Below are 72,089 nucleotides of genomic sequence, written 5' to 3'. Positions count from 1 at the left end.
ACACAATGCCGACTTAAGTACAGGAACATTGAGTCTTCCTACTATCTATGTTTTGAGCGTTTCCTGCGTCACCAGTTTTACATTCCGATGCACCTCCGCAGGTTTACTGTATCCATTGAACCTTCCCATTGACGATGAAACACAGAAATTAGATCGGAAATAAATATAAGAGACACAACGTTGACTTAAGTACAAGAAAACTGAGTCTTCTTACGGTCTATGTTTTGAGCGTTTCCAGTGTCACCAGTTTTACATTCCGATGCACCTCTGCAGGTTTACAGTATCCATTGGACCTTCCCAAGGACGATGAAACACAGAAATTGCATCGGAATTAAATATAAGAGACACAATTCCGACTTAGGTACAGGAAGACTGAGTCTTCCTACTGTCTATGATTTGAGCATGTCCTGTGTCACCGGTTTTGCATTCTGATGCACCTCTGCAGGTTTACTGTAACCCTTGGACCTTCACAGTGACGATGAAACACAGAAATTGCATGGGAATTAAATATAAAAGACACAATGCCGACTTAAGTACAAGAGATCTGAGTCTTCTTAGGGTCTATGTTATGAGCGCTTCCTGTGTCACCAGTTTCACATTCCGATGCACCTCTGCAGTGTTACTGTATCCCTTGGACCTTCCCATTGACGATTAAAACACAGAAATTGCATCGGAATTAAATATAAGAGACACAATGCCGACTTAAGTACAGAAAGACTGAGTCTTCCTACTGTCTATGTTTTGGGCGTTTCCTGTGTCACCAGTTTTACATTCCGATTCACCTCTGCAGGTTTACTGTATCCCTTGCACCTTCCCATTAACAATGAAGCACAGAAATTACTTCGGACTTAAATATAACAGACACTATGCCGACTTTAGTACAGGAAGACTGAGTCTTCCTACTGTCTATGATTTGAGCGTTTCCTGTGTCACCAGTTTTACATTCCGATGCACCTCTGCAGGTTTACTGTATCCCTTGCACTTTACCATTGACGATGAAACACAGAAATTGCATCGGAATTAAATATAAGAGACACAATGCCGACTTAAGTACAGGAAGACTGAGTCTTCCGACTGTCAATGTTTGAGCGTTTCCTGTGTCAACAGTTTTACATTCCGATGCACCTCTGCAGGTTTACTGTATCCATTGGACCTTCCCATTGACGATGAAACACAGAAATTACATCGGAATTAAATATAAGAGACACAACGTTGACTTAGGTACAAGAAAACTGAGTCTTCTTACGGTCTATGTTTTGAGCGTTTCCAGTGTCACCAGTTTTACATTCCGATGCACCTCTGGAGGTTTACTTTATCCATTGGACCTTCCCATTGACGATGAAACGCAGAAAATCCATAGGAATTAAATATAAGAGACACAATGCCGACTTAAGTACAGGTAGAATGAGTATTCCTACTGTCTATGATTGAGCGTTTCCAGTGTCACCAGTTTTACAATCCGATCCACCTCTGCTGGTTTACTGTATCCATTGGATCTCCCCATTGACGAAGAAACACAGGAATTGCATCGGAATTAAATATAAGAGACACAACGCTGACTTAAGTACAAGAAAACTGAGTCTTCTTAGGGTCTATGTTTTGAATGCTTCCTGTGTCACCAGTTTTACATTCCGATGCACCTTTGCAGGGTTACTGTATCCCTTGGACGTTCCCATTGACGATGAAACACAGAAATTGCATCGGAATTAAATATAAGATACAAAATGCCGACTTTAGAACAGGAAGGCTGAGTCTTCCTACTGTCTATGTTTTGAGCGTTTCCTGTGTCACCAGTTTTACATTCCGATGCACCTCTGCAGGTTTACTGTATCCCTTGGACGATCCCATTGACGATGAAACACAGAAATTGCACCTGAATTAAATATAAGAGACACAATGCCGACTTTAGAACAGGAAGGCTGAGTCTTCCTACTGTCTATGTTTTGAGCGTTTCCTGCGTCACCAGTTTTTCATTCCGATGCACCTCTGCATGTTTACTGTATTCATTGGACCTTCCAAATGACGATGAAACACAAAAATTACATCGGAATTAAATATAAGAGGCAAAATGTTGACTTAAGTACAAGAAAACAGAGGCTTTTAGGGTCTATGTTATGAGCGCTTCCTGTGTCACCAGTTTTACATTCCGATGCACCTCTGCAGTGTTACTGTATCCCTTGGACCTTCCCATTGACGATTAAAACACAGAAATTACATCGGACTTAAATATAACAGACACAATGCCGACTTTAGTACAGGAAGACTGAGTCTTCCTACTGTCTATGATTTGAGCGTTTCCTGTGTCACCAGTTTTACATTCCGATGCACCTCTGCAGGTTTGCTGTATCCCTTGGACTTTACCATTGACGATGAAACACAGAAATTGCATCGGAATTAAATATAAGAGACACAAGGCCGACTTAAGTACAGGAAGACTGAGTCTTCCGACTGTCAATGTTTGAGCGTTTCCTGTGTCAACAGTTCTACATTCCGATGCACCTCTGCAGGTTTACTGTATCCATTGGACCTTCCCATTGACGATGAAACACAGAAAATGCATCGGAATTAAATATAAGAGACACAATGCCGACTTAAGTACAGGAAGACTGAGTCTTCCTACTGTCTATGTTTTGAGCGTTTCCTGTGTCACCAGTTTTACATTCAGATCCACCTCTGCAGGTTTACTGTATCCATTGGACCTTCCCATTGACGATGAAACACAGAAATTGCATCGGATTTAAATATAAGAGACACAATTCCGACTTAAGTACAGGAAAGCTGAGTCTTCCTACTGTCTATGTTTTGAGCGTTTCCTGTGTCACCAGTTTTACATTCCGATGCACCTCTGCAGGTTTACTGTATCCATTGGACCTTCCCATTGACGATGAAACACAGAAATTACATCGGAATTAAATATAAGAGACACAACGTTGACTTAGGTACAAGAATACTGAGTCTTCTTACGGTCTATGTCTTGAGCGTTTCCAGTGTCACCAGTTTTACATTCCGATGCACCTCTGGAGGTTTACTTTATCCATTGGACCTTCCCATTGACGATGAAACGCAGAAAATGCATAGGAATTAAATATAAGAGACACAATGCCGACTAAAGTACAGGTAGAATGAGTATTCCTACTGTTAATGATTTGAGCGTTTCCTGTGTCACCAGTTTTACATTCCGATCCACCTCTGCTGGTTTACTGTATCCATTGGATCTCCCCATTGACGAAGAAACACAGAAATTGCATCGGAATTAAAAATAAGAGACACAACGCTGACTTAAGTACAAGAAAACTGAGTCTCCTTAGGGTCTATGTTTTGAATGCTTCCTGTGTCACCAGTTTTACATTCCGATGCACCTTTGCAGGGTTACTGTATCCCTTGGACGTTCCCATTGACGGTGAAACACAGAAATTGCATCGGAATTAAATATAAGATACACAATGCCGACTTTAGAACAGGAAGGCTGAGTCTTCCTAGTGTCTATGTTTTGAGCGTTTCCTGTGTCACCAGTTTTACATTCCGATGCACCTCTGCAGGTTTACTGTATCCCTTGGACGATCCCATTGACGATGAAACACAGAAATTGCATCGGAATTAAATATAAGAGACACAATGCCGACTTAAGTACAGGAAGACTGAGTCTTCCGACTGTCTATGTTTGAGCGTTTCCTGTGTCAACAGTTTTACATTCCGATGCACCTCTGCAGGTTTACTGTATCCATTGGACCTTCCCATTGACGATGAAACATAGAAAATGCATCGGAATTAAATATAAGAGACACAATGCCTACTTAAGTACAGGAAGACTGAGTCTTCCTACTGTCTATGTTTTGAGCGTTTCCTGTGTCACCAGTTTTACATTCCGATCCACCTCTGCAGGTTTACTGTATCCATTGGACCTTCCCATTGACGATGAAACACAGAAATTACTCCGGAATTAAATATAAGAGACACAACGTTGAGTTAAGTACAAGAAAACTGAGTCTTCTTACGGTCTATGCTTTGAGCGTTTCCAGTGTCACCAGTTTTACATTCCGATGCACCTCTGCAGGTTTACTGTAACCCTTGGATTTTCCCATTGACGATGAAACACAGAAATTGCATCGGAATTAAATATAAGAGACACAATGCCGACTTAGGTACAGGAAGATTGAGTCTTCCTATGTGTATGTTTTGAGCGTTTCCGGCGTCACCAATTTTACATTCCGATGCACCTCTGCAGGTTTACTGTATCCATTGGACCTTCCCATTGACGATGAAACACAGAAATTGCATCGGAATTAAATATAAGAGACACAATGCCGACTTAAGAACAGGAAGGCTGAGTCTTCCTACTGTCTATGTTTTGAGCGTTTCCTGTGTCACCAGTTTTACATTCCGATGCACCTCTGCAGGTTTACTGTATCCCTTGGATCTCCCCATTGACGATGAAACACAGAAATTGCATCGGAATTAAATATAAGAGACACAATGCCGACTTAAGTACAGGAACATTGAATCTTCCTACTATCTATGTTTTGAGCGTTTCCTGCGTCACCAGTTTTACATTCCGATGCACCTCTGCAGGTTTACTGTATCACTTGGACCTTCCCATGGACGATGAAACACAGAAATTGCATCGGAATTAAATATAAGAGACACAATGCCGACTTAGGTACAGGAAGACTGAGTCTTCCTACTGTCTTGTGTTTTGAGCGTGTCCTGTGTCACCAGTTTTACATTCCGATGCACCTCTGTAGGGTTACTGTATCCCTTGGACGTTCCCATTGACGATGAAACACAGAAAATGCATCGGAATTAAATATAAGAGACACAATGCCGACTTAAGTACAGAAAGACTGAGTCTTCCTACTGTCTATGTTTTGAGCGTTTCCTGTGTCATCAGTTTTACATTCCGATGCACCTCTGCAGGTTTACTGTATCCCTTGCACCTTCCCATTGACAATGAAACACAGAAATTACATCGGAATTAAATATAACAAACACAATGCCGACTTAAGTACAGGAAGACTGAGTCTTCCTACTGTCTATGTTTAGAGCGTTTCCTGTGTCACCAGTTTTACATTCCGATGCACCTCTGCAGGTTTACTGTATCCCTTGGACTTTACCATTGACGATGAAACACAGAAATTGCATCGGAATTAAATATAAGAGACACAATGCCGACTTAAGAACAGGAAGACTGAGTCTTTCTACTGTCAATGTTTGAGCGTTTCCTGTGTCAACAGTTTTACATTCCGATGCACCTCTGCAGGTTTTCTGTATCCATTGGACCTTCCCATTGACGATGAAACACAGAAAATGCATCGGAATTAAATATAAGAGACACATTGCCGACTTAAGTACAGGAAGACTGAGTCTTCCTACTGTCTATGTTTTGAGCGTGTCCTGTGTCACCAGTTTTACATTCCGATGCACCTCTGTAGGGTTACTGTATCCCTTGGACGTTCCCATTGACGATGAAACACAGAAATTGCATCGGAATTAAATATAAGAGACACAATGCCGACTTAAGTACAGAAAGACTGAGTCTTCCTACTGTCTATGTTTTGAGCGTTTCCTGCGTCACCAATTTTACATTCCGATGCACCTCTGCAGGATTACTGTATCCATTGGACCTTCCCATTGACGATGAAACACAGAAATTGCATCGGAAATAAATATAAGAGACACAATGCCGACTTAAGAACAGGAAGGCTGAGTCTTCCTACTGTCTATGTTTTGAGCGTTTCCTGTGTCACCAGTTTTACCTTCCGATGCACCTCTGCAGGTTTACTGTATCCCTTGGATCTTCCCATTGACGATGAAAGACAGAAATTGCATCGGAATTAAATATAAGAGACTTAATGCTGAATTAAGTACAGGAACATTGAGTCTTCCTACTGTCTATGTTTTGAGTGTTTCCTGCGTCACCAGTTTTACATTCCGATGCACCTCTGCAGGTTTACTGTATCCATTGGAGCTTCCCATTGACGATGAAACACAGAAATTACATCGGAATTAAATATAAGAGACACAACGTTGACTTAGGTACAAGAAAACTGAGTCTTCTTACGGTCTATGTTTTGAGCGTTTCCAGAGTCACCAGTTTTACATTCCGATGCACCTCTGGAGGTTTACTTTATCCATTGGACCTTCCCATTGACGATGAAACGCTGAAAATGCATAGGAATTAAATATAAGAGACACAATGCCGACTTAAGTACAGGTAGAATGAGTATTCCTACTGTCTATGTTTTGAGCGTTTCCTGTGTCACCAGTTTTACATTCTGATGCACCTCTGCAGTGTTACTGTATCCATTGGATCTTCCCATTGACGAAGAAACACAGAAATATCATCGGAATTAAATATAAGAGACACAATGCCGACTTTAGAACAGGAAGGCTGAGTCTTCCTACTGTCTATGCTTTGAGCGTTTCCTGTGTCACCAGTTTTACATTCCGATGCACCTCTGCAGGTTTACTGTATCCCTTGGACGTTCCCATTGACGATGAAACAGAGAAATTGCATCGGAATTAAATATAAGAGACACAATGACGACTTTAGAACAGGAAGGCTGAGTCTTCCTACCGTCGATGTTTTGAGCTTTTCCTGCGTCACCAGTTTTACATTCCGATGCACCTCTGCATGTTTACTGTATTCATTGGACCTTCCAAATGACGATGAAACACAGAAATTACATCGGAATTAAATATAAGAGACACAACGTTGACTTAAGTACAAGAAAACAGAGGCTTCTTAGGGTCTATTTTATGAGCGCTTCCTGTGTCACCAGTTTTACATTCCGATGCACCTCTGCAGTGTTACTGTATCCCTTGGACCTTCCCATTGACGATTAAAACACAGAAATTGCATCGGAATTAAATATAAGAGACACAATGCCGACTTAAGTACAGAAAGACTGAGTCTTCCTACTGTCTATGTTTTGAGCGTTTCCTGTGTCACCACTTTTACATTCCGATGCACCTCTGCAGGTTTACTGTATCCCTTGCACCTTCCCATTGACAATGAAGCACAGAAATTACATCGGACTTAAATATAACAGACACAATGCTAACTTTAGTACAGGAAGACTGAGTCTTCCTACTGTCTATGATTTGAGCGTTTCCTGTGTCACCAGTTTTACATTCCGATGCACCTCTGCGGGTTTACTGTATCCCTTCCCTTTACCATTGACGATGACACACAGAAATTGCATCGGAATTAAATATAAGAGAAACAATGCCGACTTAAGTACAGGAAGACTGAGTCTTCCGACTGTCAATGTTTGAGCGCTTCCTGTGTCAACAGTTTTACATTCCGATGCACCTCTGCAGGTTTACTGTATCCATTTGACCTTCCCATTGACGATGAAACACAGAAAATGCATCGGAATTAAATATAAGAGACACAATGCCGACTTAAGTACATGAAGACTGAGTCTTCCTACTGTCTATGTTTCGAGCTTTTCCTGTGTCACCAGTGTTACATTTCGATCCACCTCTGCAGGTGTACTGTATCCATTGGGCCTTCCCATTGACGATGAAACACAGAAATTGCATCGGATTTAAATATAAGAGACACAATTCCGACTTAAGTACAGGAAGGCTGAGTCTTCCTACTGTCTATGTTTTGGGCGTTTCCTGTGTCACCAGTTTTACATTCCGATGCACCTCTGCAGGTTTACTGTATCCCTTGGATATTCCCATTGACGATGAAACACAGAAATTGCACCGGAATTAAATATAAGAGACACAATGCCGACTTATGTACAGGAACACTGAGTCTTCCTACTGTCTATGTTTTGAGCGTTTCCTGCGTCACCAGTTTTACATTCCGATGCACCTCTGCAGGTTTACTGTATCCATTGGACCTTCCCATTGACGATGAAACACAGAAATTACTTCGGTATTAAATATAAGAGACACAACGTTTAGTTAAGTACAAGAAAACTGAGTCTTCTTACGGTCTATGCTTTGAGCATTTCCAGTGTCACCAGTTTATATTCCGATGCACCTCTGCAGGTTTACTGTATCCCTTGGATTTTCCCATTGACGATGAAACACAGGAATTGCATCGGAATTAAATATAAGAGACACAATGCCGACTTAGGTACAGGAAGATTGAGTCTTCCTACTGTCTGTGTTTTGAGCGTTTCCTGCGTCACCAATTTTACATTCCGATGCACCTCTGCAGGTTTACTGTATCCATTGGACCTTCCCATTGACGATGAAACACAGAAATTGCATCGGAATTAAATATAAGAGACACAATGCCGACTTAAGAACAGGAAGGCTGAGTCTTCCTACTGTCTATGTTTTGAGCGTTTCCTGTGTCACCAGTTTTACATTCCGATGCACCTCTGCAGGTTTACTGTATCCCTTGGATCTTCCCATTGACGATGAAACACAGAAATTGCATCGGAATTAAATATAAGAGACACAATGCCGACTTAAGTACAGGAACATTGAGTCTTCCTACTATCTATGTTTTGAGCGTTTCCTGCGTCACCAGTTTTACATTCCGATGCACCTCCGCAGGTTTACTGTATCCATTGAACCTTCCTATTGACGATGAAACACAGAAATTAGATCGGAAATAAATATAAGAGACACAACGTTGACTTAAGTACAAGAAAACTGAGTCTTCTTACGGTCTATGTTTTGAGCGTTTCCAGTGTCACCAGTTTTACATTCCGATGCACCTCTGCAGGTTTACAGTATCCATTGGACCTTCCCAAGGACGATGAAACACAGAAATTGCATCGGAATTATATATAAGAGACACAATTCCGACTTAGGTACAGGAAGACTGAGTCTTCCTACTGTCTATGATTTGAGCATGTCCTGTGTCACCGGTTTTGCATTCTGATGCACCTCTGCAGGTTTACTGTAACCTTTGGACCTTCACAGTGACGATGAAACACAGAAATATCATGGGAATTAAATATAAAAGACACAATGCCGACTTAAGTACAAGAGATCTGAGACTTCTTAGGGTCTATGTTATGAGCGCTTCCTGTGTCACCAGTTTCACATTCCGATGCACCTCTGCAGTGTTACTGTATCCCTTGGACCTTCCCATTGACGATTAAAACACAGAAATTGCATCGGAATTAAATATAAGAGACACAATGCCGACTTAAGTACAGAAAGACTGAGTCTTCCTACTGTCTATGTTTTGGGCGTTTCCTGTGTCACCAGTTTTACATTCCGATTCACCTCTGCAGGTTTACTGTATCCCTTGCACCTTCCCATTGACAATGAAGCACAGAAATTACATCGGACTTAAATATAACAGACACAATGCCGACTTTAGTACAGGAAGACTGAGTCTTCCTACTGTCTATGATTTGAGCGTTTCCTGTGTCACCAGTTTTACATTCCGATGCACCTCTGCAGGTTTACTGTATCCCTTGCACTTTACCTTTGACGATGAAACACAGAAATTGCATCGGAATTAAATATAAGAGACACAATGCCGACTTAAGTACAGGAAGACTGAGTCTTCCGACTGTCAATGTTTGAGCGTTTCCTGTGTCAACAGTTTTACATTCCGATGCACCTCTGCAGGTTTACGGTATCCATTGGACCTTCCCATTGACGATGAAACACAGAAAATGCATCGGAATTAAAAACAAGAGACACAATGCCGACTTAAGTACAGGAAGACTGAGTCTTCCTACTGTCTATTTTTTGAGCGTTTCCTGTGTCACCAGTTATACATTCCGATCCACCTCTGCAGGTTTACTGTATCCATAGGACCTTCCCATTGACGATGAAACACAGGAATTGCATCGGATTTAAATATAAGAGACACAATTCCGACTTAAGTACAGGAAGGCTGAGTCTTCCTACTGTCTATGTTTTGGGCGTTTCCTGTGTCACCAGTTTTACATTCCGATGCACCTCCGCAGGTTTACTGTATCCCTTGGATCTTCCCATTGACGATGAAACACAGATATTGCACCGGAATTAAATATTAGAGACACAATGCCGACTTATGTACAGGAACATTGAGTCTTCCTACTGTCTATGTTTTGAGCGTTTCCTGCGTCACCAGTTTTACATTCTGATGCACCTCTGCAGTGTTACTGTATCCATTGGATCTTCCCATTGACGAAGAAACACAAAAATAGCATCGGAATTAAATATAAGTGACACAACGCCGACTTAGGTACAAGAAAACTGAGTCTTCTTAGGGTCTATGTTTTGAATGCTTCCTGTGTCACCAGTTTTACATTCCGATGCACCTTTGCAGGGTTACTGTATCCCTTGGACGTTCCCATTGACGATGAAACACAGAAATTGCATCGGAATTAAATATAAGAGACACAATGCCGACTTTAGAACAGGAAGGCTGAGTCTTCCTACTGTCTATGCTTTGAGTGTTTCCTGTGTCACCAGTTTTACATTCCGATGCACCTCTGCAGGTTTACTGTATCCCTTGGACGTTCCCATTGACGATGAAACAGAGAAATTGCATCGGAATTAAATATAAGAGACACAATGACGACTTTAGAACAGGAAGGCTGAGTCTTCCTACTGTCGATGTTTTTAGCTTTTCCTGCGTCACCAGTTTTACATTCCGATGCACCTCTGCATGTTTACTGTATTCATTGGACCTTCCAAATGACGATGAAACACAGAAATTACATCGGAATTAAATATAAGAGACACAACGTTGACTTAAGTACAAGAAAACAGAGGCTTCTTAGGGTCTATTTTATGAGCGCTTCCTGTGTCACCAGTTTTACATTCCGATGCACCTCTGCAGTGTTACTGTATCCCTTGGACCTTCCCATTGACGATTAAAACACAGAAATTGCATCGGAATTAAATATAAGAGACACAATGCCGACTTAAGTACAGAAAGACTGAGTCTTCCTACTGTCTATGTTTTGAGCGTTTCCTGTGTCACCAGTTTTACATTTCGATGCACCTCTGCAGGTTTACTGTATCCCTTGCACCTTCCCATTGACAATAAAGCACAGAAATTACATCGGACTTAAATATAACAGACACAATGCCAACTTTAGTACAGGAAGACTGAGTCTTCCTACTGTCTATGATTTGAGCGTTTCCTGTGTCACCAGTTTTACATTCCGATGCACCTCTGCAGGTTTACTGTATCCCTTCCCTTTACCATTGACGATGACACACAGAAATTGCATCGGAATTAAATATAAGAGAAACAATGCCGACTTAAGTACAGGAAGACTGAGTCTTCCGACTGTCAATGTTTGAGCGCTTCCTGTGTCAACAGTTTTACATTCCGATGCACCTCTGCAGGTTTACTGTATCCATTTGACCTTCCCATTGACGATGAAACACAGAAAATGCATCGGAATTAAATATAAGAGACACAATGCCGACTTAAGTACATGAAGACTGAGTCTTCCTACTGTCTATGTTTCGAGCTTTTCCTGTGTCACCAGTGTTACATTTCGATCCACCTCTGCAGGTTTACTGTATCCATTGGACCTTCCCATTGACGATGAAACACAGAAACTGCATCGGATTTAAATATAAGAGACACAATTCCACCTTAAGTACAGGAAGGCTGAGTCTTCCTACTGTCTATGTTTTGGGCGTTTCCTGTGTCACCAGTTTTACATTCCGATGCACCTCTGCAGGTTTACTGTATCCCTTGGATATTCCCATTGACGATGAAACACAGAAATTGCACCGGAATTAAATATAAGAGACACAATGCCGACTTATGTACAGGAACACTGAGTCTTCCTACTGTCTATGTTTTGAGCGTTTCCTGCGTCACCAGTTATACATTCCGATGCACCTCTGCAGGTTTACTGTATCCATTGGACCTTCCCATTGACGATGAAACACAGAAATTACTTCGGTATTAAATATAAGAGACACAACGTTTAGTTAAGTACAAGAAAACTGAGTCTTCTTACGGTCTATGCTTTGAGCATTTCCAGTGTCACCAGTTTATATTCCGATGCACCTCTGCAGGTTTACTGTATCCCTTGGATTTTCCCATTGACGATGAAACACAGGAATTGCATCGGAATTAAATATAAGAGACACAATGCCGACTTAGGTACAGGAAGATTGAGTCTTCCTACTGTCTGTGTTTTGAGCGTTTCCTGCGTCACCAATTTTACATTCCGATGCACCTCTGCAGGTTTACTGTATCCATTGGACCTTCCCATTGACGATGAAACACAGAAATTGCATCGGAATTAAATATAAGGGACACAATGCCGACTTAAGAACAGGAAGGCTGAGTCTTCCTACTGTCTATGTTTTGAGCGTTTCCTGTGTCACCAGTTTTACATTCCGATGCACCTCTGCAGGTTTACTGTATCCCTTGGATCTTCCCATTGACGATGAAACACAGAAATTGCATCGGAATTAAATATAAGAGACACAATGCCGACTTAAGTACAGGAACATTGAGTCTTCCTACTATCTATGTTTTGAGCGTTTCCTGCGTCACCAGTTTTACATTCCGATGCACCTCCGCAGGTTTACTGTATCCATTGAACCTTCCCATTGACGATGAAACACAGAAATTAGATCGGAAATAAATATAAGAGACACAACGTTGACTTAAGTACAAGAAAACTGAGTCTTCTTACGGTCTATGTTTTGAGCGTTTCCAGTGTCACCAGTTTTACATTCCGATGCACCTCTGCAGGTTTACAGTATCCATTGGACCTTCCCAAGGACGATGAAACCGAAAAAATGGCATCGGAATTAAATATAAGAGACACAATTCCGACTGAGGTACAGGAAGACTGAGTCTTCCTACTGTCTATGATTTGAGCATGTCCTGTGTCACCGGTTTTGCATTCTGATGCACCTCTGCAGTGTTACTGTATCCCTTGGACCTTCCCATTGACGATTAAAACACAGCAATTGCATCGGAATTAAATATAAGAGACACAATGCCGACTTAAGTACAGAAAGACTGAGTCATCCTACTGTCTATGTTTTGGGCGTTTCCTGTGTCACCAGTTTTACATTCTGATTCACCTCTGCAGGTTTACTGTATCCCTTGCACCTTCCCATTGACAATGAAGCACAGAAATTACATCGGACTTAAATATAACAGACACAATGCCGACTTTAGTACAGGAAGACTGAGTCTTCCTACTGTCTATGATTTGAGCGTTTCCTGTGTCACCAGTTTTACATTCCGATGCACCTCTGCAGGTTTACTGTATCCCTTGCACTTTACCATTGACGATGAAACACAGAAATTGCATCGGAATTAAATATAAGAGACACAATGCCGACTTAAGTACAGGAAGACTGAGTCTTCCGACTGTCAATGTTTGAGCGTTTCCTGTGTCAACAGTTTTACATTCCGATGCACCTCTGCAGGTTTACTGTATCCATTGGACCTTCCCATTGACGATGAAACACAGAAAATGCATCGGAATTAAATACAAGAGACACAATGCCGACTTAAGTACAGGAAGACTGAGTCTTCCTACTGTCTATTTTTTGAGCGTTTCCTGTGTCACCAGTTTTACATTCCGATCCACCTCTGCAGGTTTACTGTATCCATAGGACCTTCCCATTGACGATGAAACACAGAAATTGCATCGGATTTAAATATAAGAGACACAATTCCGACTTAAGTACAGGAAGGCTGAGTCTTCCTACTGTCTATGTTTTGGGCGTTTCCTGTGTCACCAGTTTTACATTCCGATGCACCTCCGCAGGTTTACTGTATCCCTTGGATCTTCCCATTGACGATGAAACACAGAAATTGCACCGGAATTAAATATTAGAGACACAATGCCGACTTATGTACAGGAACATTGAGTCTTCCTACTGTCTATGTTTTGAGCGTTTCCTGCGTCACCAGTTTTACATTCCGATGCACCTCTGCAGGTTTACTGTATCCATTGGACCTTCCCATTGACGTTGAAGCACAGAAATTACTTCGGAATTAAATATAAGCGACACAACGTTGAGTTAAGTACAAGAAAACTGAGTCTTCTCACGGTCTATGCTTTGAGCGTTTCCAGTGTCACCAGTTTAAATTCCGATGCACCTCTGCAGGTTTACTGTATCCCTTGGATTTTCCCATTGACGATGAAACACAGGAATTGCATCGGAATTAAATATAAGAGACACAATGCCGACTTAAGAACAGGAAGGCTGAGTCCTCCTACTGTCTATGTTTGAGCGTTTCCTGTGTCACCAGTTTTACCTTCCGATGCACCTATGCAGGTTTACTGTATCCCTTGGATCTTCCCATTGACGATGAAACACAGAAATTGCATCGGAATTAAATATAAGAGACACAATGCTGACTTAAGTACAGGAACATTGAGTCTTCCTGCTGTCTATGTTTTGAGTGTTTCCTGCGTCACCAGTTTTACATTCCGATGCACCTCTGCAGGTTTACTGTATCCATTGGACCTTCCCATTGACGATGAAACACAGAAATTACATCGGAATTAAATATAAGAGACACAACGTTGACTTAGGTACAAGAAAACAGAGTCTTCTTACGGTCTATGTTTTGAGCGTTTCCAGTGTCACCAGTTTTACATTCCGTTGCACCTCTGGAGGTTTACTTTATCCATTGGACCTTCCCATTGACGATGAAACGCAGAAAATGCATAAGAATTAAATATAAGAGGCACAATGACGACTTTAGAACAGGAAGGCTGAGTCTTCCTACTGTCTATGTTTTGAGCGTTTCCTGCGTCACCAGTTTTACATACCGATGCACCTCTGCATGTTTACTGTATTCATTGGACCTTCCAAATGACGATCAAACACAGAAATTACATCGGAATTAAATATAAGAGACACAACGTTGACTTAAGTACAGGAAGACTGAGTCTTCCGACTGTCAATGTTTGAGCGTTTCCTGTGTCAACAGTTTTACATTCCGATGCACCTCTGCAGGTTTACTGTATCCATTGGACCTTCCCATTGACGATGAAACACAGAAAATGCATCGGAATTAAATATAAGAGACACAATGCCGACTTAAGTACAGGAAGACTGAGTCTTACTACTGTCTATGTTCTGAGCGTTTCCTGTGTCACCAGTATTACATTCCGATCCACATCTGCAGGTTTACTGTATCCATTGGACCTTCCCATTGACGATTAAAACACAGAAATTGCATCGGAATTAAATATAAGAGACACAATGCCGACTTAAGTACAGAAAGACTGAGTCTTCCAACTGTCTATGTTTTGAGCGTTTCCTGTGTCACCAGTTTTACATTCCGGTGCACCTCTGCAAGTTTACTGTATCCCTTGCACCTTCCCATTGACAATGAAGCACAGAAATTACATCGGACTTAAATATAACAGACACAATGCCGACTTTAGTACAGGAAGACTGAGTCTTCCTACTGTCTATGATTTGAGCGTTTCCTGTGTCACCAGTTTTACATTCCGATGCACCTCTGCAGATTTACTGTATCCCTTGGACTTTACCATTGACGATGAAACACAGAAATTGCATCGGAATTAAATATAAGAGACACAATGCCGACTTAAGTACAGGAAGACTGAGTCTTCCGACTGTCAATGTTTGAGCGTTTCCTGTGTCAACAGTTTTACATTCCGATGCACCTCTGCAGGTTTACTGTATCCATTGGACCTTCCCATTGACGATGAAACACAGAAAATGCATCGGAATTAAATATAAGAGACACAATGCCGACTTAAGTACAGGAAGACTGAGTCTTCCTACTGTCTATGTTCTGAGCGTTTCCTGTGTCACCAGTATTACATTCCGATCCACATCTGCAGGTTTACTGTATCCATTGGACCTTCCCATTGACGATGAAACACAGAAATTACATCGGAATTAAATATAAGAGACACAACGTTGAGTTAAGTACAATAAAACTGAGTCGTCTTACGGTCTATGCTTTCAGCGTTTCCAGTGTCACCATTTTTACATTCCGATGCACCTCTGTAGGTTTACTGTATCCCTTGGATTTTCCCATTGACGATGAAACACAGGAATTGCATCGGAATTAAATATAAGAGACACAATGCCGACTTAGGTACAGGAAGATTGAGTCTTCCTACTGTCTATGTTTTGAGCGTTTCCTGCGTCACCAATTTTACATTCCGATGCACCTCTGCAGGTTTACTGTATCCATTGGACCTTCCCATTGACGATGAAACACAGAAATTGCATCGGAATTATATATAAGAGACACAATGCCGACTTAAGAACAGGAAGGCTGAGTCTTCCTACTGTCTATGATTTGAGCGTTTCCTGTGTCACCAGTTTTACATTCCGATGCACCTCTGCAGGGTTACTGTATCCCTTGGATCTTCCCATTGACGATGAAACACAGAAATTGCATCGGAATTAAATATAAGAGACACAATGCCGACTTAAGTACAGGAACATTGAGTCCTCCTACGATCTATGTTTTGAGCGTTTCCTGCGTCACCAGTTTTACATTCCGATGCACCTCTGCAGATTTACTGTATCCCTTGGACATTCCCATGGACGATGAAACACAGAAATTGCATCGGAATTAAATATAAGAGACACAATGACGACTTAATTACAGGAAGACTGAGTCTTCCTACTGTCTATGTTTTGAGCGTGTCCTGTTTCACCTGTTTTACATTCCGATGCACCTCTGCAGGTTTACTGTATCCATTGGACCTTCCCATTGACGATGAAACACAGAAATTACATCGGAATTAAATATAAGAGACACAACGTTGAGTTAAGTACAATAAAACTGAGTCGTCTTACGGTCTATGCTTTCAGCGTTTCCAGTGTCACCAGTTTTACATTCCGATGCACCTCTGCTGGTTTACTGTATCCATTGGACCTTCCCATGGACGATGAAACACAGAAATTGCATCGGAATTAAATATAAGAGACACAATTCCGACTTAGGTACAGGAAGACTGAGTCTTCCTACTGTCTATGATTTGAGCATGTCCTGTGTCACCGGTTTTTCATACTGATGCACCTCTGCAGGTTTACTGTAACGCTTGGACCTTCCCATTGACAATGAAATACAGAAATTACATCGGACTTAAATATAACAGACACAAGGCCGACTTAAGTACACGAAGACTGAGTCTTCCTACTGTCTATGTTATGAGCGTTTCCTGTGTCACCAGTTTTACATTCCGATGCACCTCTGCAGGTTTACTGTATCCCTTGGACTTTACCATTGGCAATGAAACACAGAAATTGCATCGGAATTAAATATAAGAGACACAATGCCGACTTAAGTACAGAAAGACTGAGTCTTCCTACTGTCAATGTTTGAGCGTTTCCTGTGTCAATAGTTTTACATTCCGATGCACCTCTGTAGGGCTACTGTATCCCTTGGATCTTCCCATTGACGATGAAACACAGAAATTGCGTCGGAATAAAATATAAGAGACACAATGCCGAATTAAGTACAGGAACATTGAGTCTTCCTACTGTCTATGTTTTGAGTGTTTCCTGCGTCACCAGTTTTACATTCCGATGCACCTCTGCAGGTTTACTGTATCCATTGGACCTTCCCATTGACGACGAAACACAGAATTACATCGGAATTAAATATAAGAGACACAACGTTGACTTAAGTACAAGAAAACTGAGTCTTCTTACGGTCTATGTTTTGAGCGTTTCCAGTGTCACCAGTTTTACATTCCGATGCACCTCTGGAGGTTTACTTTATCCATTGGACCTTCGCATGGACGATGAAACACAGATATAACATCGGAATTAAATATAAGAGACACAATGCCGACTTAGGTACAGGAACATGGAGTCTTCCTACTGTCTATGATTTGAGCGTGTCCTGTGTCACCAGTTTTGCATTCTGATGCACCTCTGGAGGTTTACTGTATCCCTTGGACCTTCACAGTGACGATGAAACACAGAAATTGCATGGGAATTAAATATAAAAGACACAATGCCGACTGAAGTACAAGAGAACTGAGTCTTCATAGGGTCTATGTTATGAGCGCCTCCCGTGTCACCAGTTTCACATTCCGATGCACCTCTGCAGGTTTACTGTATCCCTTGGATCTACCCATTGACGATGAAACACAGAAATTGCATCGGAATTAAATATGAGAGACACAACGTTGACTTAAGTACAAGAAAACTTAGTCTTCCTACTGTCTAAATTTTGATCGTGTCCTGTGTCACCAGTTTTACATTCCGATGCACCTCTGCAGGTTTACTGTATCCCTTGCACCTTGCCATTGGCAATGAAATGCAGAAATTACATCGGACTTAAATATAACAGACACAAGGCCGACTTAAGTACAGGAAGACTGAGTCTTCCTAATGTCCATGTTTTGAGCGTTTCCTGTGTCACCAGTTTTACATTCCGATGCACCTCTGCAGGTTTACTGTATCCCTTGGACTTTACCATTGCCGATAAAACACAGAAATTGCATCGGAATTAAATATAAGAGACACAATGCCGACTTAAGTACAGAAAGACTGAGTCGTCCTACTGTCAATGTTTGAGCGTTTCCTGTGTCAACAGTTTTACATTCCGATGCACCTCTGTAGGGTTACTGTAACCCTTCTACCTTCACAGTGACGATGAAACACAGAAATTGCATGGGAATTAAATATAAAAGACTCAATGCCGACTTAAGTACAAGAGAACTGAGTCTTCTTAGGGTCTATGTTATGAGCGCTTCCTGTATCACCAGTTTCACATTCCGATGCACCTCTGCAGGGTTACTGTATCTCTTGGACCTTCCCATTGATGATGAAACACAGAAATTGCTTCGGAATTAAATATAAGAGACACAATGCCAACTTAAGTACAGAAAGGCTGAGTCGTCCTACTGTCAATGTTTGAGCGGACCCTGTGTCAACAGTTTTACATTCCGATGCACCTCTGTAGGGTTACTGTATCCCTTGGATCTTCCCATTGACGATGAAACACAGAAATTGCATCGGAATAAAATATAAGAGACACAATGCCGACTTAAGTACAGGAACATTGAGTCTTCCTACTGTCTATGTTTTGAGCGTTTCCTGCGTCACCAGTTTTACATTACGATGCACCTCTGCAGATTTACTGTATCCATTGAACCCTCCCATTGACGATGAAACACAGAAATTAGATCGGAAATAAATATAAGAGACACAACGTTGACTTATGTACAAGAAAATTGAGTCTTCTTACGGTCTATGTTTTGAGCGTTTCCAGTGTCACCAGTTTTACATTCCGATGCACCTCTGTCGGTTTACTGTATCCATTTGACCTTCGCATGGACGATGAAACACAGAAATTGCATCGGAATTAAATATAAGAGACACAATGCCGACTTAAGAACAGGAAGACTGAGTCTTCCTACTGTCAATGTTTGAGCGTTTCCTGTGTCAACAGTTTTACATTCCGATGCACCTCTGCAGGTTTACTGTATCACTAGGACTTTACCATTGACGATGAAACATAGAAATTGCATCGGAATTAAATAAAAGAGACACAATGCCGACTTAAGAACAGGAAGACTGAGTCTTCCTACTGTCAATGTTTGAGCGTTTCCTGTGTCAACAGTTTTACATTCCGATGCACCTTTGCAGGTTTACTGTATCCATTGGACCTTCCCATTGACAATGAAACACAGAAAATGCATCGGAATTAAATATAAGAGACACAATGCCGACATAAGTACAGGAAGTCTGAGTCTTCCTACTGTCTATGTTTTGGGCGTTTCCTGTGTCACCAGCTTTACATTCCGATGCACCTCTGCAGGTTTACTTTATCCCTTGGATCTTCCCATTGACGATGAAACACAGAAATTGCACCGGAATTAAATATAAGAGACACAATGCCGACCTATGTACAGGAACATTGAGTCTTCCTACTGTCTATGTTTTGAGCGTTTCCTGCGTCACCAGTTTTATATTCTGATGCACCTCTGCTGGTTTACTGTATCCATTGGACCTTCCCATTGACGATGAAACACAGAAATTACTTCGGAATTAAATATATGAGACACAACGTTGAGTTAAGTACAAGAAAACTGAGTCTTCTTACGGTCTATGCTTTGAGCGTTTCCAGTGTCACCAGTTTTACATTCCGATGCACCTCTGCAGGTTTACTGTATCCCTTGGATTTTCCCATTGACGATGAAACACAGGAATTGCATCGGAATTAAATATAAGACACACAATGGCAACTTAGGTACAGGAAGATTGAGTCTTCCTACTGTCTATGTTTTGAGCGTTTCCTGCGTCACCAACTTTACATTCCGATGCACCTCCGCAAGTTTGCTGTACCCATTGGACCTTCCCATTGACGATGAAACACAGAAATTAGATCGGAAATAAATATAAGAGACACAACGTTGACTTAAGTACAAGAAAATTGAGTCTTCTTACGGTCTATGTTTTGAGCGTTTCCAGTGTCACCAGTTTTACATTCCGATGCACCTCTGTCGGTTTACTGTATCCATTTGACCTTCGCATGGACGATGAAACACAGAAATTGCATCGGAATTAAATATAAGAGACACAATGCCGACTTAAGAACAGGAAGACTGAGTCTTCCTACTGTCAATGTTTGAGCGTTTCCTGTGTCAACAGTTTTACATTCCGATGCACCTCTGCAGGTTTACTGTATCACTAGGACTTTACCATTGACGATGAAACATAGAAATTGCATCGGAATTAAATAAAAGAGACACAATGCCGACTTAAGAACAGGAAGACTGAGTCTTCCTACTGTCAATGTTTGAGCGTTTCCTGTGTCAACAGTTTTACATTCCGATGCACCTTTGCAGGTTTACTGTATCCATTGGACCTTCCCATTGACAATGAAACACAGAAAATGCATCGGAATTAAATATAAGAGACACAATGCCGACATAAGTACAGGAAGTCTGAGTCTTCCTACTGTCTATGTTTTGGGCGTTTCCTGTGTCACCAGCTTTACATTCCGATGCACCTCTGCAGGTTTACTTTATCCCTTGGATCTTCCCATTGACGATGAAACACAGAAATTGCACCGGAATTAAATATAAGAGACACAATGCCGACCTATGTACAGGAACATTGAGTCTTCCTACTGTCTATGTTTTGAGCGTTTCCTGCGTCACCAGTTTTATATTCTGATGCACCTCTGCTGGTTTACTGTATCCATTGGACCTTCCCATTGACGATGAAACACAGAAATTACTTCGGAATTAAATATAAGAGACACAACGTTGAGTTAAGTACAAGAAAACTGAGTCTTCTTACGGTCTATGCTTTGAGCGTTTCCTGCGTCACCAGTTTTACATTACGATGCACCTCTGCAGATTTACTGTATCCATTGAACCCTCCCATTGACGATGAAACACAGAAATTAGATCGGAAATAAATATAAGAGACACAACGTTGACTTAAGTACAAGAAAATTGAGTCTTCTTACGGTCTATGTTTTGAGCGTTTCCAGTGTCACCAGTTTTACATTCCGATGCACCTCTGTCGGTTTACTGTATCCATTTGACCTTCGCATGGACGATGAAACACAGAAATTGCATCGGAATTAAATATAAGAGACACAATGCCGACTTAAGAACAGGAAGACTGAGTCTTCCTACTGTCAATGTTTGAGCGTTTCCTGTGTCAACAGTTTTACATTCCGATGCACCTCTGCAGGTTTACTGTATCACTAGGACTTTACCATTGACGATGAAACATAGAAATTGCATCGGAATTAAATAAAAGAGACACAATGCCGACTTAAGAACAGGAAGACTGAGTCTTCCTACTGTCAATGTTTGAGCGTTTCCTGTGTCAACAGTTTTACATTCCGATGCACCTTTGCAGGTTTACTGTATCCATTGGACCTTCCCATTGACAATGAAACACAGAAAATGCATCGGAATTAAATATAAGAGACACAATGCCGACATAAGTACAGGAAGTCTGAGTCTTCCTACTGTCTATGTTTTGGGCGTTTCCTGTGTCACCAGCTTTACATTCCGATGCACCTCTGCAGGTTTACTTTATCCCTTGGATCTTCCCATTGACGATGAAACACAGAAATTGCACCGGAATTAAATATAAGAGACACAATGCCGACCTATGTACAGGAACATTGAGTCTTCCTACTGTCTATGTTTTGAGCGTTTCCTGCGTCACCAGTTTTATATTCTGATGCACCTCTGCTGGTTTACTGTATCCATTGGACCTTCCCATTGACGATGAAACACAGAAATTACTTCGGAATTAAATATAAGAGACACAACGTTGAGTTAAGTACAAGAAAACTGAGTCTTCTTACGGTCTATGCTTTGAGCGTTTCCAGTGTCACCAGTTTTACATTCCGATGCACCTCTGCAGGTTTACTGTATCCCTTGGATTTTCCCATTGACGATGAAACACAGGAATTGCATCGGAATTAAATATAAGACACACAATGGCGACTTAGGTACAGGAAGATTGAGTCTTCCTACTGTCTATGTTTTGAGCGTTTCCTGCGTCACCAACTTTACATTCCGATGCACCTCCGCAAGTTTGCTGTATCCATTGGACCTTCCCATTGACGATGAAACACAGAAATTGCATCGGAATTAAATATAAGAGACACAATGCCGACTTAATTACAGGAAGACTGAGTCTTCCTACTGTCTATGTTTTGAGCGTGTCCTGTGTCACCATTTTTACATTCCGATGCACCTCAGCGGGTTTACTGTATCCATTGGACCTTCCCATTGACGATGAAACACAGAAATTACATCGGAATTAAATATAAGAGACACAACGTTGAGTTAAGTACAAGAAAACTGAGTCTTCTTACGGTCTATGTTTTCAGCGTTTCCAGTGTCACCAGTTTTACATTCCGATGCACCTCTGCAGGTTTACTGTATCCCTTGGATTTTCCCATTGACGATGAAACACAGGAATTGCATCGGAATTAAATATAAGACACACAATGGCGACTTAGGTACAGGAAGATTGAGTCTTCCTACTGTCTATGTTTTGAGCGTTTCCTGCGTCACCAATTTTACATTCCGATGCACCTCTGCAGGTTTACTGTATCCCTTGGATCTTCCCATTGACGATGAAACACAGAAATTGCACCGGAATTAAATATAAGAGACACAATGCCGACCTATGTACAGGAACATTGAGTCTTCCTACTGTCTATGTTTTGAGCGTTTCCTGTGTCACCAGTTTCACATTCCGATGCACCTCTGCAGGTTTACTGTATCCCTTGGATCTACCCATTGACGATGAAACACAGAAATTGCATCGGAATTAAATATAAGAGACACAACGTTGACTTAAGTACAAGAAAACTTAGTCTTCCTACTGTCTAAATTTTGATCGTGTCCTGTGTCACCAGTTTTACATTCCGATGCACCTCTGCAGGTTTACTGTATCCCTTGCACCTTCCCATTGGCAATGAAATGCAGAAATTACATCGGACTTAAATATAACAGACACAAGGCCGACTTAAGTACAGGAAGACTGAGTCTTCCTAATGTCCATGTTTTGAGCGTTTCCTGTGTCACCAGTTTTACATTCCGATGCACCTCTGCAGGTTTACTGTATCCCTTGGACTTTACCATTGCCGATAAAACACAGAAATTGCATCGGAATTAAATATAAGAGACACAATGCCGACTTAAGTACAGAAAGACTGAGTCGTCCTACTGTCAATGTTTGAGCGTTTCCTGTGTCAACAGTTTTACATTCCGATGCACCTCTGTAGGGTTACTGTAACCCTTCGACCTTCACAGTGACCATGAAACACAGAAATTGCATGGGAATTAAATATAAAAGACTCAATGCCGACTTAAGTACAAGAGAACTGAGTCTTCTTAGGGTCTATGTTATGAGCGCTTCCTGTATCACCAGTTTCACATTCCGATGCACCTCTGCAGGGTTACTGTATCTCTTGGACCTTCCCATTGATGATGAAACACAGAAATTGCTTCGGAATTAAATATAAGAGACACAATGCCAACTTAAGTACAGAAAGGCTGAGTCGTCCTACTGTCAATGTTTGAGCGGACCCTGTGTCAACAGTTTTACATTCCGATGCACCTCTGTAGGGTTACTGTATCCCTTGGATCTTCCCATTGACGATGAAACACAGAAATTGCATCGGAATAAAATATAAGAGACACAATGCCGAATTAAGTACAGGAACATTGAGTCTTCCTACTGTCTATGTTTTGAGCGTTTCCTGCGTCACCAGTTTTACATTACGATGCACCTCTGCAGGTTTACTGTATCCATTGAACCCTCCCATTGACGATGAAACACAGAAATTAGATCGGAAATAAATATAAGAGACACAACGTTGACTTAAGTACAAGAAAATTGAGTCTTCTTACGGTCTATGTTTTGAGCGTTTCCAGTGTCACCAGTTTTACATTCCGATGCACCTCTGTCGGTTTACTGTATCCATTTGACCTTCGCATGGACGAAGAAACTCAGAAATTGCATCGGAATTAAATATAAGAGACACAATGCCGACTTAAGAACAGGAAGACTGAGTCTTCCTACTGTCAATGTTTGAGCGTTTCCTGTGTCAACAGTTTTACATTCCGATGCACCTCTGCAGGTTTACTGTATCACTAGGACTTTACCATTGACGATGAAACATAGAAATTGCATCGGAATTAAATAAAAGAGACACAATGCCGACTTAAGAACAGGAAGACTGAGTCTTCCTACTGTCAATGTTTGAGCGTTTCGTGTGTCAACAGTTTTACATTCCGATGCACCTTTGCAGGTTTACTGTATCCATTGGACTTCCCATTGACAATGAAACACAGAAAATGCATCGGAATTAAATATAAGAGACACAATGCCGACATAAGTACAGGAAGTCTGAGTCTTCCTACTGTCTATGTTTTGGGCGTTTCCTGTGTCACCAGTTTTACATTCCGATGCACCTCTGCAGGTTTACTTTATCCCTTGGATCTTCCCATTGACGATGAAACACAGAAATTGCACCGGAATTAAATATAAGAGACACAATGCCGACCTATGTACAGGAACATTGAGTCTTCCTACTGTCTATGTTTTGAGCGTTTCCTGCGTCACCAGTTTTATATTCTGATGCACCTCTGCTGGTTTACTGTATCCATTGGACCTTCCCATTGACGATGAAACACAGAAATTACTTCGGAATTAAATATAAGAGACACAACGTTGAGTTAAGTACAAGAAAACTGAGTCTTCTTACGGTCTATGCTTTGAGCGTTTCCAGTGTCACCAGTTTTACATTCCGATGCACCTCTGCAGGTTTACTGTATCCCTTGGATTTTCCCATTGACGATGAAACACAGGAATTGCATCGGAATTAAATATAAGACACACAATGGCGACTTAGGTACAGGAAGATTGAGTCTTCCTACTGTCTATGTTTTGAGCGTTTCCTGCGTAACCAACTTTACATTCCGATTCACCTCCGCAAGTTTGCTGTATCCATTGGACCTTCCCATTGACGATGAAACACAGAAATTGCATCGGAATTAAATATAAGAGACACAATGCCGACTTAATTACAGGAAGACTGAGTCTTCCTACTGTCTATGTTTTGAGCGTGTCCTGTGTCACCATTTTTACATTCCGATGCACCTCAGCGGGTTTACTGTATCCATTGGACCTTCCCATTGACGATGAAACACAGAAATTACATCGGAATTAAATATAAGAGACACAACGTTGAGTTAAGTACAAGAAAACTGAGTCTTCTTACCGTCTATGTTTTCAGCGTTTCCAGTGTCACCAGTTTTACATTCCGATGCACCTCTGCAGGTTTACTGTATCCCTTGGATTTTCCCATTGACGATGAAACACAGGAATTGCATCGGAATTAAATATAAGACACACAATGGCGACTTAGGTACAGGAAGATTGAGTCTTCCTACTGTCTATGTTTTGAGCGTTTCCTGCGTCACCAATTTTACATTCCGATGCACCTCTGCAGGTTTACTGTATGCCTTGGATCTTCCCATTGACGATGAAACACAGAAATTGCACCGGAATTAAATATAAGAGACACAATGCCGACCTATGTACAGGAACATTGAGTCTTCCTACTGTCTATGTTTTGAGCGTTTCCTGTGTCACCAGTTTCACATTCCGATGCACCTCTGCAGGTTTACTGTATCCCTTGGATCTACCCATTGACGATGAAACACAGAAATTGCATCGGAATTAAATATAAGAGACACAACGTTGACTTAAGTACAAGAAAACTTAGTCTTCCTACTGTCTAAATTTTGATCGTGTCCTGTGTCACCAGTTTTACATTCCGATGCACCTCTGCAGGGTTACTGTATCCCTTGGACCTTCCCATTGACGATGAAACACAGAAATTGCATCGGAATTAAATATAAGAGACACAATGCCGACTTAAGTACAGAAAGAATGAGTCTTCCTACTGTCTACGTTTTGAGCGTTTCCTGTGTCACCAGTTTTACATTCCGATGCACCTCTGCAGGTTTACTGTATCCCTTGCACCTTCCCATTGACAATGAAATGCAGAAATTACATCGGACTTAAATATAACAGACACAAGGCCGACTTATGTACAGGAAGACTGAGTCTTCCTACTGTCCATGTTTTGAGCGTTTCCTGTGTCACCAGTTTTACATTCCGATGCACCTCTGCAGGTTTACTGTATCCCTTGGACTTTACCATTGCCGATAAAACACAGAAATTGCATCGGAATTAAATATAAGAGACACAATGCCGACTTAAGTACAAAAAGACTGAGTCGACCTACTGTCAATGTTTGAGCGTTACCTGTGTCAACAGTTTTACATTCCGATGCACCTCTGTAGGGTTACTGTAACCCTTCGACCTTCACAGTGACGATGAAACACAGAAATTGCATGGGAATTAAATATAAAAGACACAATGCCGACTTAAGTACAAGAGAACTGAGTCTTCTTAGGGTCTATGTTATGAGCGCTTCCTGTATCACCAGTTTCACATTCCGATGCACCTCTGCAGGGTTACTGTATCTCTTGGACCTTCCCATTGATGATGAAACACAGAAATTGCTTCGGAATTAAATATAAGAGACACAATGCCAACTTAAGTACAGGAAGACTGAGTCTTCCTACTGTCTATGTTTTTAGCGTTTCCTGTGTCACCAGTTTTACATTCCGATGCACCTCTGCAGGTTTACTGTATCCCTTGGACTTTACCATTGACGATAAAACACAGAAATTGCATCGGAATTAAATATAAGAGACACAATGCCGACTTAAGTACAGAGAGGCTGATCGTCCTACTGTCAATGTTTGAGCGTTTCCTGTGTCAACAGTTTTACATTCCGATGCACCTCTGTAGGGTTACTGTATCCCTTGGACTTTACCATTGACGATAAAACACAGAAATTGCGTCGGAATAAAATATAAGAGACACAATGCCGACTTAAGTACAGGAACATTGAGTCTTCCTACTGTCTATGTTTTGAGCGTTTCCTGCGTCACCAGTTTTACATTACGATGCACCTCTGCAGGTTTACTGTATCCATTGAACCCTCCCATTGACGATGAAACACAGAAATTAGATCGGAAATAAATATAAGAGACACAACGTTGACTTAAGTACAAGAAAACTGAGTCTTCTTACGGTCTATGTTTTTAGCGTTTCCAGTGTCACCAGTTTTACATTCCGATGCACCTCTGTCGGTTTACTGTATCCATTTGACCTTCGCATGGACGATGAAACACAGAAATTGCATCGGAATTAAATATAAGAGACACAATGCCGACTTAAGAACAGGAAGACTGAGTCTTCCTACTGTCAATGTTTGAGCGTTTCCTGTGTCAACAGTTTTACATTCCGATGCACCTCTGCAGGTTTACTGTATCACTAGTACTTTACCATTGACGATGAAACATAGAAATTGCATCGGAATTATATAAAAGAGACACAATGCCGACTTAAGAACAGGAAGACTGAGTCTTCCTACTGTCAATGTTTGAGCGTTTCCTGTGTCAACAGTTTTACATTCCGATGCACCTTTGCAGGTTTACTGTATCCATTGGACCTTCCCATTGACAATGAAACACAGAAAATGCATCGGAATTAAATATAAGAGACACAATGCCGACATAAGTACAGGAAGTCTGAGTCTTCCTACTGTCTATGTTTTGGGCGTTTCCTGTGTCACCAGTTTTACATTCCGATGCACCTCTGCAGGTTTACTGTATCCCTTGGATCTTCCCATTGACGATGAAACACAGAAATTACTTCGGAATTAAATATAAGAGACACAACGTTGAGTTAAGTACAAGAAAACTGAGTCTTCTTACGGTCTATGCTTTGAGCGTTTCCAGTGTCACCAGTTTTACATTCCGATGCACCTCTGCAGGTTTACTGTATCCCTTGGATTTTCCCATTGACGATGAAACACAGGAATTGCATCGGAATTAAATATAAGACACACAATGGCGACTTAGGTACAGGAAGATTGAGTCTTCCTACTGTCTATGTTTTGAGCGTTTCCTGCGTCACCAATTTTACATTCCGATGCACCTCTGCAAGTTTGCTGTATTCATTGGACCTTCCCATTGACGATGAAACACAGAAATTGCATCGGAATTAAATATAAGAGACACAATGCCGACTTAATTACAGGAAGACTGAGTCTTCCTACTGTCTATGTTTTGAGCGTGTCCTGTGTCACCATTTTTACATTCCGATGCACCTCTGCGGGTTTACTGTACCCATTGGACCTTCCCATTGACGATGAAACACTGAAATTACATCGGAATTAAATATAAGAGACACAACGTTGAGTTAAGTACCAGAAAACTGAGACTTCTTACGGTCTATGTTTTCAGCGTTTCCAGTGTCACCAGTTTTACATTCCGATGCACCTCTGCAGGTTTACTGTATCCATTGGACCTTCCCATGGACGATGAAACACGGAAATTGTATCGGAATTAAATATAAGAGACACAATTCCGACTTAGGTACAGGAAGACTGAGTCTTCCTACTGTCTATGATTTGAGCATGTCCTGTGTCACCAGTTTTGCATTCTGATGCACCTCTGCAGGTTTACTGTAACCCTTCGACCTTCACAGTGACGATGAAACACAGAAATTGCATGGGAATTAAATATAAAGGACACAATGCCGACTTAAGTACAAGAGAACTGAGTCTTCTTAGGGTCTATGTTATGAGCGCTTCCTGTGTCACCAGATTCACATTCCGATGCACCTCTGCAGGGTTACTGTATCTCTTGGACCTTCCCATTGACGATGAAACACAGAAATTGCATCGGAATTAAATATAAGAGACACAATGCCGACTTAAGTACAGAAAGACTGAGTCTTCCTACTGTCTACGTTTTGAGCGTTTCCTGTGTCACTAGTTTTACATTCCGATGCACCTCTGCAGGTTTACTGTATCCCTTGCACCTTCCCATTGACAATGAAATGCAGAAATTACATCGGACTTAAATATAACAGACACAAGGCCGACTTAAGTACAGGAAGACTGAGTCTTCCTACTGTCTATGTTTTTAGCGTTTCCTGTGTCACCAGTTTTACATTCCGAGGCACCTCTGCAGGTTTACTGTATCCCTTGGACTTTACCATTGACGATAAAACACAGAAATTGCATCGGAATTAAATATAAGAGACACAATGCCGACTTAAGTACAGAAAGACTGAGTCGTCCTACTGTCAATGTTTGAGCGTTTCCTGTGTCAACAATTTTACATTCCGATTCACCTCTGTAGGGTTACTGTATCCCTTGGATCTTCCCATTGACGATGAAACACAGAAATTGCATCGGAATAAAATATAAGAGACACAATGCCGACTTAAGTACAGGAACATTGAGTCTTCCTACTGTCTATGTTTTGAGCGTTTCCTGCGTCACCAGTTTTACATTACGATGCACCTCCGCAGGTTTACTGTATCCATTGGACCTTCCCATTGACGATGAAACACAGAAATTAGATCGGAAATAAATATAAGAGACACAACGTTCACTTAAGTACATGAAAACTGAGTCTTCTTACGGTCTATGTTTTGAGCGTTTCCAGTGTCACCAGTTTTACATTCCGATGCACCTCTGTCGGTTTACTTTATCCATTTGACCTTCGCATGGACGATGAAACACAGAAATTGCATCGGAATTAAATATAAGAGACACAATGCCGACTTAAGAACAGGAAGACTGTCTTCCTACTGTCAATGTTTGAGCGTTTCCTGTGTCAACAGTTTTACATTCCGATGCACCTCTGCAGGTTTACTGTATCCATTGGACCTTCCCATTGACGATGAAACACAGAAAATGCATCGGAATTAAATATAACAGACACAATGCCGACTTAAGTACAGGAAGACTGAGTCTTCCTACTGTCTATGTTTTTAGCGTTTCCTGTGTCACCAGTTTTACATTCCGAGGCACCTCTGCAGGTTTACTGTATCCCTTGGACTTTACCATTGACGATAAAACACAGAAATTGCATCGGAATTAAATATAAGAGACACAATGCCGACTTAAGGACAGAAAGACTGAGTCGTCCTACTGTCAATGTTTGAGCGTTTCCTGTGTCAACAATTTTACATTCCGATTCACCTCTGTAGGGTTACTGTATCCCTTGGATCTTCCCATTGACGATGAAACACAGAAATTGCATCGGAATTAAATATAAGAGACACAATGCCGACTTAATTACAGGAAGACTGAGTCTTCCTACTGTCTATGTTTTGAGCGTGTCCTGTGTCACCATTTTTACATTCCGATGCACCTCTGCGGGTTTACTGTACCCATTGGACCTTCCCATTGACGATGAAACACAGAAATTACATCGGAATTAAATATAAGAGACACAACGTTGAGTTAAGTACCAGAAAACTGAGACTTCTTACGGTCTATGTTTTCAGCGTTTCCAGTGTCACCAGTTTTACATTCCGATGCACCTCTGCAGGTTTACTGTATCCTTTGGACCTTCCCATGGACGATGAAACACGGAAATTGTATCGGAATTAAATATAAGAGACACAATTCCGACTTAGGTACAGGAAGACTGAGTCTTCCTACTGTCTATGATTTGAGCATGTCCTGTGTCACCAGTTTTGCATTCTGATGCACCTCTGCAGGTTTACTGTAACCCTTCGACCTTCACAGTGACGATGAAACACAGAAATTGCATGGGAATTAAATATAAAGGACACAATGCCGACTTAAGTACAAGAGAACTGAGTCTTCTTAGGGTCTATGTTATGAGCGCTTCGTGTGTCACCAGTTTCACATTCCGATGCACCTCTGCAGGGTTACTGTATCTCTTGGACCTTCCCATTGACGATGAAACACAGAAATTGCATCGGAATTAAATATAAGAGACACAATGCCGACTTAAGTACAGAAAGACTGAGTCTTCCTACTGTCTACGTTTTGAGCGTTTCCTGTGTCACTAGTTTTACATTCCGATGCACCTCTGCAGGTTTACTGTATCCCTTGCACCTTCCCATTGACAATGAAATGCAGAAATTACATCGGACTTAAATATAACAGACACAAGGCCGACTTAGGTACAGGAAGACTGAGTCTTCCTACTGTCTATGTTTTTAGCGTTTCCTGTGTCACCAGTTTTACATTCCGAGGCACCTCTGCAGGTTTACTGTATCCCTTGGACTTTACCATTGACGATAAAACACAGAAATTGCATCGGAATTAAATATAAGAGACACAATGCCGACTTAAGTACAGAAAGACTGAGTCGTCCTACTGTCAATGTTTGAGCGTTTCCTGTGTCAACAATTTTACATTCCGATTCACCTCTGTAGGGTTACTGTATCCCTTGGATCTTCCCATTGACGATGAAACACAGAAATTGCATCGGAATAAAATATAAGAGACACAATGCCGACTTAAGTACAGGAACATTGAGTTTTCCTACTGTCTATGTTTTGAGCGTTTCCTGCGTCACCAGTTTTACATTACGATGCACCTCTGCAGGTTTACTGTATCCATTGGACCTTCCCATTGACGATGAATCACAGAAATTAGATCGGAAATAAATATAAGAGACACAACGTTGACTTAAGTACATGAAAACTGAGTCTTCTTACGGTCTATGTTTTGAGCGTTTCCAGTGTCACCAGTTTTACATTCCGATGCACCTCTGTCGGTTTACTTTATCCATTTGACCTTCGCATGGACGATGAAACACAGAAATTGCATCGGAATTAAATATAAGCGACACAATGCCGACTTAAGAACAGGAAGACTGTCTTCCTACTGTCAATGTTTGAGCGTTTCCTGTGTCAACAATTTTACATTCCGATGCACCTCTGCAGGTTTACTGTATCCATTGGACCTTCCCATTGACGATGAAACACAGAAAATGCATCGGAATTAAATATAACAGACACAATGCCGACTTAAGTACAGGAAGTCTGAGTCTTCCTACTGTCTATGTTTTGGGCGTTTCCTGTGTCACCAGTTTTACATTCGGATGCACCTCTGCAGGTTTACTGTATCCCTTGGATCTTCCCATTGACGATGAAACACAGAAACTGCACCGGAATTAAATATAAGAGACACAATGCCGACCTATGTACAGGAACATTGAGTCTTCCTACTGTCTATGTTTTGAGCGTTTCCTGCGTCACCAGTTTTACATTCCGATGCACCTCTGCAGGTTTACTGTATCCATTGGACCTTCCCATTGACGATGAAACACAGAAATTACTTCGGAATTAAATATAAGAGACACAACGTTGAGTTAAGTACAAGAAAACTGAGTCTTCTTACGGTCTATGCTTTCAGCGTTTCCAGTGTCACCAGTTTTACATTCCGATGCCCCTCTGCAGGTTTACTGTATCCCTTGGATTTTCCCATTGACGATAAAACACAGGAATTGCATCGGTATTAAATATAAGAGACACAATGCCGACTTAGGTACAGGAAGATTGAGTCTTCCTACTCTCTATGATTTGAGTGTTTCCTGCGTCACCAATTTTACATTCCGATGCACCTCTGCAGGTTTACTGTATCCCTTGCACCTTCCCATTGACAATGAAATGCAGGAATTACATCGGACTTAAATATAACAGACACAAGGCCGACTTAAGTACAGGAAGACTGAGTCTTCCTACTGTCTATGTTTTGAGCGTTTCCTGTGTCACCAGTTTTACATTCCGATGCACCTCTGCAGGTTTCCTGTATCCCTTGGACTTTACCATTGACGATGAAACACAGAAATTGCATCGGAATTAAATATAAGAGACACAATGCCGACTTAAGTACAGAAAGACTGAGTCGTCCTACTGTCAATGTTTGAGCGTTTCCTGTGTCAACAGTTTTACATTCCGATGCACCTCTGTAGGGTTACTGTATCCCTTGGATCTTCCCATTGACGATGAAACACAGAAATTGCATCGGAATAAAATATAAGAGACACAATGCCGACTTAAGTACAGGAACATTGAGTCTTCCTACTGTCTATGTTTTGAGCGTTTCCTGCGTCACCAGTTTTACATTACGATGCACTTCTGCAGGTTTACTGTATCCATTGGACCTTCCCATTGACGATGAAACACAGAAATTAGATCAGAATTAAATATAAGAGACACAATGCCGACTTAAGTACAGAAAGACTGAGTCTTCCTACTGTCTACGTTTTGAGCGTTTCCTGTGTCACTATTTTTACATTCCGATGCACCTCTGCAGGTTTACTGTATCCCTTGCACCTTCCCATTGACAATGAAATGCAGAAATTACATCGGACTTAAATATAACAGACACAAGGCCGACTTAAGTACAGGAAGACTGAGTCTTCCTACTGTCTATGTTTTGAGAGTTTCCTGTGTCACCAGTTTTACATTCCGATGCACCTCTGCAGGTTTACTGTATCCCTTCGACTTTACCATTGACGATGAAACACAGAAATTGCATCGGAATTAAATATAAGAGACACAATGCCGACTTAAGTACAGAAAGACTGAGTCGTCCTACTGTCAATGTTTGAGCGTTTCCTGTGTCAACAGTTTTACATTCCGATGGACCTCTGTAGGGTTACTGTATCCCTTGGATCTTCCCATTGACGATGAAACACAGAAATTGCATCGGAATAAAATATAAGAGACACAATGCCGACTTAAGTACAATAACATTGAGTCTTCCTACTGTCTATGTTTTGAGCGTTTCCTGCGTCACCAGTTTTACATTACGATGCACCTCTGCAGGTTTACTGTATCCATTGGACGTTCCCATTGACGATGAAACACAGAAATTAGATCGAAATTAAATATAAGAGACACAATGCCGACTTAAGTACAGAAAGACTGAGTCTTCCTACTGTCTACGTTTTGAGCGTTTCCTGTGTCACTAGTTTTACATTCCGATGCACCTCTGCAGGTTTACTGTATCCCTTGCACCTTCCCATTGACAATGAAATGCAGAAATTACATCGGACTTAAATATAACAGACACAAGGCCGACTTAAGTACAGGAAGACTGAGTCTTCCTACTGTCTAGGTTTTGAGCGTTTCCTGTTTCACCAGTTTTACATTCCGATGCACCTCTGCAAGTTTACTGTATCCCTTGGACTTTACCATTGACGATGAAACATAGAAATTGCATCGGAATTAAATATAAGAGACACAATGCCGACTTAAGTACAGAAAGACTGAGTCGTCCTACTGTCAATGTTTGAGCGTTTCCTGTGTCAACAGTTTTACATTCCGATGCACCTCTGGAGGTTTTCTGTATCCATTGGACCTTCCCATTGACGATGAAACACAGAAAATGCATCGGAATTAAATATAAGAGACACAATGCCGACTTAAGTACAGGAAGTTTGAGTCTTCCTACTGTCTATGTTTTGAGCGTTTCCTGTGCTACCAGTTTTACATTCCGATGCACCTCTGCAGGTTTACTGTATCCCTTGGATCTTCCCATTGAAGATGAAACACAGAAATTGCATCGGAATTAAATATAAGAGGCACAATGCCGACTTCAGTACAGGAACATTGAGTCTTCCTACTGACTATACTTTGAGCGTTTCCTGCGTCACCAGTTTTACATTCCGATGCACCTCTGCAGGGTTACTGTATCCCTTGGACCTTTTCATTGACGATGAACACAGAAATTGCATCGCAATTAAACATAAGAGACACAATGCCGACTTAATTACAGAAAGACTGAGTCTTCCTACTGTCTACGTTTTGAGCGTTTCCTGTGTCACTAGTGTTACATTCCGATGGACCTCTGTAGGGTTACTGTATCCCTTGGATCTTCCCATTGACGATGAAACACAGAAATTGCATCGGAATAAAATATAAGAGACACAATGCCGACTTAAGTACAGGAACATTGAGTCTTCCTACTGTCTATGTTTTGAGCGTTTCCTGCGTCACCAGTTTTACATTACGATGCACCTCTGCAGGTTTACTGTATCCATTGGACTTTCCCATTGACGATGAAACACAGAAATTAGATCGAAATTAAATATAAGAGACACAACGTTGACTTATGTACAAGAAAACTGAGTCTTCTTACGGTCTATGTTTTGAGCGTTTCCAGTGTCACCAGTTTTACATTCCGATGCACCTCTGGAGGTTTACTTTGTCCATTTGACCTTCGCATGGACGATGAAACACAGAAATTGCATCGGAATTAAATATAAGAGACACAATGCCGACTTAAGTACAGGAAGACTGAGTCTTCCTACTGTCTATGCTTAGAGAGTTTCCTGCGTCACCAGTTTTACATTCCGATGCACCTCTGTAGGTTTACTCTATCCCTTGGACTTTACCATTGACGATGAAACACAGAAATTGCATCGGAATTAAATATAAGATACACAATGCCGACTTAAGAACAGGAAGACTGAGTCTTCCTACTGTCAATGTTTGAGCGTTTCCTGTGTCAACAGTTTTACATTCCGATGCACCTCTGGAGGTTTTCTGTATCCATTGGACCTTCCCATTGACGATGAAACACAGAAAATGCATCGGAATTAAATATAAGAGACACAATGCCGACTTAAGTACAGGAAGTTTGAGTCTTCCTACTGTCAATGTTTGAGCGTTTCCTGTGTCAACAGTTTTACATTCCGATGCACCTCTGCAGGTTTACTGTATCCATTGGACCTTCCCATTGACGATGAAACACAGAAAATGCATCGGAATTAAATATAACAGACACAATGCCGACTTAAGTACAGGAAGTCTGAGTCTTCCTACTGTCTATGTTTTGGGCATTTCCTGTGTCACCAGTTTTACATTCGGATGCACCTCTGCAGGTTTACTGTATCCCTTGGATCTTCCCATTGACGATGAAACACAGAAATTGCACCGGAATTAAATATAAGAGACACAATGCCGACTTAAGTACAGGAAGACTGAGTCTTCCTACTGTCTATGCTTAGAGAGTTTCCTGCGTCACCAGTTTTACATTCCGATGCACCTCTGTAGGTTTACTCTATCCCTTGGACTTTACCATTGACGATGAAACACAGAAATTGCATCGGAATTAAATATAAGATACACAATGCCGACTTAAGTACAAGAAAACTGAGTCTTCCTACTGTCTATGTTTTGAGCGTTTCCTGTGTCACCAGTTTTACATTCCGATGCACCTCTGCAGGTTTCCTGTATCCCTTGGACTTTACCATTGACGATGAAACACAGAAATTGCATCGGAATTAAATATAAGAGACACAATGCCGACTTAAGTACAGAAAGACTGAGTCGTCCTACTGTCAATGTTTGAGCGTTTCCTGTGTCAACAGTTTTACATTCCGATGCACCTCTGTAGGGTTACTGTATCCCTTGGATCTTCCCATTGACGATGAAACACAGAAATTGCATCGGAATAAAATATAAGAGACACAATGCCGACTTAAGTACAGGAACATTGAGTCTTCCTACTGTCTATGTTTTGAGCGTTTCCTGCGTCACCAGTTTTACATTACGATGCACTTCTGCAGGTTTACTGTATCCATTGGACCTTCCCATTGACGATGAAACACAGAAATTAGATCAGAATTAAATATAAGAGACACAATGCCGACTTAAGTACAGAAAGACTGAGTCTTCCTACTGTCTACGTTTTGAGCGTTTCCTGTGTCACTATTTTTACATTCCGATGCACCTCTGCAGGTTTACTGTATCCCTTGCACCTTCCCATTGACAATGAAATGCAGAAATTACATCGGACTTAAATATAACAGACACAAGGCCGACTTAAGTACAGGAAGACTGAGTCTTCCTACTGTCTATGTTTTGAGAGTTTCCTGTGTCACCAGTTTTACATTCCGATGCACCTCTGCAGGTTTACTGTATCCCTTCGACTTTACCATTGACGATGAAACACAGAAATTGCATCGGAATTAAATATAAGAGACACAATGCCGACTTAAGTACAGAAAGACTGAGTCGTCCTACTGTCAATGTTTGAGCGTTTCCTGTGTCAACAGTTTTACATTCCGATGGACCTCTGTAGGGTTACTGTATCCCTTGGATCTTCCCATTGACGATGAAACACAGAAATTGCATCGGAATAAAATATAAGAGACACAATGCCGACTTAAGTACAATAACATTGAGTCTTCCTACTGTCTATGTTTTGAGCGTTTCCTGCGTCACCAGTTTTACATTACGATGCACCTCTGCAGGTTTACTGTATCCATTGGACGTTCCCATTGACGATGAAACACAGAAATTAGATCGAAATTAAATATAAGAGACACAATGCCGACTTAAGTACAGAAAGACTGAGTCTTCCTACTGTCTACGTTTTGAGCGTTTCCTGTGTCACTAGTTTTACATTCCGATGCACCTCTGCAGGTTTACTGTATCCCTTGCACCTTCCCATTGACAATGAAATGCAGAAATTACATCGGACTTAAATATAACAGACACAAGGCCGACTTAAGTACAGGAAGACTGAGTCTTCCTACTGTCTAGGTTTTGAGCGTTTCCTGTTTCACCAGTTTTACATTCCGATGCACCTCTGCAGGTTTACTGTATCCCTTGGACTTTACCATTGACGATGAAACACAGAAATTGCATCGGAATTAAATATAAGAGACACAATGCCGACTTAAGTACAGAAAGACTGAGTCGTCCTACTGTCAATGTTTGAGCGTTTCCTGTGTCAACAGTTTTACATTCCGATGCACCTCTGGAGGTTTTCTGTATCCATTGGACCTTCCCATTGACGATGAAACACAGAAAATGCATCGGAATTAAATATAAGAGACACAATGCCGACTTAAGTACAGGAAGTTTGAGTCTTCCTACTGTCTATGTTTTGAGCGTTTCCTGTGCTACCAGTTTTACATTCCGATGCACCTCTGCAGGTTTACTGTATCCCTTGGATCTTCCCATTGAAGATGAAACACAGAAATTGCATCGGAATTAAATATAAGAGGCACAATGCCGACTTCAGTACAGGAACATTGAGTCTTCCTACTGTCTATGCTTAGAGAGTTTCCTGCGTCACCAGTTTTACATTCCGATGCACCTCTGTAGGTTTACTCTATCCCTTGGACTTTACCATTGACGATGAAACACAGAAATTGCATCGGAATTAAATATAAGATACACAATGCCGACTTAAGAACAGGAAGACTGAGTCTTCCTACTGTCAATGTTTGAGCGTTTCCTGTGTCAACAGTTTTACATTCCGATGCACCTCTGGAGGTTTTCTGTATCCATTGGACCTTCCCATTGACGATGAAACACAGAAAATGCATCGGAATTAAATATAAGAGACACAATGCCGACTTAAGTACAGGAAGTTTGAGTCTTCCTACTGTCTATGTTTTGAGCGTTTCCTGTGCTACGAGTTTTACATTCCGATGCACCTCTGCAGGTTTACTGTATCCCTTGGATCTTCCCATTGACGATGAAACACAGAAATTGCATCGGAATTAAATATAAGAGGCACAATGCCGACTTCAGTACAGGAAAATTGAGTCTTCCTACTGACTATACTTTGAGCGTTTCCTGCGTCACCAGTTTTACATTCCGATGCACCTCTGCAGGTTTACTGTATCCATTGGACCATCCCATTGACGATGAAACACAGAAATTGCATCGGAATTAAATATAAGAGACACAATGCCGACATAAGTACAGGGACATTGAGTTACCCTACTGTCTATGTTTTGAGTGTTTCCTGCGTCATCAGTTTTACATTCCGATGCACCTCTGCAGGTTTACTGTATCCATTGGACATTCCCATTGACGATGAAACACAGAAATTACATCGGAGTTGAAATGAAGAGACACAACGATGAATTAAGTACAAGAAAACTTAGTCTTCTTACGGTCTATGTTTTGAGCGTTTCCCGTGTCTCTAGTTTTACTTTCCGATGCACCTCTGCAGGTTTACTGTATACACTGGACCTTCCCATGGACGATGAAACATAGAAATTGCATCAGAATTAAATATAAGAGACACAATGCCGACTTAGGTACAGGAAGACTGAGTCTTCCTACTGTCTATGTTTTGAGCGTGTCCCGTGTCACCAGTTTTACATTCCGATGCACCTCTGTAGGGTTACTGTATCCCTTGGACGTTCCCATTGACGATGAAACACAGAAATTGCATCGGAATTAAATATAAGAGACACAATGCCGACTTAAGTACAGAAAGACTGAGTCTTCCTACTGTCTACGTTTTGAGCGTTTCCTGGGTCACCAGTTTCACATTCCGATGCACCTCTGCAGGTTTACTGTATCCCTTGCACCTTCCCATTGACAATGAAATACAGATATTACATCGGACATAAATATAACAGACACAATGCCGACTTAATTACAGGAAGACTGAGTCGTCCTACTGTCTATGTTTTGAGCGTTTCCTGTGTCACCAGTTTTACATTCCGATGCACCTCTGCAGGTTTACTGTATCCCTTGGACTTTACCATTGACGATGAAACACAGAAATTGCATCGGAATTAAATATAAGAGACACAATGACGACTTCAGTACAGAAAGACTGAGTCTTCCTACTGTCAATGTTTGAGCGTTTCCTGTGTCAACAGTTTTACATTCCGATGCACCTCTGCAGGTTTACTGTATCCATTGGACCTTCCCATTGACGATGAAACATAGAAAATGCATTGGAATTAAATATAAGAGACACAATGCCGACTTAAGTACAGCAAGTCTGAGTCTTCATACTGTCTATGTTTTGAGCTTTTCCTGTGTCACCAGTTTTATATTCCGATGCACCTCTGCAGGTTTACTGTATCCCTTGGATCTTCCCATTGACGATGAAACACAGAAATTACATCGGAATTAAATATAAGAGACACAATGCCGACATAAGTACAGGGACATTGAGTTACCCTACTGTCTATGTTTTGAGTGTTTCCTGCGTCATCAGTTTTACATTCCGATGCACCTCTGCATGTTTACTGTATCCATTGGACCTTCCCATTGACGATGAAACACAGAAATTGCATCTAAATTAAATATAAGAGACACAATGCCGACTTCAGTACAAGAAAACTGAGTCTTCTTAGGGTCTATAATTTGACCGCTTCCTGTGTCACCAGCTTTAAATTCCGATGCACCTCTGCAGGTTTACTGTATCCCTTGGACCTTCCCATTGACGACGAACCACAGAAATTGCTTCGGATTTAAATATAAGAGACACAATCTCGACTTAAGTACAGGAAGACTGAGTATTCTTACTGTCTATGTTTTGATCGTTTCCTGTGTCACCAGTTTTACATTCCGATGCACCTCTGCAATTTTACTGTATCCATTGGACCTTCCCATTGACATAGAAACACAGAAATAGCATCGGAATTAAATATAAGAGGCACAATGCAGACTTAAGTACAGGAAGACTGAGTCTTCCTACTGTCTATGTTTTGAGCGAGTCCTGTGTCACCAGTTTTACATTCCGATGCACCTCTGCAGGGTTACTGTATCCCTTGGACGTACCCATTGACGATGAAACATAGAAATTACATCGGAATTAAATATAAGAGACACAATGCCGACATAAGTACAGAAAGATTGCGTCTTCCTACTGTCTATGTTTTGAGTGTTTCCTGCGTCACCAGTTTTACATTCCGATGCACCTCTGCAGGTTTACTGTATCCCTTGCACCTACCCATAGACAATGAAACACAGAAATTACATCGGAATTAAATATAACAGACACAATGCCGACTTAGGTACAGGAAGACCGAGTCTTCCTACTGTCTATGTTTTTAGCGTTTCCTGTGTCACCAGTTTTACATTCCGATGCACCTCTGTAGGTTTACTCTATCCCTTCGACTTTACCATTGACGATGAAACACAGAAATTGCATCAGAATTAATATAAGAGACACAATGCCGACTTAAGAACAGGAAGACTGAGTCTTCCTTCTGTCAATGTTTGAGCGTTTCCTGTGTCAACAGTTTTACATTCCGATGCACCTCTGCAGGTTTACTGTATCCATTGGACCTTCCAATTGACGATGAAACACAGAAAATGCATCGGAATTAAATATAAGAGACACAATGCCGACTTAAGTACAGGAAGTCTGAGTCTTCCTACTGTCTATGTTTTCAGCGTTTCCTGTGTCACCAGTTTTACATTCCGATGCACCTCTGCAGGTTTACTGTATCCCTTGGATCTTCCCATTGACGATGAAACACAGAAATTGCATCGGAATTAAATATAAGAGGAACAATGCCGACTTCAGTACAGGAACATTGTGTCTTCCTACTGACTATGTTTTGAGCGTTTCCTGCGTCACCAGTTTTACATTCCGATGCACCTCTGCAGGTTTACTGTATCCATTGGACCATCCCATTGACGATGAAACACAGAAATTGCATCGGAATTAAATATAAGAGATACAATGCCGACTTAAGTACAGGAAGACTGAGTCTTCCTACTGTCTATGTTTTAGGCGTTTCCTGCATCACCAGTTTTACATTCCGATGCACCTCTGCAGGTTTACTGTATCCATTGGGCATTCCCATTGGCGATGAAACACAGAAATTACATCGGAGTTAAAATTAAGAGACACAACGATGAATTAAGTACAAGAAAACTTAGTCTTCTTACGGTCTATGTTTTGAGCGTTTCCAGTGTCTCCAGTTTTACTTTCCGAAGCACCTCTGCAGGTTTACTGTATAACTTGGACCTTCCCATGGACGATGAAACATAGAAATTGCATCGGAATTAAATATAAGAGACACAATGCCGACTTAGGTACAGGAAGACTGAGTCTTCCTACTGTCTACGTTTTGAGCGTGTCCCGTGTCACCAGTTTCACATTCCGATGCACCTCTGTAGGGTTACTGTATCCCTTGGACGTTCCCATTGACGATGAAACACAGAAATTGCATCGGAATTAAATATAAGAGACACAATGCCGACTTAAGTTCAGAAAGACTGAGTCTTCCTACTGTCTACGTTTTGAGCGTTTCCTGTGTCACCAGTTTTCCATTCCGATGCACCTCTGCAGGTTTACTGTATCCCTTGCACCTTCCCATTGACAATGAAATACAGATATTACATCGGACATAAATATAACAGACACAATGCCGACTTAAGTACAGGAAGACTGAGTCGTCCTACTGTCTATGTTTTGAGCGTTTCCTGTATCACCAGTTTTACATTCCGATGCACCTCTGCAGGTTTACTGTATCCCTTGGACTTTACCATTGACGATGAAACACAGAAATTGCATCGGAATTAAATATAAGAGACACAATGACGACTTCAGTACATAAAGACTGAGTCTTCCTACTGTCAATGTTTGAGCGTTTCCTGTGTCAACAGTTTTACATTCCGATGCACCTCTGCAGGTTTACTGTATCCATTGGACCTTCCCATTGACGATGAAACATAGAAAATGCACTGGAATTAAATATAAGAGACACGATGCCGACTTAAGTACAGGAAGTCTGAGTCTTCATACTGTCTATGTTTTGAGCTTTTCCTGTGTCACCAGTTTTATATTCCGATGCACCTCTGCAGGTTTACTGTATCCCTTGGATCTTCCCATTGACGATGAAACACAGAAATTACATCGGAATTAAATATAAGATACACAATGCCGACATAAGTACAGGAAGACTGAGTATTCTTACTGTCTATGTTTTGATCGTTTCCTGTGTCACCAGTTTTACATTCCGATGCACCTCTGCAATTTTACTGTATCCATTGGACCTTCCCATTGACATAGAAACACAGAAATAGCATCGGAATTAAATATAAGAGGCACAATGCAGACTTAAGTACAGGAAGACTGAGTCTTCCTAGTGTCTATGTTTTGAGCGAGTCCTGTGTCACCAGTTTTACATTCCGATGCACCTCTGCAGGTTTACTGTATCCCTTGCACCTTCCCATTGACAATGAAACACAGAAATTACATCGGAATTAAATATAACAGACACAATGCCGACTTAGGTACAGGAAGACTGAGTCTTCCTACTGTCTATGTTTTTAGCGTTTCCTGTGTCACCAGTTTTACATTCCGATGCACCTCTGTAGGTTTACTGTATCCCTTGGACTTTACCATTGACGATGAAACACAGAAATTGCATCGGAATTAATATAAGAGACACAATGCCGACTTAAGAACAGGAAGACTGAGTCTTCCTACTGTCAATGTTTGAGCGTTTCCTGTGTCAACAGTTTTACATTCCGATCCACCTCTGCAGGTTTACTGTATCCATTGGACCTTCCCATTGACGATGAAACACAGAAAATGCATCGGAATTAAATATAAGAGACACAATGCCGACTTCAGTACAGGAACATTGAGTCTTCCTACTGACTATGTTTTGAGCGTTTCCTGCGTCACCAGTTTTACATTCCGATGCATCTCTGCTGGTATACTGTATCCATTGGACCTTCCCATTGACGATGAAACACAGAAATTACATCGGAATTAAATATAAGAGACACAACGTTGAGTTAAGTACAAGAAAACTGAGTCTTCTTACGTCTATGCTTTCAGCGTTTCCAGTGTAACCAGTTTTACATTCCGATGCACCTCTGCAGGTTTACTGTATCCATTGGACCTTCCCATTGACGATGAAACACAGAAATTACATCGGAATTAAATATAAGAGACACAACGTTGCGTTAAGTACAAGAATACTGAGTCTTCTTACGGTCTATGTTTTCAGCGTTTCCAGTGTCACCAGTTTTACATTCCGATGCACCTCTGCAGGTTTACTGTATCCATTGGACCTTCCCATGGACGATGAAACACAGAAATTACATCGGAATTAAATATAAGAGACACAATGCCGACATAAGTACAGGGACATTGAGTTACCCTACTGTCTATGTTTTGAGCGTTTCCTGCGTCATCAGTTTTACATTCCGATGCACCTCTGCATGTTTACTGTATCCATTGGACCTTCCCATTGACGATGAAACACAGAAATTGCATCTAAATTAAATATAAGAGACACAATGCCGACTTCAGTACAAGAAAACTGAGTCTTCTTAGGGTCTATAATTTGACTGCTTCCTGTGTCACCAGCTTTAAATTCCGATGCACCTCTGCAGGTTTACTGTATCCCTTGGACCTTCCCATTGACGACGAACCACAGAAATTGCTTCGGATTTAAATATAAGAGACACAATGTCGACTTAAGTACAGGAAGACTGAGTATTCTTACTGTCTATGATTTGATCGTTTCCTGTGTCACCAGTTTTACATTCCGATGCACCTCTGCAATTTTACTGTATCCATTGGACCTTCCCATTGACATAGAAACACAGAAATAGCATCGGAATTAAATATAAGAGGCACAATGCAGACTTAAGTACAGGAAGACTGAGTCTTCCTACTGTCTATGTTTTGAGCGAGTCCTGTGTCACCAGTTTTACATTCCGATGCACCTCTGCAGGGTTACTGTATCCCTTGGACGTACCCATTGACGATGAAACATAGAAATTGCATCGGAATTAAATATAAGAGACACAATGCCGACTTAAGTACAGAAAGACTGCGTCTTCCTACTGTCTATGTTTTGAGTGTTTCCTGCGTCACCAGTTTTACATTCCGATGCACCTCTGCAGGTTTACTGTATCCCTTGCACCTTCCCATTGACAATGAAACACAGAAATTACATCGGAATTAAATATAACAGACACAATGCCGACTTAGGTACAGGAAGACTGAGTCTTCCTACTGTCTATGTTTTTAGCGTTTCCTGTGTCACCAGTTTTACATTACGATGCACCTCTGTAGGTTTACTGTATCCCTTGGACTTTACCATTGACGATGAAACACAGAAATTGCATCGGAATTAATATAAGAGACACAATGCCGACTTAAGAACAGGAAGACTGAGTCTTCCTACTGTCAATGTTTGAGCGTTTCCTGTGTCAACAGTTTTACATTCCGATCCACCTCTGCAGGTTTACTGTATCCATTGGACCTTCCCATTGACGATGAAACACAGAAAATGCATCGGAATTAAATATAAGAGACACAATGCCGACTTCAGTACAGGAACATTGAGTCTTCCTACTGACTATGTTTTGAGCGTTTCCTGCGTCACCAGTTTTACATTCCGATGCATCTCTGCTGGTATACTGTATCCATTGGACCTTCCCATTGACGATGAAACACAGAAATTACATCGGAATTAAATATAAGAGACACAACGTTGAGTTAAGTACAAGAAAACTGAGTCTTCTTACGTCTATGCTTTCAGCGTTTCCAGTGTAACCAGTTTTACATTCCGATGCACCTCTGCAGGTTTACTGTATCCATTGGACCTTCCCATTGACGATGAAACACAGAAATTACATCGGAATTAAATATAAGAGACACAACGTTGCGTTAAGTACAAGAATACTGAGTCTTCTTACGGTCTATGTTTTCAGCGTTTCCAGTGTCACCAGTTTTACATTCCGATGCACCTCTGCAGGTTTACTGTATCCATTGGACCTTCCCATGGACGATGAAACACAGAAATTGCATCGGAATTAAATATAAGAGACACAATTCCGACTTAGGTACAGGAAGACTGAGTCTTCCTACTGTCTATGATTTGAGCGTATCCTGTGTCACCAGTTTTACATTCTGATGCTCCTCTGCAGGTTTACTGTAACCCTTGGACCTTCACAGTGACGATGAAACACAGATATTGCATGGGAATTAAATATAAAAGACACAATGCCGACTTAAATACAAGAGAACTAAGTCTTCTTAGGGCCTATGTTATGAGCGCTTCCTGTGTCACCAGTTTTACATTCCGATGCACCTCTGGAGGGATACTGTATCCATTGGACCTTCCCATGGACGATGAAACACAGAAATTGCATCGGAATTAAATATAAGAGACACAATGCCGACTTAGGTACAGGAAGACTGAGTCTTCCAACTGTCTATGTTTTGTGGGTGTCCTGTGTCACCAGTTTTACATTCCGATGCACCTCAGCAGGTTTACTTTATCCCTTGGATCTTCCCATTGACGATGAAACACAGAAATTGCATGGGAATTAAATATAAGAGACACAATGCCGACTTAAGTACAGGAAGGCTGAGTCTTCCTACTGTCTATGTTTTGAGCGTTTCCTGTGTCACCAGTTTTACATTCCGATGCACCTCAGCAGGTTTACTTTATCCCTTGGATCTTCCCATTGACGATGAAACACAGAAATTGCATGGGAATTAAATATAAGAGACACAATGCCGACATAAGTACAGGAACATTGAGTCTTCCTACTGTATATGTTTTGAGTGTTTCCTGTTTCACCAGTTTTACATTCCGATGCACCTCTGCAGGTTTACTGTATCCATTGGACCTTCCCATTGACGATGAAACACAGAAATTACATCGGAATTAAATATAAGAGACACAACGTTCAGTTAAGTACTGGAAGGCCGAGTCTTCCAACTGTCATTGTTTTGAGCGTTTCCTGTGTCACCAGTTTTACATTCCGATGCACCTCTGCAGGTTTACTGTATCACTTGCACCTTCTATTGACAATGAAACACAGAAATTACATCGGACTTAAATATAACAGACACAATGCCGACTTAAGTACAGGAAGACTGAGTCTTCCTACTGTCTATGTTTTGAGCGTTTTCTGTGTCACCGGTTTTACATTCCGGTGCACCTCTGCAGGTTTACTGTATCCCTTGCACCTTCTCATTGACAATGAAACACAGAAATTACATCGGACTTAAATATAACAGACACAATGCTGACTTATGTTAAGGAAGACTGAGTCTTCCAACTGTCAATGTTTGAGCGTTTCCTGTGTCAACAGTTTTACATTCCGATGCTCCTCTGCAGGTTTACTGTATCCATTGGACCTTCCCATTGACGATGAAACACAGAAAATGCATCTGAATTAAATATAAGAGACACAATGCCGACTTAAGCACGGGAAGACTGAGTCTTCCTACTGTCTATGCTTTGAGCGTATCCTGTGTCATCTGTTTTACATTTTGATGCACCTCTGCAGGTTTACTGTATCCCTTGGACCTTCACAGTGACGATGAAACACAGAAATTGCATCTAAATTAATTATAAGAGACACAATTCCGACTTCAGTACAAGAAAACTGAGTCTTCTTAGGGTCTATGTTTTGACCGCTTCCTGTGTCACCAGCTTTTAATTCCGATGCACCTCTGCAGGTTTACTGTATCCCTTGGACCTTGCCATTGACGGCGAAACACAGAAATTGCATCGGATTTAAATATAAGAGACACAATGTCGACTTAAGTACAGGAAGACTGAGTATTCTTACTGTCTATGTTTTGATCGTTTCCTGTGTCACCAGTTTTACATTCCGATGCACCTCTGCAATTTTACTGTATCCATTGGACCTTCCCATTGACATAGAAACACAGAAATAGCATCGGAATTAAATATAAGAGACACAATGCCGACTTAAGTACAGGAAGGCTGAGTCTTCCTACTGTCTATGTTTTAGCGCGTTTCCTGTGTCACCAGTTTTACATTCCAATGCACCTCTGCAGGTTTACTGTATCCCTTGGATCTTCCCATTGACGATGAAACACAGAAATTGCATCGGAATTAAATATAAGAGGCACAATGCCGACTTAAGTACAGGAAGATTTAGTCTTCCTACTGTCTATGTTTTGAGCGTTTACTGCGTCACCAATTTTACATTCCGATGCACCTCTGCAGGTGTACTGTATCCATTGGACCTTCCCATTGACGATGAAACACAGAAATAGCATCGGAATTAAATATAAGAGACACAATGCCGACTTAAGTACAGAAAGACTGAGTCTTCCTACTGTCTATGTTTTGAGCGTGTCCTGTGTCACCAGTTTTACATTCCGATGCACCTCTGCAGGTTTACTGTATCCCTTGCACCTTCACGGTGACGATGAAACACCGAAATTGCATCAGAATATAAAAGACACAATGCCGACTTAAGTACAAGAAAACTGAGTCTTCTTAGGGTCTATGTTTTGACCGCTTCCTGTATCATCAGTTTTACATTCCGATGCACTTCTGCAGGTTTCCTCTATCCCTTGGACATTCCCATTTACGACGAAACACAGAAATTGCATTGGATTTAAATATAAGAGACACAATGCCGACTTAAGTGCAGGAAGACTGAATATTCCTACTGTCTATATTTTGATCGTTTCCTGTGTCACCAGTTTTACATTCCGATGCACCTCTGCACGTTTACTGTATCCATTGGACCTTCCCATTCACGATGAAACACAAAAATTGCATCGGAATTAAATATAAGAGACACAATGCCGACATAAGAACAGGAATGCTGAGTCTTCCTACTGACTATGTTTTGAGCATTTCCTGTGTCACCAGTTTTACATTCCGATACACCTCTGCAGGTTTACTGTATCCCTTGGATCTTCCAATTGACGATGAAACACAGAAATTGCATCGGAATTAAATATAAGAGACACAATGACGATTTCAGTACATAAATACTTAGTCTTCCTGCTGTCAATGTTTGAGCGTTTGCTGTGTCAACAGTTTTACATTCCGATGCACCTCTGCAGGATTACTGTATCCATTGGACCTTCCCATTGACGATGAAACATAGAAAATGCACTGGAATTAAATATAAGAGACACAATGCCGACTTAAGTACAGGAAGTCTGAGTCTTCATACTGTCTATGTTTTGAGCTTTTCCTGTGTCACCAGTTTTATATTCCGATGCACCTCTGCAGGTTTACTGTATCCCTTGGATCTTCCCATTGACGATGAAACACAGAAATTACATCGGAATTAAATATAAGATACACAATGCCGACATAAGTACAGGGACATTGAGTCTCCCTACTGCCTATGTTTTGAGCGTTTCCTGCGTCATCAGTTTTACATTCCGATGCACCTCTGCATGTTTACTGTATCCATTGGACCTTCCCATTGACGATGAAACACAGAAATTGCATCTAAATTAAATATAAGAGCACAATGCCGACTTCAGTACAAGAAAACTGAGTCTTCTTAGGGTCTATGTTTTGACCGCTTCCCGTGTCACAAGCTTTAAATTCCGATGCACCTCTGCAGGTTTACTGTATCCCTTGGACCTTCCTATTGACGACGAAACACAGAAATTGCTTCGGATTTAAATATAAGAGACACAATGTCGACTTAAGTACAGGAAGACTGAGTATTCTTACTGTCTATGTTTTGATCGTTTCCTGTGTCACCAGTTTTACATTCCGATGCACCTATGCAATTTTACTGTATCCATTGGACCTTCCCATTGACATAGAAACACAGAAATAGCATCGGAATTAAATATAAGAGGCACAATGCAGACTTAAGTACAGGAAGACTGAGTCTTCCTACTGTCTATGTTTTGAGCGAGTCCTGTGTCACCAGTTTTACATTCCGATACACCTCTGCAGGTTTACTGTATCCCTTGCACCTTCCCATTGACAATGAAACACAGAAATTACATCGGAATTAAATATAACAGACACAATGCCGACTTAGGTACAGGAATACTGAGTCTTCCTACTGTCTATGTTTTTAGCGTTTCCTGTGTCACCAGTTTTACATTCCGATGCACCTCTGTAGGTTTACTGTATCCCTTGGACTTTACCATTGACGATGAAACACAGAAATTGCATCGGAATTAATATAAGAGACACAATGCCGACTTAAGAACAGGAAGACTGAGTCTTCCTACTGTCAATGTTTGAGCGTTTCCTGTGTCAACAGTTTTACATTCCGATGCACCTCTGCAGGTTTACTGTATCCATTGGACCTTCCCATTGACGATGAAACACAGAAAATGCATCGGAATTAAATATAAGAGACACAATGCCGACTTCAGTACAGGAACATTGAGTCTTCCTACTGACTATGTTTTGAGCGTTTCCTGCGTCACCAGTTTTACGTTCCGATGCATCTCTGCTGGTATACTGTATCCATTGGACCTTCCCATTGACGATGAAACACAGAAATTAGATCGGAAATAAATATAAGAGACACAACGTTGAGTTAAGTACAAGAAAACTGAGTCTTCTTACGTCTATGCCTTCAGCGTTTCCAGTGTAACCAGTTTTATATTCCGATGCACCTCTGCATGTTTACTGTATCCATTGGACCTTCCCATTGACGATGAAACACAGAAATTACATCGGAATTAAATATAAGAGACACAACGTTGCGTTAGGTACAAGAATACTGAGTCTTCTTACGGTCTATGTTTTCAGCGTTTCCAGTGTCACCAGTTTTACATTCCGATGCACCTCTGCAGGTTTACTGTATCCATTGGACCTTCCCATGGACGATGAAACACAGAAATTGCATCGGAATTAAATATACGAGACACAATTCCGACTTAGGTACAGGAAGACTGAGTCTTCCTACTGTCTATGATTTGAGCGTATCCTGTGTCACCAGTTTTACATTCTGATGCTCCTCTGCAGGTTTACAGTAACCCTTGGACCTTCACAGTGACGGTGAAACACAGATATTGCATGGGAATTAAATATAAAAGACACAATGCCGACTTAAATACAAGAGAACTGAGTCTTCTTAGGGCCTATGTTATGAGCGCTTCCTGTGTCACCAGTTTTACATTCCGATGCACCTCTGGAGGGATACTGTATCCATTGGACCTTCCCATGGACGATGAAACACAGAAATTGCATCGGAATTAAATATAAGAGACACAATGCCGACTTAGGTACAGGAAGACTGAGTCTTCCAACTGTCTATGTTTTGTGCGTGTCCTGTGTCACCAGTTTTACATTCCGATGCACCTCTGTAGGGTTACTGTACTCCTTGGACGTTCCCATTGACGATGAAACACAGAAATTGCATCGGAATTAAATATAAGAGACACAATGCCGACTTAATTACAGAAAGACTAAGTCTTCCTACTGTCTACCTTTTCAGCGTTTCCTGTGTCACCAGTTTTACATTCCGATGCACCTCTGCAGGTTTACTGTATCCCTTGCACCTTCCCATTGACAATGAAACACAGAAATTACATCGGAATTAAATATAAGAGACACAATGCCGACTTAAGTACAGGAAGGCTGAGTCTTCCTACTGTCTATGTTTTGAGCGTTTCCTGTGTCACCAGTTTTACATTCCGATGCACCTCAGCAGGTTTACTTTATCCCTTGGATCTTCCCATTGACGATGAAACACAGAAATTGCATTGGAATTAAATATAAGAGACACAATGCCGACATAAGTACAGGAACATTGAGTCTTCCTACTGTCTATGTTTTGAGTGTTTCCTGTTTCACCAGTTTTACATTCCGATGCACCTCTGCAGGTTTACTGTATCCATTGGACCTTCCCATTGACGATGAAACACAGAAATTACATCGGAATTAAATATAAGAGACACAACGTTCAGTTAAGTACAGGAAGGCCGAGTCTTCCAACTGTCATTGTTTTGAGCGTTTCCTGTGTCACCAGTTTTACATTCCGATGCACCTCTGCAGGTTTACTGTATCACTTGCACCTTCTATTGACAATGAAACACAGAAATTACATCGGACTTAAATATAACAGACACAATGCCGACTTAAGTACAGGAAGACTGAGTCTTCCTACTGTCTATGTTTTGAGCGTTTTCTGTGTCACCGGTTTTACATTCCGGTGCACCTCTGCAGGTTTACTGTATCCCTTGCACCTTCTCATTGACAATGAAACACAGAAATTACATCGGACTTAAATATAACAGACACAATGCCGACTTATGTACAGGAAGACTGAGTCTTCCAACTGTCAATGTTTGAGCGTTTCCTGTGTCAACAGTTTTACATTCCGATGCTCCTCTGCAGGTTTACTGTATCCATTGGACCTTCCCATTGACGATGAAACACAGAAAATGCATCGGAATTAAATATAAGAGGCACAATGCCGACTTAAGTACAGCAACATTGAGTCTTCCTACTGTCTATGTTTTGAGCGTTTCCTGCGTCACCAGTTTTACATTCCGATGCACCTCTGGAGGTTTACTGTATCCATTGGACATTCCCATTGACGATGAAATACAGACATTGCATCGGAATTAAATGTAAGAGACACAATGCCGATTTAAGTACAGAAAGACTGAGTCTTCCTACTGTCTACGTTTTGAGCGTGTCCTGTGTCACCAGTTTTACATTCCGATGCACCTCTGCAGGTTTACTCTATCCCTTGGACCTTCCCATTGACGACGAAACTCAGAAATTGCATTGGATTTAAATATAAGAGACACAATGCCGACTTAAGTACAGGAAGACTGAATATTCCTACTGTCTATGCTTTGATCGTTTCCTGTGTCACCAGTTTTACATTCCGATGCAACTCTGCAAGTTTACTGAATCCATTGAACCTTCCCATTGAAAATGAAACACAAAAATTGCATCGGAATTAAATATAAAAGACACAATGCCGACATAAGAACAGGAATGCTGAGTCTTCCTACAGTCTATGTTTTGAGCATTTCCTCTGTCACCAGTTTTACATTCCGATACACCTCTGCAGGTTTACTGTATCCCTTGGATCTTCCAATTGACGATGAAACACAGAAATTGCATCGGAATTAAATATATGAGACACAATGCCGACTTAAGTACAGGAAGATTTAGTCTTCCTACTGTCTATGTTTTGAGCGTTTACTGCGTCACCAATTTTACATTCCGATGCACCTCTGCAGGTGTACTGTATCCATTGGACCTTCCCATTGACGATGAAACACAGAAATAGCATCGGAATTTAATTTTAGAGACACAATGCCGACTTAAGTACAGAAAGACTGAGTCTTCCTACTGTCTATGTTTTGAGCGTGTCCTGTGTCACCAGTTTTACATTCCGATGCACCTCTGCAGGTTTACTGTATCCCTTGCACCTTCACGGTGACGATGAAACACCGAAATTGCATCAGAATATAAAAGACACAATGCCGATTTAAGTACAAGAAAACTGAGTCTTCTTAGGGTCTATGTTATGTGCGCTTCCTGTGTCACCAGTTTTACATTCCGATGCACCTCTGCAGGGTTACTGTATCCATTGGACCTTCCCATTGACGATGAAACTCAGAAATTGCATCAAAATTAAATATAAGATACACAATGCCGACTTCAGTACAAGAAAACTGAGTCTTCTTAGGGTCTATGTTTTGACCGCTTCCTGTATCACCAGTTTTACATTCCGATGCACCTCTGCAGGTTTCCTCTATCCCTTGGACATTCCCATTTACGACGAAACACAGAAATTGCATTGGATTTAAATATAAGAGACACAATGCCGACTTAAGTGCAGGAAGACTGAATATTCCTACTGTCTATATTTTGATCGTTTCCTGTGTCACCAGTTTTACATTCCGATGCACCTCTGCACGTTTACTGTATCCATTGGACCTTCCCATTGACGATGAAACACAAAAATTGCATCGGAATTAAATATAAGAGACACAATGCCGACATAAGAACAGGAATGCTGAGTCTTCCTACTGTCTATGTTTTGAGCATTTCCTGTGTCACCAGTTTTACATTCCGATACACCTCTGCAGGTTTACTGTATCCCTTGGATCTTCCAATTGACGATGAAACACAGAAATTGCATCGGAATTAAATATAAGAGACACAATGACGACTTCAGTACATAAATACTTAGTCTTCCTGCTGTCAATGTTTGAGCGTTTGCTGTGTCAACAGTTTTACATTCCGATGCACCTCTGCAGGTTTACTGTATCCATTGGACCTTCCCATTGACGATGAAACATAGAAAATGCACTGGAATTAAATATAAGAGACACAATGCCGACTTAAGTACAGGAAGTCTGAGTCTTCATACTGTCTATATTTTGAGCATTTCCTGTGTCACCAGTTTTACATTCCGATACACCTCTGCATGTTTACTGTATCCATTGGACCTTCCCATTGACGATGAAACACAGAAATTGCATCTAAATTAAATATAAGAGACACAATGCCGACTTCAGTACAAGAAAACTGAGTCTTCTTAGGGTCTATGTTTTGACCGCTTCCTGTGTCACAAGCTTTAAATTCCGATGCACCTCTGCAGGTTTACTGTATCCCTTGGACCTTCCTATTGACGACGAAACACAGAAATTGCTTCGGATTTAAATATAAGAGACACAATGTCGACTTAAGTACAGGAAGACTGAGTATTCTTACTGTCTATGTTTTGATCGTTTCCTGTGTCACCAGTTTTACATTCCGATGCACCTCTGCAATTTTACTGTATCCATTGGACCTTCCCATTGACATAGAAACACAGAAATAGCATCGGAATTAAATATAAGAGGCACAATGCAGACTTAAGTACAGGAAGACTGAGTCTTCCTACTGTCTATGTTTTGAGCGAGTCCTGTGTCACCAGTTTTACATTCCGATACACCTCTGCAGGTTTACTGTATCCCTTGCACCTTCCCATTGACAATGAAACACAGAAATTACATCGGAATTAAATATAACAGACACAATGCCGACTTAGGTACAGGAATACTGAGTCTTCCTACTGTCTATGTTTTTAGCGTTTCCTGTGTCACCAGTTTTACATTCCGATGCACCTCTGTAGGTTTACTGTATCCCTTGGACTTTACCATTGACGATGAAACACAGAAATTGCATCGGAATTAATATAAGAGACACAATGCCGACTTAAGAACAGGAAGACTGAGTCTTTTTACTGTCAATGTTTGAGCGTTTCCTGTGTCAACAGTTTTACATTCCGATGCACCTCTGCAGGTTTACTGTATCCATTGGACCTTCCCATTGACGATGAAACACAGAAAATGCATCGGAATTAAATATAAGAGGCACAATGCCGACTTCAGTACAGGAACATTGAGTCTTCCTACTGACTATGTTTTGAGCGTTTCCTGCGTCACCAGTTTTACATTCCGATGCATCTCTGCTGGTATACTGTATCCATTGGACCTTCCCATTGACGATGAATCACAGAAATTACATCGGAATTAAATATACGAGACACAACGTTGAGTTAAGTACAAGAAAACTGAGTCTTCTTACGTCTATGCTTTCAGCGCTTCCAGTGTAACCAGTTTTATATTCCGATGCACCTCTGCATGTTTACTGTATCCATTGGACCTTCCCATTGACGATGAAACACAGAAATTACATCGGAATTAAATATAGGAGACACAACGTTGCGTTAGGTACAAGAATACTGAGTCTTCTTACGGTCTATGTTTTCAGCGTTTCCAGTGTCACCAGTTTTACATTCCGATGCACCTCTGCAGGTTTACTGTATCCATTGGACCATCCCATGGACGATGAAACACAGAAATTGCATCGGAATTAAATATACGAGACACAATTCCGACTTAGGTACAGGAAGACTGAGTCTTCCTACTGTCTATGATTTGAGCGTATCCTGTGTCACCAGTTTTACATTCTGATGCTCCTCTGCAGGTTTACTGTAACCCTTGGACCTTCACAGTGACGATGAAACACAGATATTGCATGGGAATTAAATATAAAAGACACAATGCCGACTTAAATACAAGAGAACTGAGTCTTCTTAGGGCCTATGTTATGAGCGCTTCCTGTGTCACCAGTTTTACATTCCGATGCACCTCTGGAGGGATACTGTATCCATTGGACCTTCCCATGGACGATGAAACACAGAAATTGCATCGGAATTAAATATAAGAGACACAATGCCGACTTAGGTACAGGAAGACTGAGTCTTCCAACTGTCTATGTTTTGTGCGTGTCCTGTGTCACCAGTTTTACATTCCGATGCACCTCTGTAGGGTTACTGTATTCCTTGGACGTTCCCATTGACGATGAAACACAGAAATTGCATCGGAATTAAATATAAGAGACACAATGCCGACTTAAGTACAGGAAGGCTGAGTCTTCCTACTGTCTATGTTTTGAGCGTTTCCTGTGTCACCAGTTTTACATTCCGATGCACCTCAGCAGGTTTACTTTATCCCTTGGATCTTCCCATTGACGATGAAACACAGAAATTGCATCGGAATTAAATATAAGAGACACAATGCCGACATAAGTACAGGAACATTGAGTCTTCCTACTGTCTATGTTTTGAGTGTTTCCTGTTTCACCAGTTTTACATTCCGATGCACCTCTGCAGGTTTACTGTATCCATTGGACCTTCCCATTGACGATGAAACACAGAAATTACATCGGAATTAAATATAAGAGACACAACGTTCAGTTAAGTACAGGAAGGCCGAGTCTTCCAACTGTCATTGTTTGAGCGTTTCCTGTGTCACCAGTTTTACATTCCGATGCACCTCTGCAGGTTTACTGTATCACTTGCACCTTCTATTGACAATGAAACACAGAAATTACATCGGACTTAAATATAACAGACACAATGCCGACTTAAGTACAGGAAGACTGAGTCTTCCTACTGTCTATGTTTTGAGCGTTTTCTGTGTCACCGGTTTTACATTCCGGTGCACCTCTGCAGGTTTACTGTATCCCTTGCACCTTCACATTGACAATGAAACACAGAAATTACATCGGACTTAAATATAACAGACACAATGCCGACTTATGTACAGGAAGACTGAGTCTTCCAACTGTCAATGTTTGAGCGTTTCCTGTGTCAACAGTTTTACATTCCGATGCTCCTCTGCAGGTTTACTGTATCCATTGGACCTTCCCATTGACGATGAAACACAGAAAATGCATCTGAATTAAATATAAGAGACACAATGCCGACTTAAGCACGGGAAGACTGAGACTTCCTACTGTCTATGTTTTGAGCGTATCCTGTGTCATCTGTTTTACATTTTGATGCACCTCTGCAGGTTTACTGTATCCCTTGGACCTTCACAGTCACGATGAAACACAGAAATTGCATCTAAATTAAATATAAGAGACACAATTCCGACTTCAGTACAAGAAAACTGAGTCTTCTTAGGGTCTATGTTTTGACCGCTTACTGTATCACCAGCTTTACATTCCGATGCACCTCTGCAGGTTTATTGTATCCCTAGGACCTTCCCATTGACGACGAAACACAGAAATTGCATCGGATTTAAATATAAGAGGCACAATGTCGACTTAAGTACAGGAAGACTGAGTATTCTTACTGTCTATGTTTTGATCGTTTCCTGTGTCACCAGTTTTACATTCCGATGCACCTCTGCAATTTTACTGTATCCATTGGACCTTCCCATTGACATAGAAACACAGAAATAGCATCGGAATTAAATATAAGAGACACAATGCCGACTTAAGTACAGGAAGGCTGAGTCTTCCTACTGTCTATGTTTTAGAGCGTTTCCTGTGTCACCAGTTTTACATTCCAATGCACCTCTGCAGGTTTACTGTATCCCTTGGATCTTCCCATTGACGATGAAACACAGAAATTGCATCGGAATTAAATATAAGAGGCACAATGCCGACTTAAGTACAGCAACATTGAGTCTTAGTACTGTCTATGTTTTGAGCGTTTCCTGCGTCACCAGTTTTACATTCCGATGCACCTCTGGAGGTTTACTGTATCCATTGGACATTCCCATTGACGATGAAATACAGACATTGCATCGGAATTAAATATAAGAGACACAATGCCGATTTAAGTACAGAAAGACTGAGTCTTCCTACTGTCTACGTTTTGAGCGTGTCCTGTGTCACCAGTTTTACATTCCGATGCACCTCTGCAGGTTTACTCTATCCCTTGGACCTTCCCATTGACGACGAAACTCAGAAATTGCATTGGATTTAAATATAAGAGACACAATGCCGACTTAAGTACAGGAAGACTGAATATTCCTACTGTCTATGCTTTGATCGTTTCCTGTGTCACCAGTTTTACATTCCGATGCAACTCTGCAAGTTTACTGTATCCATTGAACCTTCCCATTGAAAATGAAACACAAAAATTGCATCGGAAGTAAATATAAGAGACACAATGCCGACATAAGAACAGGAATGCTGAGTCTTCCTACTGTCTATGTTTGAGCATTTCCTGTGTCACCAGTTTTACATTCCGATACACCTCTGCAGGTTTACTGTATCCCTTGGATCTTCCAATTGAAGATGAAACACAGAAATTGCATCGGAATTAAATATATGAGACACAATGCCGACTTAAGTACAGGAAGATTTAGTCTTCCTACTGTCTATGTTTTGAGCGTTTACTGCGTCACCAATTTTGCATTCCGATGCACCTCTGCAGGTGTACTGTATCCATTGGACCTTCCCATTGACGATGAAACACAGAAATAGCATCGGAATTAAATATAAGAGACACAATGCCGACTTAAGTACAGAAAGACTGAGTCTTCCTACTGTCTACGTTTTGAGCGTGTCCTGTGTCACCAGTTTTACATTCCGATGCACCTCTGCAGGTTTACTGTATCCCTTGCACCTTCACGGTGACGATGAAACACCGAAATTGCATCAGAATATAAAAGACACAATGCCGACTTAAGTACAAGAAAACTGAGTCTTCTTAGGGTCTATGTTATGTGCGCTTCCTGTGTCACCAGTTTTACATTCCGATGCACCTCTGCAGGGTTACTGTATCCATTGGACCTTCCCATTGACGATGGAACTCAGAAATTGCATCAAAATTAAATATAAGATACACAATGCCGACTTCAGTACAAGAAAACTGAGTCTTCTTAGGGTCTATGTTTTGACCGCTTCCTGTATCACCAGTTTTACATTCCGATGCACCTCTGCAGGTTTCCTCTATCCCTTGGACATTCCCATTTACGACGAAACACAGAAATTGCATTGGATTTAAATATAAGAGACACAATGCCGACTTAAGTGCAGGAAGACTGAATATTCCTACTGTCTATATTTTGATCGTTTCCTGTGTCACCAGTTTTACATTCCGATGCACCTCTGCACGTTTACTGTATCCATTGGACCTTCCCATTGACGATGAAACACAGAAATTGCATCGGAATTAAATATAAGAGACACAATGCCGACATAAGTACAGGAAGATTGAGTCTTCCTACTGTCTAGGTTTTGAGCGTTTCCTGCGTCACCAATTTTACATTCCGATGCACCTCTGCAGGTTTACTGTATCCATTGGACCTTCCCATTGACGATGAAACACAGAAATAGCATCGGAATTAAATATAAGAGACACAATGCCGACTTAAATACAGGAAGGCTGAGTCTTCCTACTGTGTATGTTTTGAGCGTTTCCTGCCTCACCAATTTTACATTCCGATGCACCTCTGCAGGTTTACTGTATCCATTGGACCTTCCCATGGTCGATGAAACACAGAAATTGCATCGGAATTAAATATAAGAGACACAATGCCGACTTAGGTATAGGAAGACTGAATCTACCTACTGTCTATGCTTTGAGCGTGTCCTGTGTCACCAGTTTTACATTCCGATGCACCCCTGCAGGTATACTGTATCCCTTGCACCTTCACAGTGACGATGAGACACAGAAATTGCATCGGAATTAAATATAAGAGACCCAATGCCGAATTAAGTACAGGAACATTGGGTCTTCCTACTGTCTATGTTTTGAGCGTTTCCTGCGTCACCAGTTTTACATTGCGATGCACCTCTGCAGATTTACTGTAACCATTGGACCTACCCATTGACGATGAAACACAGAAATTACATCGGAATTAAATATAAGAGACACAACGTTGACTTAAGTACAAGAAAACTGAGTCTTCTCACGGTCTATGTTTTGAGCGTTTCCAGTGTCACCAGTTTTACATTCCGATGCACCTCTGCAGGTTTACTGTATCCCTTGCACCTTCACAGTGACGATGAAACACAGAAATTGCATCGGAATTAAATATAAAAGACACAATGCCGACTTAGGTACAAGAAAACTCAGTCTTCTTAGGGTCTATGTTATGACTGCTTCCTGTGTCACCGGTTTTACATTCCGATGCACCTCTGCAGGGTTACTGTATCCCTTGGACCTTCCCATTGACGATGAAACACAGAAATTGCATCGGACTTAAATATAACAGACACAATGCCGACTTAAGTACGGGAATATCGAGTCTTCCTACTGTCTATGCTTTGAGCGTTTCCTGCGTCACCAGTTTTACATTCCGCTTCACCTTTGGAGGCTTACTGTATCCATTGGACATTCCCATTGACGATGAAACACAAACATAGCATCGGAATTAAATATAAGATACACAATGCCGATTTACGTACAGAAATACTGAGTCTTCCTATTGTCTATGTTTTGAGCGTTTCCTGCGTCACCAATTTTACATTCCGATGCACCTCTGCAGGTTTACTGTATCCATTGGACCTTGCCATTGACGATGAAACACAGAAATAGCATCGGAATTAAATATAAGAGACCCAATGCCGACTTAAAAACAGGAAGGCTGAGTCTTCCTACTGTGTATGTTTTGAGCGTTTCCTGCCTCACCAATTTTACATTCCGATGCACCTCTGCAGGTTTACTGTATCCATTGCACCTTCCCATTGACGATGAAACACAGAAATAGCATCGGAATTAATTATAAGAGACACAATGCCGAATTAAGAACGGGAAGTCTGAGTCTTCCTCCTGTCTATGTTTTGAGCGTTTCCTGTGTCACCTGTTTTACATTCCGCTGCACCTCTGCAGGTTTACTGTATCCCTTGGATCTTCCCATTGACGATGAAACACAGAAATTGCATCGGAATTAAATATAAGAGACACAATGCCGACATAAGTACAGGAAGATTGAGTCTTCCTATTGTCTATGTTTTGAGCGTTTCCTGCGTCACCAATTTTACATTCCAATGCACGTCTGCAGGTTTACTGTATCCATTGGACCTTCCCATTGACTATGAAACACAGAAATAGCATCGGAATTAAATATAAGAGACACAATGCCGACTTAAGTACAGGAACATTGAATCTTCCTACTGTATATGTCTTGAGCGTTTCCTGCGTCACCAGTTTTACATTGCGATGCACCTCTGCAGACTTACTGTATCCATTGGACCTTCCCATTGACGATGAAACACAGAAATTACATCGGAATTAAATATAAGAGATACAACGTAGACTTAAGTACAAGAAAACTGAGTCCTCTCACGGTCTATGTTTTGAGCGTTTCCAGTGTCACCAGTTTTACATTCCGATGCACCTCTGCAGGTTTACTGTATCCATTGGACCTTCCCATGGTCGATGAAACAGAGAAATTAGATCGGAATTACAAATAAGAGACACAATGCCGACTTAGGTACAGGAAGACGGAGTCTTCCTACTGTCTATGTTTTGAGCGTGTCCTGTGGTGACACAGGACACGCTCAAAACATGAAAACAGTTTTACATTCCGATGCACCCCTGCAGGTTTACCGTATCCCTTGCACCTTCACAGTGACGATGAAACACAGAAATTGCATCGGAATTAAATATAAGAGACACAATGCCGACTTAAGTACAGAAAGACTGAGTCTTCCTGCTGTCTATGCTTTGAGCGTTTACTGTGTCACCAGTTTTACATTCCGATGCACCTCTGCAATTTTACTGAATCCATTGGACCTTCCCTTTGACGATGAAACAAAGAAAGAGCATCGGAATTAAATATACGAGACACAATGCCGACTTAAGTACAGGAAGGCTGAGTCTTCCTACTGTCTATGTTTTGAGCGTTTCCTCTGTCACCAGTTTTACATTCCGATGCACATCTGCAGGTTTACTGTATCCCTTGGATCTTCCCATTGACGATGAAACACAGAAATTACATCGGACTTAAATATAACTGACACAATGCCGACTTAAGTACAGGAATATCGAGTCTTCATTCTGTCTATGCTTTGAGCGTTTCCTGCGTCACCAGTTTTACATTCCGATGCACTTCTGCAGGTTTACTGTATCCATTGGACCTTCCTATTGACGATGAAACACGGAAATTACACCGGAATTAAATATAAGAGACACAACGTTGACTTAAGTGCAGGAAAACTGAGTCTTCTTACGGTCTATGTTTTAAGCGTTTCCAGTGTCACCAGTTTTACATTCCGATGCACCTCTGCAGATTTATTGTATCCATTGGACCTTCCCATGGACGATGAAACACAGAAATTGCATTCGAATTAAATATAAGAGACACAATGCCGACTTAAGTAGAGAAAGACTGAGTCTTCCTACTGTCTATATTTTGAGCGTTTCCTGTGTCACCAGTTTTACATTCCGATGCACCTCTGCAGGTTTACTGTATCCCTTGGATCTTCCCATTGACGATGAAACACAGAAATTGCATCGGAATTAAATATAAGAGACACAATGCCGACTTAAGTACTGAAAGACTGAGTCTTCCTACTGTCTATGTTTTGCGCGTTTCCTGTGTCACCAGTTTTACATTCCGATGCACCTCTGCAGGTTTACTGTATCCCTTGGATCTTCCCATTGACGATGAAAGAAAGAAATTGCATCGGAATTAAATATAAGAGACACAATGCCGACTTAAGTACAGGAATATTGAGTCTTCCTACTGTGTATGTTTGAGCGTTTCCTGCGTCACCAATTTTACATTCCGATGCACCTCTGCAGGTTTACATTATCCATTGGACCTTCCCATTGACGATGATACACAGAAATAGCATCGGAATTAAATATAAGAGACACAATGCCGAGTTAAGAACAGGAAGGCTGAGTCTTCCTTCTGTCTATGTTTTGAGCGTTTCCTGTGTCACCAGTTTTACATTCCGATGCACGTCTGCAGGTTTACTGTATCCCTTGGATCTTCCCATTGACGATGAAACACAGAAGTTGCATCGGAATTAAATATAAGATACACAATGCCGGCTTAAGTACAGGAAGATTGAGTCTTCCTACTGTGTATGTTTTGAGCGTTTCCTGCGTCACCAATTTTACATTCCGATGCACCTCTGCAGGTTTACTGTATCCAATGGACCTTCCCATTGACGATGATACACAGAAATTGCATCGGAATTAAATATAAGAGACACAATGCCGACATAGGTACAGGAAGACTGAGTCTTGCTGCTGTCTACGTTTTGAGCGTTTCCTGTGTCACCAGTTTTACATTCCGATGCACGTCTGCAGTGTTACTGTATCCCTTGGATCTTCCCATTGACGATGAAACACAGAAATTGCATCGGAATGAAATATAAGAGACACAATGCCGACTTAAGTACAGAAAAACTGAGTCTTCCTACTGTCTATGTTTTGAGCGTGTCGTGTGTCACCAGTTTTATATTCCGATGCACTTCTGCAGGTTTACTGTATCCCTTGCACCTTCACAGTGACGATGAAACACAGAAATTGCATCGGAATTAAATATAAAAGACGCAATGCCGACTTAAGTACAAGAAAACTGAGTCTTCTTAGGGTCTATGTTATGAGCGCTTCCTGTGTCACCAGTTTTACATTCCGATGCACCTCTGCAGGGTTACTGTATCCCTTGGACCGTCCCATTGACGATGAAACACAGAAATTGCATCGGAATGAAATATAAGAGACACAATGCCGACTTAAGTACAGAAAAACTGAGTCTTCCTACTGTCTATGTTTTGAGCGTTTCCTGTGTCACCAGTTTTACATTCCGATCCACCTCTGCAGGTTTACTGTATCCCTTGCACCTTCCCATTGACGATGATACACAGAAATAGCATCGGAATTAAATATAAGAGACACAATGCCGACTTATGAACAGGACGGCTGAGTCTTCCTAATGTCTATGTTTTGAGCGTTTCCTGTGTCACCAGTTTTACATTCCGATGCACCTCTGCAGGTTTACTGTATCCCTTGGATCTTCCCATAGACGATGAAACACAGAAATTGCATCGGAATTAAATATAAGAGACAAAATGCCGACTTAAGTACTGAAAGACTGAGTCTTCCTACTGTCTATGTTTTGCGCGTTTCCTGTGTCACCAGTTTTACATTCCGATGCACCTCTGCAGGTTTACTGTATCCCTTGGATCTTCCCATTGACGATGAAACACAGAAATTGCATCGGAATTAAGTATAAGAGACACAATGCCGACTTAAATACAGGATTATTGAGTCTTCCTACTGTGTATGTTTTGAGCGTTTCCTGCGTCACCAATTTTACATTCCGATGCACCTCTGCAGGTTTACATTATCCATTGGACCTTCCCATTGACGATGATACACAGAAATAGCATCGGAATTAAATATAAGAGACACAATGCCGACTTAAGAACAGGAAGGCTGAGTCTTCCTTCTGTCTATGTTTTGAGCGTTTCCTGTGTCACCAGTTTTACATTCCGATGCACCTCTGCAGGTTTACTGTATCTCTAGGATCTTCCCATTGACGATGAAACACAGAAGTTGCATCGGAATTAAATATAAGTTACACAATGCCGACTTAAGTACAGGAAGATTGAGTCTTTCTACTGTATATGTTTTGAGCGTTTCCTGTGTCACCAGTTTTACATTCCGATGCACCTCTGCAGGTTTACTGTATCCCTTGCACCTTCACAGTGACGATGAGACACAGAAATTGCATCGGAATTAAATATAAAAGACACAATGCCGACCTAAGAACAGGAAGGCTGAGTCTTCCTACTGTCTATGTTTTGAGCGTTTCCTGTGTCACCAGTTTTACATTCCGATGCACCTCTGCAGGTTTACTGTATCCCTTGGGTCTTCCCATTGACGATGAAACACAGAAATTGCTTCGGAATTAGATATAAGGGACACAATGCCGACTTATGTACAGGAACATTGAGTCTTCCTACTGTCTATGTTTTGAGCGTGTCGTGTGTCACCAGTTTTATATTCCGATGCACCTCTGCAGGTTTACTGTATCCCTTGCACCTTCACAGTGACAATGAAACACAGAAATTGCATCGGAATTAAATATAAAAGACACAATGCCGACTTAAGTACAAGAAAACTGAGTCTTCTTAGGGTCTATGTTATGAGCGCTTCCTGTGTCACCAGTTTTACATTCCGATGCACCTCTGCAGGGTTACTGTATCCCTTGGACCTTCCCATTGACGATGAAACACAGAAATTGCGTCGGAATTAAATATAAGAGACACAATGCCGACTTATGAACAGGAAGGCTGAGTCTTCCTACTGTCTATGTTTTGAGCGTTTCCTGTGTCACAAGTTTTACATTCCGATCCACCTCTGCAGGTTTACTGTATCCCTTGCACCTTCCCATTTACGATGATACACAGAAATAGCATCGGATTTAAATATAAGAGACACAATGCCGACTTATGAACAGGAAGGCTGAGTCTTCCTAATGTCTATGTTTTGAGCGTTTCCTGTGTCACCAGTTTTACATTCCGATGCACCTCTGCAGGTTTACTGTATCCCTTGCACATTCACAGTGACGATGAAACACAGAAATTGCATCGGAATTAAATATAAGAGACACAATGCCGATTTAAGTACAGGAAGATTGTGTCTTCCTACTGTGTATGATTTGAGCGTTTCCTGCGTCACCAATTTTACATTCCGATGCACCTCTGCAGGTTTACTGTATCCATTGGACCTTCCCATTGACGATGTTACACAGAAATAGCATCGGAATTAAATATAAGAACAGGAAGGCTGAGTCTTCCTACTGTCTATGTTTTGAGCGTTTCTTGTGTCACCAGTTTTACATTCCGATGCACCTCTCCAGGTTTACTGTATCCCTTGGATATTCCCATTATCGATGAAATACAGAAATTGCATCGGAATTAAATATAAGAGACACAATGCCGACTTAAGTACAGGAACATTGAGTCTTCCTAATGTCTATGTTTTGAGCGTTTCCTGCGTCACCAGTTTTACATTCCGATGCACCTCTGCAGGTTTACTGTATCCATTGGACCTTCCCATTGATGATGAAACACAGAAATTACATCGTAATTAAATATAAGAGACACAACATTGACTTAAGTACAAGAAAACTGAGTCTTCTTACGGTCTATGTTTTGAGCGTTTCCAGTGTCACCAGTTTTACATTCTGATGCATCTCTGCAGGTTTACTGTATCCATTTGACCTTCCCATGGACGATGAAACACAGAAATTGCATCGGAATTAAATATAAGAGACACAATGTCGACTTAAGTACAGGAAGATTGAGTATTCCTACTGTGTATGTTTTGAGCGTTTCCTGCGTCACCAATTTTACATTCCGATGCACCTCTGCAGGTTTACTGTATCCATTGGACCTTCCCATTGACGATGAAACACAGAAATAGCATCGGAATTAAATATAAGAGACACAATGCAGACTTAAGAACAGGAAGGCTGTCCTCCTACTGTCTATGTTTTGAGCGTTTCCTGTGTCACCAGTTTTACATTCCGATGCACCTCTGCAGGTTTACTGTATCCCTTGCACCTTCACAGTGACGATGAAACATAGAAATTGCATCGGAATTAAATATAAACGACACAATGCCGACTTAAGTACAAGAAAACTGAGTCTTCTTAGTGTCTATGTTATGAGCGCTTCCTGTGTCACCAGTTTTACATTCCGATGCACGTCTGCAGTGTTACTGTATCCCTTGGACCTTCCCATTGACGATGAAACACAGAAATTGCAACGGAATGAAATATAAGAGACACAATGCCGACTTAAGTACAGAAAAACTGAGTCTTCCTACTGTCTATGTTTTGAGCGTGTCCTGTGTTACCAGTTTTACATTCCGATGCACCTCTGCAGGTTTACTGTATCCCTTGCACCTTCACAGCGACGATGAAACACAGAAATTGCATCGGAATTAAATATAAGAGACACAATGCCGACTTAAGTGCAGGAAGATTGAGTCTTCCTACTGTGTATGATTTGAGCGTTTCCTGCGTCACCAATTTTACATTCCGATGAACCTCTGCAGGTTTATTGTATCCATTGGACCTTCCCATTGACGATGATACACAGAAATAGCATCGGAATTAAATATAAGAGACACAATGCCGACCTAAGATTAGGAATGCTGAGTCTTCCTACTGTCTATGTTTTGAGCGTTTCCTGTGTCACCAGTTTTACATTCCGATGCACCTCTCCAGGTTTACTGTATCCTTGGATATTCCCATTGTCGATGAAATACAGAAATTGCATCGAAATTAAATATAAGAGACACAATGCCGACTTAAGTACAGGAACATTGTGTCTTCCTACTGTCTATGTTTTGAGCGTTTCCTGCGTCACCAGTTTTACATTCCGATGCACCTCTGCAGGTTTACTGTATCCATTGGACCTTCCCATTGAATATGAAACACAGAAATTACATGGTAATTAAATATAAGAGACACAACCTTGACTTAAGTACAAGAAAACTCAGTCTTCTTACGGTCTATGTTTTGAGCGTTTCCAGTGTCACCAGTTTTACATTCCGATGCACCTCTGCAGGTTTACTGTATCCCTTGCACCTTCACAGTGACGATGAAACACAGAAATTGCATCGCAATTAAATATAAAAGACACAATGCCAACTTAAGTACAAGAAAACTGAGTCTTATTAGGGTCTATGTTATTAGTGCTTCCTGTGTCACCAGTTTTACATTCCGATGCACCTCTGCAGGGTTACTGTTTCCCTTGGGCCTTCCCATTGTCGATGAAACACAGAAATTGCATCTAAATTAAATATAAGAGACACAATGCCGACATCAGTACAAGAAAACTGAGTCTTCTTAGGGTCTATGTTTTGACCGCTTCCTGTATCACCAGTTTTACATTCCGATGCACCTCTGCAAGTTTACTCTATCCCTTGCACCTTCCCATTGCCGACGAAACTCAGAAATTGCATTGGATTTAAATATAAGAGACACAATGCCGACAGAAGTATAGGAAGACTGAATATTCCTACTGTCTATGCTTTGATCGTTTCCTGTGTCACCAGTTTAACATTCCGATGCACCTCTGCACGTTCACTGTATCCATTGGACCTTCCCATTGACGATGAAATACAGAAATTGCATCGGAATTAAATATAAGAGACACAACGCCGACTTAAGTACAAGAAAACTGAGTCTTCTGACGGTATATGATTTGAGCGTTTCCTGTGTCACCAGTTTTACATTCCGATACACCTCTGCAGGTTTACTGTATCCATTGGACCTTCCCATTGACGATGAAACACAGAAATTGCATCGGAAATAAATGTAAGAGACACAATGCCGACTTAAGTACAGGAACACTGAGTTTTCCTACTGTCTATGTTATGAGCGTTTCCTGTGTCATCAGTTCTACATTCCGATGCACCTCTGCCGGTTTACTGTATCAATTGGACCTTCCCATTGACGATGAAACACAGAAATAGCATCGGAATTAAATATAAGAGACACAATGACGACTTAAGAACAGGAAGGCTGAGTCTTCCTACTGTCTATATTTTGAGCGTTTCCTGTGTCACCTGTTTTACATTCCGATGCACCTCTGCAGGTTTACTGTATCCCTTGTATCTTCCCATTGACGATGAAACACAGAAATTACATCGGTATTAAATATAAGAGACACAATGCCGGCTTAAGTACAGGAACATTGAGTCTTCCCACTGTCTATGTTTTGAGCGTTTCCTGCGTCACCAGTTTTACATTCCGATGCACCTCTGCAGGTTTACTGTATCCATTGGACCTTCCCATGGACGATGAAACACAGAAATTGCATCGGAATTAAATATAAGAGACACAATGTCGACTTAGGTACAGGAAGACTGAGTCTTCCTACTGTCTATGTTTGAGCGTGTCCTGTGTCACCAGTTTTTCATTCCGATGCACCTCTGCAGGTTTACTGTATCCCTTGCACCTTCACAGTGATGATGAAACACAGAAATTGCATCGGAATTAAATATAAAAGACACAATGCCAACTTTAGTACAAGAAAACTGAGTCTTCTTAGGGTCTATGTTTTGACCGATTCCTGTGTCACCAGTTTTACATTCCGATGCACCTCTGCAGTGTTACTGTATCCCTTGGACCTTCCCATTGACGATGAAACACAGAAATTGCATCGGAATTAAATATAAGAGACACAATGCCGACTTGAGTGTAGAAAGACTGAGTCTTCCTACTGTCTATGTTTTGAGCGTGTCCTGTGTTACCAGTTTTATATTCCAATGCACCTCTGCAGGTAACTGTATCCCTTGCACCTTCACAGTGACGATGAAACACAGAAATTGCATCGGAATTAAATATAAGAGACACAATGCCGACTTAAGTACAGGAAGATTGAGTCTTCCTACTGTGTATGTTTTGAGCGTTTCCTGCGTCACCAATTTTACATTCCGATGCACCTCTGCAGGTTTCTGTATCCATTGGACCTTCCCATTGACGATGATATACAGAAATAGCATCGGAATTAAATATAAGAGACACAATGCCGACTTAAGAACAGGAAGGCTGAGTCTTCCTACTGTCTATGATTTGAGCGTTTCCTGTGTCACCAGTTTTACATTCCGATGCACCTCTGCAGGTTTACTGCATCCCTTGGATATTCCCATTGTCGATGAAACACAGAAATTGCATCGGATATAAATATAAGAGTCACAATGCCGACTTAAGTACAGGAACATTGAGTCTTCCTACTGTCTATGTTTTGAGCGCTTTCTGCGTCACCAGTTTTACATTCCGATGCACCTCTGCAGGTTCACTGTATCCATAGTACCTTCCCATTGACGATGAAACACAGAAATTACATCGGAATTAAATATAAGAGACACAACGTTGACTTAAGTACAAGAAAACTGAGTCTTCTTACGGTCTATGATTTGAGCGTTTCCAGTTTCACCAGTTTTACATTCCGATGCACCTCTGCAGGTTTACTGTATCCATTGGACCTTCCCATGGACGATGAAACACAGAAATTGCATCGGAATTAAATATAAGAGACACAATGCCGACATAGGTACAGGAAGACTGAGTCTTCCTGCTGTCTACGTTTTGAGCGTTTCCTGTGTCACCAGTTTTACATTCCGATGCACGTCTGCAGTGTTACTGTATCCCTTGGATCTTCCCATTGACGATGAAACACAGAAATTGCATCGGAATGAAATATAAGAGACACAATGCCGACTTAAGTACAGAAAAACTGAGTCTTCCTACTGTCTATGTTTTGAGCGTGTCCTGTGTTACCAGTTTTAAATTCCGATGTACCTCTGCAGGTTTACTGTATCCCTTGCACCTTCACAGTGACGATGAAACACAGAAATTGCATCGGAATTAAATATAAGAGACACAATGCAGACTTAAGTACAGGAAGATTGAGTCTTCATACTGTGTATGGTTTGAGCGTTTCCTGCGTCACCACTTTTACATTCCGATGCACCTCTGCAGGTTTACTGTATCCATTGGACCTTCCCATTGACGATGATACACAAAAATAGCATCGGATTTAAATATAAGAGACACAATGCCGACCTAAGAACAGGAAGGCTGAGTCTTCCTACTGTCTATGTTTTGAGCGTTTCCTGTGTCACCAGTTTTACATTCCGATGCACCTCTCCCGGTTTACTGTATCCCTTGGATATTCCCATTGTCGATGAAATACAGAAATTGCATCGGAATTAAATATAAGAGACACAATGCCGTCTTAAGTACAGGAACATTGTGTCTTCCTACTGTCTATGTTTTGAGCGTTTCCTGCGTCACCAGTTTTACATTCCGATGCACCTCTGCAGGTTTACTGTATCCATTGGACCTTCCCATTGTGATGAAATACAGAAATTGCATCGGAATTAAATATAAGAGACACAACGCCGACTTAAGTACAAGAAAACTGAGTCTTTCTACTGTCTATGTTTTGAGCGTTTCCTGTGTCACCAGTTTTACATTCCGATGCACCTCTGCAGGAATACTGTTTCCCTTCGACTTTCCCATTGACGATGAATGACAGAAATTGCATCGGAATTAAATATAAGAGACACAATGCCGACATAAGTACCTGAAGACTGAGTCTTCCTACTGTCTATGCTTTGAGCCTTCCCTGTGTCATCAGTTCTACATTCCAATGCACCTCTGCAGGTTTACTGTATCCATTGGACCCCCCCCCCCCATGGACGATGAAACACAGAAATTGCATCGGAATTAAATATAAAAGACACAATGCCAACTTAAGTACAAGAAAACTGAGTCTTATTAGGGTCTATGTTATGAGTGCTTCCTGTGTCACCAGTTTTACATTCCGATGCACCTCTGCAGGGTTACTGTTTCCCTTGGGCCTTCCCATTGTCGATGAAACACAGAAATTGCATCTAAATTAAATATAAGAGACACAATGCCGACATCAGTACAAGAAAACTGAGTCTTCTTAGGGTCTATGTTTTGACCGCTTCCTGTATCACCAGTTTTACATTCCGATGCACCTCTGCAAGTTTACTCTATCCCTTGCACCTTCCCATTGCCGACGAAACTCAGAAATTGCATTGGATTTAAATATAAGAGACACAATGCCGACAGAAGTATAGGAAGACTGAATATTCCTACTGTCTATGCTTTGATCGTTTCCTGTGTCACCAGTTTAACATTCCGATGCACCTCTGCACGTTCACTGTATCCATTGGACCTTCCCATTGACGATGAAATACAGAAATTGCATCGGAATTAAATATAAGAGACACAACGCCGACTTAAGTACAAGAAAACTGAGTCTTCTGACGGTATATGATTTGAGCGTTTCCTGTATCACCAGTTTTACATTCCGATACACCTCTGCAGGTTTACTGTATCCATTGGACCTTCCCATTGACGATGAAACACAGAAATTGCATCGGAAATAAATGTAAGAGACACAATGCCGACTTAAGTACAGGAACACTGAGTTTTCCTACTGTCTATGTTATGAGCGTTTCCTGTCTCATCAGTTCTACATTCCGATGCACATCTGCAGGTTTAC

This window comes from Schistocerca nitens, chromosome 9, assembly GCF_023898315.1.
Source record: "Schistocerca nitens isolate TAMUIC-IGC-003100 chromosome 9, iqSchNite1.1, whole genome shotgun sequence".
In the NCBI taxonomy this organism is placed as follows: Eukaryota; Metazoa; Arthropoda; class Insecta; order Orthoptera; family Acrididae; genus Schistocerca; species Schistocerca nitens.
Note: the sequence above shows the minus strand (reverse complement) of the source record.